Source organism: Macaca mulatta, chromosome 16, assembly GCF_049350105.2.
Source record: "Macaca mulatta isolate MMU2019108-1 chromosome 16, T2T-MMU8v2.0, whole genome shotgun sequence".
In the NCBI taxonomy this organism is placed as follows: Eukaryota; Metazoa; Chordata; class Mammalia; order Primates; family Cercopithecidae; genus Macaca; species Macaca mulatta.
The window spans coordinates 69,708,289-69,759,957 of record NC_133421.1 but is presented as its reverse complement, the minus strand read 5'-3'; the positions used below and the strand labels follow the sequence as shown (position 1 = coordinate 69,759,957).

General features: G+C 47.7%; 1 long non-coding RNA gene across 1 annotated transcript; it reads right to left on the bottom strand.

Annotated features, from left to right (window-relative positions):
• Window positions 1-20,782: 20,782 nt before the first annotated feature.
• On the bottom strand, window positions 20,783-50,676 carry LOC144335796 (uncharacterized). Its single transcript, XR_013406976.1, has 2 exons — window positions 50,607-50,676; window positions 20,783-21,443 (listed from the first exon to the last, which is right to left on the bottom strand). It is a non-coding gene; the product is annotated as an uncharacterized LOC144335796 (long non-coding RNA).
• Window positions 50,677-51,669: the final 993 nt, after the last annotated feature.

The window sequence follows — 51,669 nt, the reverse complement described above, 5'->3', positions numbered from 1 at the left end:
CTTCTGTGCTCATTGCCACTTGATTTCTCTAGAACACCACTCTTATTATGTCAACCCCGACTTAATAACCTCATTGCGTCCACATCCCATACAGTTGTGTTTCCCTAAGTGGAGGACTCACAAAGTGAGTGGCACATGGCATGATTCTAGGAGGTTCAAGGACCTCCATACCATGTACCAAAGGTGCACTGCAGTGATCTTTAGTAGTTGCAAGATGAGGAACTTGTTTCTTCTCTAACTGTCCAGCCTTTTGAGTACACCAAGGAGAGTCTCCCTATTATCCTTCCATCTGTTTTTCTCTTGCTAATCTCTCATTTTTGCAGGGATCAGGATCCCAGCCACAGCCACCAGCAGCAAGATATCAAGCTAGAATGGAAAGATAGCAAGGTCTTAATTTTATTTATTTTACAGTTACCTACTATATGTGACATGTGATATTGGGTCTTTAGTTATGGTAGTAATGTTCCATAAAAATAAATTTATTTGGGAGACAATATGCAAATTGCATATCTATCAAAGAAATAACATCTGGAATATGTCAAGAACTCTTGGCGGGGCGCAGTGGCTCAGCACTTTGGGAGGCTGAGGCTGACGGATCACTTGAGGCCAAGAGTTCGAGACTAGGCTGGCCAACATGGCAAAACCTGTCCCTACTAAAGATGCAAAAATTAGCTGGGCATGGTGGTGCATGCCTGTAATTCCAGCTACTCAGGAGGCTGAGGCACGAGAATTACTTGAGCCCAGGAGGCGAAGGTTGCAGTGAGCCAAGACTGCGCCACTATACTCCAGCCTGGGCGACAGAGTGAAACCCTGTATCAAAAAACAAAACAAGACAAAAAAACCACAAACAAACAATAAAAAAACTCTTATCAATTTAAAAAATCAATGGAAATAAAAATGGGCCCAAAACTTAACAAAAGAGGATATGTGAGTGGCCGATAAACATGAAAAGTGATCAATTTCATTAGTCATCAGAGATACGCAAAACCACAGCATGATATCACTATACACCCACAGGGCTAAAGTGAAAAAGACAGTATCAAATGTTGGCAGGGGTGTGGAACAATTGGAAGTCTGATTTACTTCTAGTGAAGATACAAACTCTAACAACTACTTTGGAAACTGGTCATATCTACTGAAGCTAAACATATTTACACTACCCTATAACCCAGGAATTCAATGCCTAGGTATAATTCCAGAAGAAATGAGTACATGGCATTTACCAAAGTCATGCACAAGCATGTTCATAGCAGCTTTATTCATCACAGCCCAAAATGAAAAACAACCTGTATGTTCATCAGCAGAATGGGTAACATGTGGTATATTCACATAACAGAATACTGTATAAAGTGAAAATGAATTAAGCCACACAAATGTTGAGCAAAAGAAGCCAGGCACAAAAAAGAACAGTTGTTATGGTTCCATTTATATAAAATTCAAAAGCAGGCAAAATTAATCTATGCCTCCCAAAGCGCTGGGATTACAGGCGTGAGCCACCACAACCAGCGCTTTATTTGAAACTTTTATAAGTCATCAACAGGTGCAGGGGGAAGCGAGGGGCATCTTGTTCTGATATGACTTTGTGTGTGACTGAGTCCACAGTTCCCTCCGTGGTTTGATAAATTGAGTCATATTCCTTTATAGGTGAGGAGGCTGATGCTCAGAGAGGCTGGGTAACTTGCCTAGAGCCCACACAGCCAGTGGCACAGCTCAGATTCAAAGTCAAGTTTGTCAGCTTCACAAATCTGTGCTCTTTTTTTTAAGCTCACAGGAAAGTGGTTACCCCGTGGAGTTGTTCCTGGGAGGGGCTGCTGAAGACTCATAATATTGTTTTTGACCTGGGTGAAAAATTACTGTGTTCTTACACAAATGAAAAGTGATTGATTTGTGTACTCTTTCATATATACATTATGCATCAAGAAAAAATTACTTAAATTATTTTGAGACAGAGTCTTGCTCGTGGTCCAGGCTGGAGTGCAGTGGTGCTATCACAGCTCATTGCAACCTTGACCTCCTGAGTTCAGGCGATCATTGACCTCCTGAGCTCAGGTGATCCTCCTGGCCCAGCCTCCTATATAGCTGGCACCAGACGCGCACATCACCATACCCAGCAAATTATGTGATTCTGTGTAGAGACAGGAGTCTCACTTTGTTGCCCAGGCTGGTCTTGAACTCCTGGCCTCAAGTGGTCCCCCCGCCTCGGCCTCCCAAAGTTCTGGGTTTGCTACGGTAGTAAGCCACCGTGACCAACCAAAATTACTTAAATATAAGGGTTTTTGTTTGTTTGTTTCTTGTTTTTTAATGTGAAATATTTAAAGACAAACATTAAGAAAATGAGGCCGGGTGCGGTGGCTCACGCCTATAATCCCAGCACTCTGGAAGGCCAAGGCAGGCGGATCACCTGAGGTCAGGAGTTCAAGACCAAGCTGCCCAACATGGCGAAACCCCGTCTCTACTAAAAATACAAAAAAAAAAAAAAAAAAAGCCGGGGTGGTGGCAGGTGCCTATAATCCCAGCTACTTGGGAGACTGAGGCAGGAGAATCGCTTGAACCAGCGAGGTGGAGGTTGCAGTGAGCCGAGATTGCACCACTGCACTCCAGCCTGGAGCAACAAGAATGAAACTCTGTCTCAAAACAAAAAAAAAAGAAAGAAAGAAAGAAAGAAAGAAAATGACAGTTCTAGGCTCTGACAATTTTAACTTGAAGGTACGGTGCAAATGGCAGGTATTTGGAGGAACTTTGCCTTGGATCAAGTCCAAATTGCCATGCCTGGCTTATAAGGTCCTGCATCATATTACAAAGGCAGTTCTGCATGGTAGTTAAGAGCACAGATTTGGGAAAGGGGAGCTTAAAAAAAAGGGCACAGATTTGTGAAGCTGACAAACTTGACTTCGAATCTGAGCTGTGCCACTGGCTGTGGGCTCTAGGCAAGTTACCCAGCCTCTCTGAGCATCAGCCTCCTCACCTATAAATCCCCTTAGAGGATGATGAGCTTGCTCAGTGGGATGAAGAGGCCCAGCACTAAACACACTGGGTGAGTGGGATAACTGCAGCCACACGCAGCTGCCTGCTGCTCCCTGAACCAGCCCTGCTATTTCACACAGACCTCTTTGCACCCCCAGGTGTTTGCACATGCCGTTCCTCTGGAATGCCTTTCCACTGGCAATCACACTGCTCATCCTTCCATGCCTAGCTCAAGCACCTCCTCCCATGTGATGCCAGCCCGAGGTGGGGGCTGCCTCACCCTCTCTGCACCATTCCACCCATGACATGTGCACGTCCGATGCTAATTATATCCTACTTGGGCTATTTATATGGTTTGTCATTCCTGTAGCAGTTGGCACCGTATTCAGCTCCTAGGACTCCTCCTACTTTCAGTACCTACTTACTAGCCAAATGAAAGAATGGACAACTCTTTAAATGATTCTAATTTCCCTGCAGCTTCCTGGCAGGGAGGGCCTGGTTCCTTTTGCGTGCTCATAAGAACATCAGACGTGCAGCCCTGTGTTAGGGACCTTATCCATCTTACAGAGAACTGGCACCACGAGATGTGTTGTGGGTGAGTGGTTATCACCATGACGTCAGCCTCAAAGGTTAGGGATGTCCCCAAGTCATCCCAGTTCCCTTTAGCGCCCTGTATGGATAGGTCACCCATAATAGCACCCCCAACTTCTACTTCACTGCAGAAGGGTAACAGGTTCCCTAAGCCAGGCACTTGCTGCATGAGAAAGGGATGCTTATTTTCTTATTGTTTTATGTTTGGAGATGGAGTCTTGTTCTGTCACCCCGGCTGGAGTTCGGTGGTACCATCTTGGCTCATTGAAACCTCTGCTTTCCGGGTTCAAGCCATTCTCCTGGCTCAGCCTCCTGAATACTTGGGACTACAGGTGCGCATCACCACACCCAGCAATTTTTGTATTTTTAGTAGAGACGGGGTTTCACCATATTGGCCAGGCTGGTCTCGAACTCCTGACCTCAAGTGATTCTCCCACCTCGGCCTCCGAAAGCGCTGGGATTACAGGTGTGAGTCACCACACCCAGCGCTTTATTTTAAACTTTTATAAGTCATCAGCAGGTGCAGGGGGAAGCGAGGGGCATCTTGTGCTGATGTGACTTTGTGTGTGACTGAGTCCACAGTTCCCTTCATGGTTTGATAAATTGAGTCATATTCCTTTAACAAGAAAATTGCCATAGAACCCCTTTGAAACCTGTGCTGCCCTCCAAGATCTGGCAAGACAATGAGCATCTCACTTCACCCCACTCCCCTGCACTCCTTGCTCTCCCCAAATATGCAGGCACTTACACAGCACCTGGCTGTGACTATGCCCGTCCCTCAGCCCCACCTTTTCCACAGTTGGAACTCAACCCACAGGTACAGTTACCACCAAGTGCTGGCCTTGTGCTGGTCAGAATAAGTTGGAAACGGTAAGAACCCTGGTCTTCTTATCTCCCATGTGGAGTCAGATACAGGTGGAAATTCACAGTACAGGATGGTGCGTGTCGTGGGGGAGGGGCATGGGACCTGAGGGAGACCAGAGATTTGGGGACAGGGATAGGGAAGGCTTCCTGGAGGAGGCTGACGTTTTGATTGCGGTGAGTTTGCTCTGTCCCACCAGAATGTGAGCTCCATGAGGGCAGGGCCCTCCACCTTGTCCTCAGCTGTTTCCCCAATTATGAATGCTCAGGACCATGGTGAGCATACAGGAGATGTTTAATCAATAACTGCAAAGGAATCAGGCAATTGCTTAGCTAGCTTGGGAGGGCTCTGTGAAAGCTGGCCCTTCTGAAGGCATTCTAGGAGGGTGGTCTTTAGTGAGCAGAGGCCTGGCACGGAGAACCAGCAGTATGTGTGAGGGAGATGGGATGCAGTTGGAGTAGACAGGCAGAGGCTGGGGTGCCCGGCAGGCAGGGCAGGGCCGGGCAGTGGGAGCCCTTGCCCTCCTTCACCCCCTTCCTGTTCTGAGACTCCACTGCCCCTAGCTCTTTGTGTACACTTCCTACACACCCTAAATCCTGCCTCATGTGACACAAGTTCATTTATCAGCACTTATTGAGCACCTATTGTGTGCCAGGTGTGGTGCCAGGGCAAAACATCTACCATGTGCAGCTTGAGGCAGTTTCCAGAGTGATTTCCCATCCAGTACCAGCATCCCTAGAGAAAAGGATCCATCCATCCACACATCCCTTTATTCATGCAATCAATGACAGGCAGGGAACACAGCAGGTGCAAAGGTCCTGGGTGGGACAGTGCTCAGGCACTGGAGGAGGAGAGGAAGATGGTCGGTGTCTATGGAGAACGGGAATGTTTGATGGGGGTGAAGTGGGAAGTGGAAGGTTTGAAGTAGGAGCCAGCAGCCAGACTGGGGAAGGCTTGTAGACATCTGGATTAATTCTGCAGTGAGATGCAAATCCACGGAAAGCGTCTGCAGAGGTGAGGGATGCATTCTGGTTGACATTTTAACAAGACCATGGGGTCAAGCTAGAGTTAGAGGACGTGGAAAGGCTGGCATTAGCCTAGGGTCTATGCAGGAGGTAAAACTGTGGAACCAACTGCGGAAGCCATTGTTTCTCTTCCACACCTCTTTCTTCCATCATTTCAGAAAATGGTACCACTAGAACCCTATTGCCCCAGCCAGAAATTTCTAATTTTTGCATCCCTTCTCTCTTTCACCTCTTACATTCGATCAGCTCTGTCAGTGTCCATCCAGAAAGTGGAACAGTTTCCAGGCAGTGCCATGCATGCATTTCAGGTTAATGTGCACCATCAGGAAGCCTGGCTATGGGATGGGCTCAGCAACTTTGGCTTCCCTGGTGCAGCTGGGAGAAAAGTGCACAGTTGGCTTTGCCACAGTGAGGTTCTGCCAGCTGAAGATGACAAGGGGAGCAGGAAACAACCACTGGGGCTGTTGCAAGACAATAATCAACATGGTAGACATGGACCCCCCAAGGTGGGAAAGGAGGGAAAGAAGGGGGGATGGCCGGAGAGAAAGTAGAACTTTAGAAGGAGCCTGCCCCAGGGAAAGTGAGCTGGAAGGATAAGAGGTGTGGTCAGGGTAGAAATTCAGGGATGGTGCTGTGAGAAAAGAGGACAAGGTCTAAGGTGTGAACGTGGGAGCGGACAGCTGGGTGCAGTGGAGAAAGTAATGTTTGAGGCGAGGAGGTCAGGATGCAGACGAGGCACCGTGTGGATGTTAGAGTCATTTTGAATGAGGCTGGGTGGACCATAGGCAGTGAGCCAGGAGCTAAAGGTGCCCCAGTGAGGGGGACTGGCTGGGATGTGGTAGGCACCAGCGCTGGCAGGGGCATGGGTGGTTGGTGTGTTCAGAGGAAACGAGGGGCTGGGTGAGGTGGCTTACACCTGTAATCCAGGCACTTTGAGAGGTGGAAGTGGAAGGATCGCTTGAGGCAGAAGTTCAAGACCAGTCTTGGCTACATAGTAAGACCCCCATCTCTACACACAGTTTAAAAATTAGCTGTAGGCCGGGCGTGGTGGCTCCCGCCTGTAATCCAAACACTTTGGGAGGCTGAGGCAGGCGGATCACGAGGTCAGGAGATCGGGACCATCCTGGCTAATACGGTGAAACCCTGTCTCTACTAAGAATACAAAAATTAGCCAGACTTGGTGGTAGGTGCCTGTAATCCCAGCTACTCGGGAGGCTGAGGCAGGAGAATCACTTGAATCCGGGAGGTTGAGGTTGCAATGAGCCGAGATCGCGCCATTGTACGCCAACCTGGGTGACACAGTGAGACTCTATCTCAAAAAAAAAAAAAAAAAAATTAGGTGAGTATGGTGGCATGTGCCTGTATTCTTAGCTATGCAGGAGGCTGAAGTAGGAGGATTGCTTGAGCCCAGGAGTTCAAGGCTGCAGTGAGCTTTGATCACCCCACTGCACTCCAGCCTGGGTGGCAGAGCAAGACACTGCCTCTTAAAAATAAAAAATAAAAAAAATAAAAAAAGCAGCAGCAGCCAAGGGTTGAAGGAAGAAGGGTCTGGAATTGGCCTACCTCCACGTCCTGGCAATGAGGTGCTTCCTCTGAACAGTGCTGCTGGAACGCTTTCCCCCAGGGCCAGGAGTGGGAGGTGGGGGTAAGAGAAGGATGTGGGGATGGTGGGTTGTAGGTGGCAGACAACACTGGAGGGAGGGAGGGTCCCAAGGAGGGTGAAAAGTTAACTAGCTGTTAGCACAGGCTAGCTTTTCTAGGACAGCCTTGAACTCCCAAACTGGTCAAATTGAGTTTTGCCCAGGTCTTTCCAGGCCAACAACACTAGTCTCCCCTAGTTCACTCCCTTCCTTCACACTCCGAGGCAGACCCAGGTGTAAACAGCTGAAGGGCACAGCGGGCAGGCCCCATCCCTTCAGCCCTGTTCCTTTGTAGACAATCTCTGCAGGCATCAGAGAGGCGCCACCTAACAGCACAGAAACTGCTCTTCGACCATCAGGAGGGTTGGGGGAGCCTGGGGCTCTGTATTAACCACCAGGACCCCCTCATTCTCTGCTCTGTTTGAAGAGAAAGCCTCCCAGAGGGCCACCACTACCTCGTCTGTGTGTGCAGGTGGGGCCTGTTTAACATCAGCATTTCCTTTGTCTTGATAGGCTCGGCATGAGATTCCTACCTTCTGGGCAGGAAATGGGAAGACATTGGCCCATGAGCCACTGTCTTGGCTTTTGCTCTTGCTCTCCTCTCCCCTCCCTTCCCCTCCATTCCCTTCCCCTCCCCTCCCCTCCCCTCCCCTCCCCTCCCCTCCCCTCACCTCCCCTCTTTTCTTTCTTTCTTCCTTCTTATCAGGTCATCTCAGGGGACTCTCCGAACAACTCATTGTCCATTTTCCAGCGCTGGGCAGAGTGGGGATAGACACTGGGATAAAGGGGATGAGACCTGGTCCTGAAACTCCAGGATTTCAGCAAGTGATCAGTGGGCCAGAGTGGAACTGGGGTACAAACCGGGAGGGAGTATGGGATCTCCAAGGAAGCTCACAGGTTGGGTGTCTTCATGGAGTCTGGGCCAGGGGCAACAGGAAGCCTGGATTTCCAGATGGAGGGACTCGCCTAGTGGCCCTGTGACAACTGAGAAACCCAACACTCCCAGTAATCCCCATCTGGGCATTAGCAACATATTAGGTCACCCTTTCCAGTGACCTCACCACACCCCTGATGGATAGGCAGTGCCACAGCTTCCATTTCACAGAGGAGAGAGCAGTGCCCAGTCTACATCTGGTTTTGGCCCCACAGTAATGGGCATGTTATTCATCCATTCACTTATGCATTCAGGGAATGTTTATTAAGCACTGTTGTAGGCATTGAGGATGCAGCAGATTACAATGCAAAGAAACCTCCCTGCCTTCATGGAGCTCACACTCTACTGGGAAGAGAGCTAAATAGTAAAAAGAGCTGACGTGGTTTAAAATCACAGACCACCAGGTGCAGTGGCTCACGCCTGTAATCCCAGCACTTTGGGGGACTGAGGCAAGAGGATCGCTCGAGTTCAGAAATTCAAGACCAGCCTGGGTAACATAGTGAGACACCCCGCAATCTCTACCAAAAAAAAATTTAAAAATTAACTGCATATGGTTACGCACACCTGTAGTCCCAGCTCCTCCGGAGGCTGAGGTGGGAGGATCCCTTGAGCCCAGGAGTTCCAGGCTACAGTGAGCTGTGATTGTGCCACTGCACTCTAGCCTGGGTAACAGAACAAGACCCTGTCTCAAAATAAATATAAATAGGCCGGGCACAGTGGTTCACCCCTATAACCCCAGCACTTTGGGAGGCCAAGTTGGTCAGATCACTTGAGGTCAGGAGTTCAAGACCAGTCTGGCCAATATAGCAAAACCCCATCTCTCAAAAAGTACAAAAATTAGCCAGGCATGGTGGTGCACGCCTGTAATCCCAGCTTCTCAGGAGGCTGAGGCAGGAGAATGCCTTGAACCCAGGAGGCAGGGGTTGCAGTGAGCTGAGATTGTACCACTGCACTCCAGCCTGGGCAACAGAGCGAGACTGTCTCAAAAAACAAAGATAAAAACAACAATAAGAAAAATCAATCCATAAATAATCTAAATAAATAAATAAATGTCTTCCTAAAGTGAAAATATCCAAAGATACTGATTAAAATATAAATACAACTCCCATGTAACTGTCAAATCCACAAAATAAATAAATAAGATGACTCCACAAATGCTGACCGCCCTGAGGGAGTCTGAGGGCTTATAAAAAGCAAAGGGTTTGGGATTGAAGAGCCAGATAGACCCAGGAGAAAAGGTCTTGTGCCAGCCTTGAGGTAAAAAGACATAAACCTCAGTTCTTTTTTATTTTTATAATTATTATTTTTTTGAGACAAAGTCTCACTCTATTACCCAGGCTAGAGTGGAATGGTGAGATCTTGGCTCACTGCCAACCTCTGCCTCCCAGGTTCAAGTGATTCTCCTACCTCAGCCTCCCGAGTAGCTGGGATTATGGGCACATGCTACCATACCCAGCTGGTTTTTGTATCTTTAGTTGAGATGGGGTTTCGACATGTTGGCCAGGCCGGTCTCAAACTCCTGACCTCAAGTGATATGCCCGCCTCGGCCTCCCAAAGTGCTGGGATTACAGGAGTGAGCCACTGTGCCCGGCCAGACTTCAGTTCTTGATGGGAGGAGTGCCAGATAATTTGCAGACATTTAGAACTGCCAAACAGCTACGAGTGGTGGCATCAGAAGGTGAATGTGGTGTGTCTGATGACAGAGTCTACACACTGGGACTCCGCACGCTGCCAGGCTGCAGGGAAAGAGAGGAGAGGGTCTCTGTTAAGGCGGTGGTTGTGTGGATGGGGATGGAACAGAGAGGAGACATGCTAGGAAGGTCAAAGTGTTATCCTGTCTGGCATGGACACCCCAGCTTGGGCATGCAGAGGCTGGAGTGCTGCTGGGTTGGAAGGGGAGCTCTGTGGGCTGGAGATGTACGTGCTCAGGAGGCCCCTTCTCCCCTGCTGGGGGCCTGGATCAATCCCTGGGGCCAGGGAGAAGGGAGAAGGAGGGTCCTGCATTCAATGAGCCCCGTGGGGTTTTGCAAGGAACTGGTGAGGGAGCACTGGGGATGCCGCTGCCCAGAGTGTAGCCACCACAGCCCTTGGGAAGTGAAACTTGTCCAAGGCCAGCTTTCTCATTTGTTTGAGGTTGACGTTCAGTGGCTCTCCTGCTCAGGGAGGCAGACAGAGGCCTGGTGGCCCCAGCCTAGGGCCTGAAACACACTGAAACTTGCATGGGGGATGTGGGAGAAAGGAGTCCTCCCAGATGACCCCCCCTCCTGATGGGGATTCCCAGTTGGGTAGTGGGGAGGGCTGTGAACTCCCAGGGCCTGAATTCACTGGGTCCTTCTCTTTTAACACCATCCCCAGGGGGTAGGGGTGGGGGTGGGGCAGGGACTCTGGACTGGCTTTTGGTGGCTGCTCCCCCAGGAAAGATTTCTGTGAGTTTCATAGGCCACCTCCCTCCTGAGTACTCAGTTTTCTCATCCACCAAATGTCAGGTCAGGCAATCTTGAAGGTCCTCTGCTCCCCTGGCATCAGCAGAGAGATTATTCACCCCAAGCTCTTTCTCGTAGCCCCCAACAACGGTCTGCTGGCTGGATGAATGCCAAGGACAGGTTCTTAAAGATGCGGGTGGGGTCGGCCCGGATCCACCACGACCTCAGTCTGGGCCTGTCCACAGCTAGACCTGCCACCTCCCCACTTGCTCCATTCACAAGCGAAATGGGGAGAGAATGTGGGTGGCTTGGGGTGGGCTCAGGCCCCCTTCATTTTTTTTTTTTTTTTTTTGAGACGGAATCTTGCTCTGTCGCCCAGGCTGGAGTGCAGTGTCACAATCTTGGCTCACTGGAACCTCTGCCTCCCAGGTTCAAGTGATTCTCCTGTCTCAGCCTCCAGAGTAGCTGGGATTACAGGCACGCGCCATCACACCTGGCTAATTTTTGTATTTTTAGTAGAGACAGGGTTTCACCATGTTGGCTAGTCTCGTCTCAAACTCCTGACCTCAAGTGATCCACCCGCCTTGGCCTCCGAAAATGCTGGGATTACAGGTGTGAGCCACCACGCCTGGCTGAGGGTATCATTACTATGCCCTTTTATGGATGCGGGAACTGAGGCACAGAAGGGCTAGGTAACCTGCCCAAGGTCACACAGCTGAAAAGTGGCCAAACCAAGGCTAGGGCCTGGGGAGCTGGAGCCCTGAGTCTGGGCTTAGTCACTGAGATTTCTTGTCTCCCAACAACTGCCCGTAAGTGGTAGGCATTGGGCCCGGCTCTGCGACCAAAGAGGGGAAAGGTTGTTTGCCAAGAAGGATGATGTCTTTGGCTGTAGTGGACAAGGAGAGCTTCCCAGAGGAAGGACAGGAGAGGGAGTGGGACAGACAGGGTGGGCAGAGCCTTGGGCAGCCTGGTGAGGAAGACAGGAACTCGGGCTTAGACCCACTGGCTTGTTCTCGGCTGTGACTTGACCTCTCTGAGCCTGGGCTACTCTGTAAAATGGGTATAACACAGACCCACAGGTTCTTACTTAAAATCTTGGGGCCAGATGTGCTTTGGAATTCAGAATTATTTAGATTTTAGAAACAAAATTTGGTGCGTGTATAGATGGCACCCTCAGGGTACCTGGGACCGCATTCTTGTAATCAAACATGTACTTTTTTCTCTCTTTTTTTTCCCCCTCAGCAAACATATAAGTATTCACGTGCAGCCGGATAAGTAAAACTGCAACTTAATCTCAGGTTGGTTCAGGTCAGACTTCGCCATCCTGTAAGCTCGGTTTTCAGGCATTTGGGGATTCTGGAACTGAGGAGAGGTGGACGTGGTTCCTTAGGAGATCAGGCCTGCGAATCCCCGCGCGGAGAGAGGGCGCTTCGTTCCCAGGCTTCCCTGCCTGCTGGGGGCCAGGGAGGAGACCAGCTTGTTGGAAGCGGAGGCGTCTAAGGAGTTTCCAAATAGGAAAACCAGCGGCTGCAGGCCTCAGGACGTGGCCGGGCGAGCCGCAGCCTCATCCCGCGAGCGGGCGTTCCTGGGCTGCCTGCACCGTGAGTCACCGGGGTGGCCGCGGGCAGCGCGCAGGAATGCGGCCCGGCCAATCGGCGGGGAACGGGTGGGCGGCGGGCAGGCGAGGGCACCTCCCGGCTGAGCAGGGACCCCCTGCGCGGGCGAGCCGGCTGCTGCCCTGCGGGGAACGCACCCGCTGGGACCTTGGTAGGGGATATGGGAAGAAACTGTACACCTTCCATTTGTATTTATTTGTACTTCGTCCTTTTACGTTTAAATTTATTTTCAAATAGGTAGTACCTTAATGTGCTTTAAAAAAGGAAAGCGGCCGGGCGCGGTGCCTCACACGTCTGTAACCCCAGCACTGAGGCAGGAGGATCGCCTGAGACCAGGAGTTCGAGGGCAGTCTGGGCAACAGAGGGAGATCCTCGTCTTGACAAATAAAATAAATAAAGATACAAAGATCTGAAAGAGACATTTGTACACCCATGTTCATAGCAGCATTATTCATATTGGCCAAAAGGTGGAAGCAGCCCAAATATCTATGGAGAGATGAATGGATAAACAAGATGTGGCCCACACATACATACATTATTCAGCCTTAAAAGGGAAGGCGCTTTTGTCACATGCTACCACATGGGTGAACCTTGAGGACATTGTGCTCCGTGAAATCAGCTTGTTACAGAAATACGAATACTGTGTGATTCCACTATATGAGGTGTCTGGAACAGGGTTCTTTACAGAGAAACGGGAGTGCCAGGAACCTAGGGAGAGGGGAACTGGAGTTCTTTTACGGGTACAGAGTTTCAGTTTCACAAGATGAAAGGAGCTCTGGAAATGGATGGTGGTGATGGTTGTACCAAAAGGCGAATGTACTTAGCACCACTGAACTGTACACTTAAAAAATGGCTAAGATGGTAAACTTTGTTACGTGCATTTTACCAAAATTAAAAGGAAAAAATGTAAAGGTGCAAAAGTCACTCTCCCACTCCTGGCCTGCAAGCCCTCCACTTCCTTCACCCAAAACACCTAGTCTCACCAGTTTTCGTGTATCCTTCCAGAGCATCTGTGCAAATCCATAAAGGCATGTGTAAGTATAAACATATAAATGTAAATCTGCATAAAAGTATATATATATATACACCTGTTCCTCTTTTAAAAACACTATGGGGCTGGGCACGGTGGCTCACACGTGTAATCCCAGTACTTTGGGAAACTGAGGCGGGCGGATCACTTGAGGTCAGGAGTTCGAGACCAGCCTGGCAAACATGGTGAAACCCTGTCTCTACTAAAAAATACAAAAAATTAGCCAGGCGTGGTGGCGGGCACCCGTAGTCCCAGCTATGCAGGAGGCTGAGGCAGGAGAATGGCATGAACCCGGGAGGCGGAGCTTGCAATGAGCCGAGATCGCACCACTGCACTCCAGCCTGAGCAACAGAGCGAGACTCTGTCTCAAAAAAAAAAAAAAAAATTAACTGGGCGTGGTGGCAGGCACTGCTAATCCCAGCTACTCGGCAGGCTGAGGCAGGAGAATTGCTTGAACTGGGAGGCGGAGGTTGCGGTGAGCCGAGATTATCCCACTTCACTCCAGCCTGGGCAGAAGAGCAAAACTCCATCACACACACACACAAAAAAAACAAAAACAAAAACAAACAAAAACTCATAATGGTAGCATATTCTGGGTTTTGTTTTTCCATTTAAAAAATACACCTTGGAGGCCAGGCGTGGTGGCTCCTACCTGTAATCCTAACACTTTGGGAAGCCGAGACGGGTGGATCACCTGAGGTCAGGAGTTCAAGACCAGCCTGACAAACATGTTGAAACCCTGTCTCTACTAAAAATACAAAAGTTAGCTGGGCATGGTGGCAGATGCCTGTAATCCCAGCTACTGGGGAGGCTAAGGTAGGATAATCACTTGAACCTGGGAGGCAGAAAGAGGTTGCAGTAAGCAGAGTTTGCGCCACTGCACTCCAGCCTGGGTGACAGAGCAAGACTCTATCTCAAAAAAAAAAAAAAAAAAAAAAAAACTTGGAGACCTTTCTAAACCAGTACCTAACAAGTTCCTCATTTTGTTTTCTTTTAAACAACTTTATTGAGATATGATATAATTTACATAAAACACATCCATTGTAAATGTACTGTTCAACAGTTTTTTTTTTTAATGTATAGAGTTGGGCAACTATCACCAGAAGCCAGTTTTATAACATTGTCATCATCCCCCAAAGGCCTATTGGATCCATCTGCAGTGAATCCTCACACCCATCCCAGCTCCAGCAATGACGGATTTGCTTTCTCTACAGGTTTTTTTCCTGGAAATTTCGTATATATGGAAGCATACAATATGTGGTCTTCTGTGTCTAGCTTCTTTCACTGAGCATCATATTTTTGAAGTTCATCTATGTCGTAGCTCATTGAAGAAGTTTGTTCCTTTTTTTTTTTTGATACCGAGTCACTCTGTCACCAAGGCTGGAGTGCAGTGGTACGATCTCGGCTCACTGCAACCTCCGCCTCCCAGGTTCAATCAATTCTCGTGCCTCAGTCTCTCGAGTAGTTGGGACGACAGACATGCACCACTACTCCCGGCTAATTTTTGTATTTTTAGTAGAGATGATGCTTCACCATGTTGGCCAGGCTGGTCTCAAACTCCTGGCCTCAGGCGATCCACCTGCCTCGACCTCTCGAAGTGCTGAGATTACGAATGTGAGCCACCGTGCCCGGCCAGTTTGTTCCTTTTTATTGCTAAGTAGTATTACACTGAATGGATATTTCACATTTTGTTTATCCAGTGACCAGCCTTTGCACGTTTGGATGTTTACAGGGTTTTTAAAATGCACAATGTTGCTATGAACATTCACGTACAAGTCTTTGTGTGGCCGCATGTTTTTACTTCTCTTGGGTAGTTTTTATTTAACTTTTTAAGAAACTGCCAAGCTGTTTTCCAAAGTGGCTGCATCATGTTACATTCCCACCAGCAATGGATGAGGCTTCCACTTTCTCCACATTCTCCACCACACTTGTTATTATTATCTGTCTTTTTGATTATAGCCGTACTGGTGGGTCTGAAATGGTATCTCATTGTGGTTTTAATTTGCATTTTTCTAATAACAAATTAAGTGGAACATTTTTGTTGCTTATTAACCATTATTATTATTATTATTAGAGAGACACGGTTTTCCTCTGTCGCCCAGGCTGGAGTGCAGTGGCACGATCATAGCTCACTGCAGCCTTGAGCTCCTTGAGCCCGAGAGATCCTCCTGCCTCAGCCTCCTGAGTAGCTGGGACTATAGATACACACCACTATGTCGGCTAATTTTTTTTTTTTTTTTGGTAGAGATGGGGTTTTGCTATGTTGACCAGGCTGGTCTCGAACTTCTGGCCTCAAGCGATCCTCCCGCCTCGGCTCCTGAAGTGCTGGGATTATAGGCGTGTGCCACAGTATATTGAGCCATGCCAGCCCATGTATTTCCTTTCAAAAAAATGTCAATTAAAGTCTTTTGTCTTTTTTTTTGCAGCAGCAGGAGTTGGGGGTGGGGAAGTCTTGCTCTGTTGCTCAGGCTGGAGGGTAGTGGCACAATCTTGACTCACTGCAACCTCTGCCACCTGGGTTTAAGTGATTCTCCTGCATCAGCCTCCCAAGTAGCTGGGATTACAGGCGCCTACCACCACGCCCAGCTAGTTTTTGTAATTTTAGTATAGACGGGGTTTCACCATGTTGCCCAGGCTGGTCTCGAACTCCTGGCCTCAAGCAATCCATTTGTCTTGGCCTCCCAAAGTGCTGGGATTACGGACATGAGCCACGACACCTGGCCTGTTTTGTCCATCTTTACATTTAGTTGTTTGTCTTCTTATTATCGAGTTATAAGACATCATTTTAAAAAATAGGTCAGTCATAGTTAATTGTATGGATGGGATGTCATTTGTTTAACTTGTTTCCTATTGATATCTCTTAGATTTTTCATTTTATACATATTTTTATAATGGGCATAATATATTAATGTAATAGTTTATGTTCATGACATAAATAAGTAAATACAATTGGAATGCATCCTCAAATTAGTTTGCTGAGAGAGGATCATTAAAGCCTGGTGACCCCTGACCTGAGCCTTCCTCCTCCTCCCACCTTTCCCCGCCTGCCCCACCCTGTCCATCAGCCCCTTTTTAGCAAACTCAAGGTTTGTAGAAACCTTGTTAAAAGCCCTCTCTTCTGGCAGTTTCTGACCTCCAAAAAGCCTGATTGGGATCCCCTAACTGATGGGGGAGGCTGAGGCTGAGGCTCAGGGAGTCCACCCAAAGTAACATTGGCACAGTCTGAATCCCAGGGCTTTCTGGAATGACCCAGAGGCCACCCCTTCCTTAATTTGGGAAGCTCCAGGCTAGAGGACATGATGAGTGTTCATGTTGAGGTTCTCTTGAGTCCAGCAGTGTGAGGAGAGCTCAGAGCCTAGGAGTGTGGTTGGGGATGTGTTGCCCTCAGCCCCTGTGCTGTGTCCTGACCCCCTGCCCATCCATCTGTCCAGCCTGTCGGTGTGGACTCACACACACCTGGTGTCAGCTCAGAGCAATCCAAACGAAAAGACCCTGCTGGTCCATGTCTCCCCTCCTGGCAGTTCCTTCATCTCCATTATCTTCTTCTTCATCATCATCATTGTCACCGCTTATTGCAGACATGTCCCATGCCTGTAAGTGACATCCGGGATCCTGTTTAATCCTCCAACAAATTCTGTGAGCTGGAGCTTATTAGTTCTCTATTGCAGAAGAGAAAACCGAGGCTCGGGAAGGCTACGCGACATCTCTATCCCATCTTAGCGACAGAGGTGGAATCCAAAGTCCACACGTTTGACTGGAACATGGCCCTGCTCACCCTTCAGGGGCTGAGAACTAGCACAGACTCAACCTTCAGCTGATTTTCATCGGATTCTTGGCAGACGTCTTGGAAAACCCTCCTGGTGACATAATAAGAGCAGTGTGGCTCCAGGGTCAGGGGAGGAATTTAGGGGGTGAGAATTGGGGGTGCCCCCCCTTGCCCTGAGCCAGGGCAGCTACAGAGCAAGTACTATTCAGGGCAGGGCAGGAATGGACCCTGGAGAGCCTGAGGGTCCCACAGGGAGAGCACGCTGTCTACCCCCAGCACAGCCCCCACCCATCCTGGGGCTCAGCAGGCAGAGGGGAGAGGGCAGGTTAAGCCCAGAGAAGAGGGGGGCTGTCACAGGTACCCAAGCTTCTCTACTTTGGCAGGAGAAAGCTAAGGTCTGTAATCACACTTTCTGTTTTCACTTTTCCTCCATTTCTGAGTAAGCATTTCTATTGGAGAACTCCAGATCTGTCTGAGCTGAATGAAAGAAAAAGTGATCTGTGGGCACACAGAGCAGGCCAGAGGCGGGGGTGGGGAGCTGGGCCCCTGAGTGGTTAGTATGCGTTTCCAGGAGCTCAGATCTGATGATCCCATCCTTGGCTCCCCAAATTCAATCCATGCCCCTTAGTTTGGCATTCGAGGCCTTTCCTTCATCCGGCTTCAGCCTCTGCTTCTCTCTGGGCTTACATCCAGGTTTCTGCTCACGTTGTTCCCTGAGCCCACAATGCCCTTTCCTCCCATCCTACGAGATCCAATGCTCAAACTGTGGTCATTCTTCAAGACCCAGATGCCTCCTCCTCCATGAAGCCTTCCTTGACCCCCTCAGCTGGGCATGACATCTCCCTCTTCTGAATTCCCACAGCCCTTGGTTCATACTTCTCTGAGGGCATATTCCATTCTCCCACCAGCAGCAGGCCTTGGTTGTGACCCTACCCAGCATCCTTTCTCCTTCTGATCAAAACACCCCAATATTCCATGAGAAACATCTGTCCCCCAACCTTCAGACATGTGGTCCAGAAGAAGCTGATTCCACCCCCAGGATCCAGACAGGCGCATGCGGCCCAGGTCTCGAAGTCAGAGTAGCCCATCTTTTCTCTCACCCCCTCCACTCCCGATCCCTGTGCTTGCTATGGGATCCGTTCAGGTTTGGGGCTGTGACCCAGTCAGAGCCAGAACTATATCAGGGTTTTTTTCCCTTTCTCTCTCTCTCTTTCTTTCTTTCTTTCTTTCTTTCTTTCTTTCTTTCTTTCTTTCTTTCTTTCTTCCTTCCTTCCTTCCTCCTTCCTTCCTTCTCTTCCTCCCTCTCTCCCTCCTTTCTTTCTTTTTCTTTCTTTCTTTCTTCCTTTCTTTCCTTTCTTTTTTGTTTTGTTGTTGTTGTTGTTGTTGTTGTTTTGAGACAGAGTCACCCTCTGTCGCCCAGGCTGGAGTACACTGGTATAATCTCACTGCAACCTCCGCCTCCCAGGTTCAAGTGATTCTCCTGCCTCAGCCTCCTGGGTAGCTGGGATTACAGGGGCATGCCACCACGCCCAGCTAATTTTTGTATTTTTAATAGAGACAGGGTTTCGCCATGTTGGCCTGGCTGATCTCAAACTCCTCACCTCAAGTGATCCACCCACCTTGGCCTCTCAAAGTGCTGGGACCACAGATGTGAGCCACTGCGCCCGGCCTCTCTATAGATCTTACTCTGGCCCTGGGTTCACATCACTTGCAAGTGAAAAATCGCTGACTGATATTTGTTCCTTTGCTCTGCTTCTCTGCAGCTAATATCCTACTTGGGCCTGCAGGAGGGAGGCTCCTGGAAGTCAGGTGCCACCATCTCTTGCCTTTGTGCTCCCGTAGCACCAAGCACAGAGCCAGGCGCACAGAGAGGCTTCGCAAGGGTTTGCAGAACCATCTGTGGGAGGAGTGAACACGCTGGCTATCCTGGCCCTCCCCACCCCAGCCAGGAGCCCATCCCGGGCCTGGGACTCTCCACCTTCTCCCCAGACCTGACCTGGCAGTGGACAGCCCAGACTGGAGCTTCCTGCCTGCCACACTGGCTCTCCAGTCCTCAGAGGCCAGAAAGTGGTGATTTCCTGGATTGCAGGATCAGACGGAAGAATCGCAAGAGCTCCACATCCCCAGGGACTCATCTGAAAGACAATGTGAAGTAAAGACAATGTGAGGCGTGGGGAGACTTCCAGGCATTTGGCGGCATCTGGGGAGGGGCCAGCGGTGTATCGCTTTAGCTTCTGGAAGCTGGCTGCTGGGGGTGGAGACAGAGGGGCTGTGCCAGAGGGGAACAGCTCTAGAAACCAGCAACAGGGAGAAGTTTGATGCAGGGCAGAGGGGAAGCTGGGATGGGAGGCTGGGCCAGGGGCTCCTGCTCCCCAGGGGGCTGATGAAGACCCTCGGTGTTCTCCCACCTGCCTCTGGGAGCTTGTGGTGTTTTTGTTGTTGTATTTTGGTGTTTTGTTTTGTTTTGCAACTGGACTGAGTCTCACTTTGTCGCCCAGGCTGGAGTGCAGTGGTGCAATCTAGGCTCACTGAAACCTCCGCCTCCCAGGTTCAAGTGATTCTCCTGCCTCAGCTTCCTGAGTAGCTGGGATTATAGGCGTCCATCACCAGGCCCAGCTAATTTTTGTATTTTATTTTTTATTTTTTATTTTTTTTATTTTTTTTTGAGGTGGAGTCTTGCTATGTCGCCCAGGCTGGAGTGCAGTGGCACAATCTCGGCTCACTGCAAGCTCCGCCTCCCGGGTTCACGCCATTCTCCTGCCTCAGCCTCCCGTGTAGCTGGGACTATAGGCGCCCGCCACCGCACCCGGCTAATTTTTTTGTATTTTTAGTAGAGACGGGGTTTCACCGTGTTAGCCAGGATGGTCTCGATCGCCCGACCTCGTGATCCTCCCGTCTCGGCCTCCCAAAGTGTTGGGATTACAGGCGTGAGCCACTGAGCCCGGCCAATTTTTGTATTTTTAGTAGAGATGGGGTTTCACCATATTGGCCAGGCTGGTCTCAAAGTCCTGACCTCAAGTGATCCGCCCACCTTGGCCTCCCAAAGTGCTGGGATTACAGGCGTGAGCCACCGCGCCCGGCTGGGAACTTGTGTTTTAGAAAGTCCTTCAGTTCCAGCCTTACTCTGGAGCACTGTAAAGTATGTAAAACAAAATGTCTGCGAGCACCACCTTGTCAGTAACCAACTGGGTGGAACCCTGCTCTATCTGGTGTCCTGTTCTGGTGTATTGGTCAGAAGAGGCTATAGTGTGCTGAGGTAAACATTTACCTCCAAATCTTAGCGGCTTCTTGACGCAACAAAGGTGTATTTTTCTCGTTCACACAAAACTGCTGCAGGTTGGGTAACTGTCCAGGTTAGCTGTCCCTTGTACAGGCTGCTTCCTTCTAGTGGCTCTACCATTTCAAACCATGGCCTCTGTGGTTGCCACTAAAGGGCAAGAGAGAACAGGAGGGTTGGACACCAGCACTTCAGTGTTTCGGTTCAGAAATGACACCTGTCACTTCCATTCACAGCCTGTTGGTCAGAGTTTGTCTCATGACCCTACCCTGACTGCATGGAAGGCTGAAGTGTGGAAGAGGACATGGGTAGTCAACGAGCATTGAGTGCCTCTGCCATGCTGGGTATCCCGGAGGAAGAGGAGACAGAGGCACAGAGGACTGGCAGACTTTGAGGTTGGATACCTAGGTTCAAACCCAAGCTCTTCTAGAATGACTAGAAGCTATGTGACCTTGGGGAAATTACTAAATTTCTCCAAGTCTTGCTTTTCTCCTGTGCCAGATGGGGATAAAATAAGAGTTCCTACCTCACTAGGTTGTTGGGAAGATAAATCAGACCATGCTTATAAAAAGCGCTAGTGGTGCTCAGCACAAGGCTGGCATTTGTATTAGTCTGTTTTCACACTGCTAATAAAGACATATCCAAGACTGGGTAATTTATAAAGAAAAAGAGGTTTAATGGACTCACAATTCTACGTGGCTGGGGAGGCTTCACAATCATGACAGAAGGCGAGAGGCATGTCTTACATGGTGGCAGGCAAAAAGAGAATGAGAGAAGCTAGTGAAAGGGGTTTCCCCTTATACAACCATTAGATCTCATGAGACTTACTCACTGCCATTAGTACAGTATGGGAGAAACCGCCCCCATGATTCAGTGATCTCCCCCCGGGTCCCTCCCGAAACACGTGGGAATTATACAAGCTACAATTCAAAATGCGATTTGGTTGGGGACACAGCCAAACCATATCAGCATTTAATAAGTGGACACTATTGATTAGTCTGTTTAGAAAAAGCTGAAGATGCTCAACATATGACTAAAAAATAGAGCTGATTGAAAAATATAGCCAAAGCCTCCCTTTCAATAGCTGGCTCCCTTGTCTGCCCCTGCCCAGGGTCCCCTTGCTCTCCTTCCCTGCCCTCTGCAAGGACTTAGAAAGACCCCCCAGTCATCCACTCTCCTGTGTGTCAGATCTGCCCCCTCCCCCAGGGTGCAGGTATCTGAAGTCTTGGTGTTGGGGACACGCATTTGAAGTCTTGGTGCTGGGGACACGCATCTGAAGTCTTGGTGTTGGTCATGGGGAGAAGACCTTGGTGCTCTGTTGAAGAATACCAAACATTAGCAAGCAGATGAGAGAGGGGCACATATGTTCCCCAAACCGTGCTCCTACTTGTGTTTATGGCAAACAGGGTGCCCAGAGAATGGAAGATGCTGAGATCCTTGAAAAGTGTCCTGGAGGAGGTCAGGTTTAGGCAAGCGACTAGGAGGGGGACCCCAGGTGGCTGAGGGAGGAGGGTAGGGCTGGAGAAGAGCCTGTTCAACCTCAACAATGGAGGAGACAGTAAGAAACCATGCTGGTGATGGAGTGAGAGATAACTCCTCACATCCAGAGAGCTCTGCACAGTTTAAAAGCAAGGCCACCTGACTGGTGAAAACTCAACAGAGCTCAGTGGCAGGGACAGCAACATGACAGTGTTATTGTCACTGGGAGGCAGTTGCTGAGCCAGGGACCACGTTTCCCAGGACCCCTTGGCCCCATGACATGTTCTTGCCAATGGAATGGGAGCAGAAGTAATGTTTGCCACTTCCAGGCCAAGGCTTTTGAGCCATGGTTATGCCTTTCATGGGGTCTCTTTCCCCTCCTATTAAATGAGTGTAGAAGATCATAGACCAGGGGGTGGTAGAGCCTCAAAAGGGAAAAAACCTGGTCTCTAAATCACTGCATGGGGGAAGGTCACCTGCAACCAAGAACACCTGCAACGAACTGGTAAATGAGTGAGAAATAAACAAAATATATTTGGGGGTTTACCTGTCTTAGTAACTAGCATTGTCTTGAAGTATGGAGAGTACATCTCTCTTTGAAGGGGCTTCTGGGGCACTGTGAGGGGTACAGAGGGATGAAAGTCCCCTTTGGCACTGCAACTGCTCCTCCTTCAATGGTCCTCTTGCTTCACAAGGGGGAAGCTCTCTTGTTCTCCTTCCCTCCTTCTCCACCCACATTCTTCCCAACAAGACAGGGACGGGACCCAGTATGGGTGGAGTTTTGGATTATCCAGTTTTCTATTTCTTAAGAATCCTTTCTCAGAGCATGAGTTGGAAGTTTTGGCACCTTTGAGAGATGTGGCCAGCTGACTCTATAACTGGGTGGGGCAACCTGGGAAAACGGGCTGGAGAGACCACGAAGGGAGGCAGTCAGTGGAAGGGAGCAAAAAGGAAAGCTAGGCCAGGGGCCTGGATGTGAATTTTTTTTTTTTTTTTTTTTTTTTTTGAGACGGAGCCTTGCACTGTTGGCCAGGCTGGAGTCCAGTGGCGTGATCTCCACTCACTGCAACATCCGCCTCCCCAGTTCAAGCGATTCTCCTGCCTCAGCCTCCCAAGTAGCTGGGATTACAGACGGGTGCCATCACACCCAGCTAATTTTTGTATTTTTAGTAGAGACAGGGTTTCTCCATGTTGGCCAGGCTGGTCTCGAACTCCTGACCTCAAGTGATCCACCCACCTCGCCCTCCCAAAGTGCTGGGATTACAGGCATGAGCCACTGCGCCTGTCCTGGCTAAGATATTTTGAGTAGAGGAAGGTCCAGGTGTTTCAGCCCCCATCTCCTCCCTGCAGGCTGAGCCAGCTAAGTAAGGATCAGGGGCCATTGTGGCTTCTCCTGGAGAGGGGAGAGTATATCACCTGTACCACTGAGGCCAGCTCATCTGTCCCCAGAGGACCATGCTCATCTCAGGTCATGGTGGCAACAGCCCCCACAGAGGGGTGGCTGAATGATGCAGCTCAGAAGGCTTGGCGGAACAGGAACACCTTCCCAAGGCCCCTTGGCGTTGTCCTGCCTTCACCTCCCAGGAGAGTGTTGAGGAAGAACATTCCTTCTTAGGAACAGGGCAGAGAGGGGAAGAGTCTTCTTGAAAGTGTTATGCATCCGACTTTCCCCCATCACATGGCCACTTTTCTTTTCCACACTCCCAGGTCTTGCACAGCCATCTGCAAATAAGTGGTACTCCTCCACCCCACTTCCCCACACACCTAGGATACCCTGATGGACTGTCTTTTCTGGCGCTCACCTCTGCTGCTGTCAACAGAAAATGAAATTTTAAAAGTTTCCTGTCTGGGCACGGTGGCTCATGCCTGTAATCCCAGCACTTTGGAAGGCGGAGGCAGGTGGATCACCTGAGGTCCAACTTGCCCAACATGGCGAAACCCCATCTCTACTAAAAATATAAAAAATTAGCCGGGTGTGCTGGCGGGCACCTGTGATCCTAGCTACTCGGGAGGCTGAGGCAGGAGAATCACTTGAACCTGGGAGGTGGAGGTTGCAGCGAGCCGAGATCATGCCACTGTACTCCAACCTGGGCTACAAAAGCGAAACTCCATCTCAATAAATAAATAAATAAATAAATAAATAAATAAATAAATATTCCTGCTGGGCACAGTGGCTCATGCCTATAATCCCAGCGCTTTGGGAGGTGGAGGCAGGAGGATCACTTGAACCCAGGAGTTTGAGACCAGCCTAGGCAACATAACGAGACCTCATCTCTACAAAAAATTTAAAAATTAACAGAGCGTGGTGGTGCACAAGTGTAGTCCCAGCTACTCGGGAAGCTAAGGCAGGAGGATTGCTTGAGCCTGAGAGGTTGTGGCTGCAGTGAATGATCGCACCACGGCACTCCACCTGGGCACCAGTAAGACTGTCTAAAAAATCACGTTTTTAAAATTCCGTCTTTAATAGCTCTTTTTAAAACCATGAAATACTTAGCAATAAATTTCACAAAAGGTATGAAAGACCTCTACATTGAAGATTACAAAATATTATTGAGAGAAATTCAAGACCTAAATAAATGTTCATGGATTGGAAGACTCAATATTGCTGGGATGACGTTCCTTTCCAAAATGATCTCTAGATTCAACTCAATTTTAGTCATAATCCTAGAAGACTCTTGTCAAAATTGAACGTGTTGATTATAAAATTTTTATGGAAATGCAAAAAACCTAGAATATCCAAACCGCCTTGAAAATGAACAAAATTAGAGGATTTATCCTGTCTGACTTCATGACATTTATGACTTTTTTTTTTTTTTTTTTTGAGATAGGGTCTTGCTCTGTCACCCAAACAGGAGTGCAGTGGTGCAACAATAGCTCATGGCAGCCTGGATCTCCCAGGCTCAAGCAGTCCTTCTGCCCTAGCCTCCTGAGTAGCTAGGATTACAGGTTCACACCACACCTAGCTAACTGTTAAATTTTTTTGTAGAGATGGGATCTCCCTATGTTGCATAGGCTGGTCTTGAACTCCTAGCCTCAAGCCATCCTCCCATCTCAGTCTCCCAAAACAACAGGATTACAGGTGTGAGCCACTGTGCCCAGCCTTCATGACTTATTAATTATAAAGCTATAGTAATCAGAATATTGTGGCAGTAACATATGGTTAAACAAATAGATAAATGGAATGAAGACCTCAGAAATAGACCCACAATTAAACAGTCATTTGATTATTGTATAAAGTCATCAAAGCAGTCCAATGTAAAGTCTATTTCACAAATGGTGCCAGAACAATTGAATATCCATATGGAAAAAAATAAACTTTTTTTTTGAGACAGGGTCTCACTTTGTCACGCAGGCTGGAGTACAGTGGCGTGATCTCAGCTCACTGTAGCCTCTACCTCCCAGACTCAAGCAATTCTCCCACCTAAGCCTTTTGAGTAGATGGGACCGCAGGTGCTCACCAGCACATCTGGCTAATTGTTGTGTTTTTTGAAGAGACAGGGTTTTGCCATGCTGCTCAGACTTGTCTTGAACTCCTGGGATCAAGCAATCCACCTGCTGTGGCCTCCCAAAGTGCTGGGATTACAGATGTGAGACACTGTGCCCAGCCTGGAAAAAAATAAATTTCAACCCCTCCTCCCTCACACTATTCATAGAAATTGATTTTAAATAGATCATAGAAATCAAAAGCTAAAATTATTTTTTAAGTTAAAATTTCTAGAAGCAAACAGGAGAATATTTTGGGACTTGAGAATAGGTAAGGCATCTTAAAATAGATCACAGAAAGTAATATATATATTTTTAAGATTGATAAATTGGACTTCATCGAAATTAAAAATTTCTGCTCTTCAAAAGACACTATTAACAAAATTATATGCAAGCCTCAGACAGGGAGAAAATATTTGCAAAACATATCTGACAATAGATTTATATGCAGAATATATAAAGGATACCTACAACTCAATAATAAAAAGATAAATACCTCAATTTTTAAAATATGCAAAATATTTGAATAGACACTTCACAAAAGAAGACACACAGATGGCCAAGAAACACATAAAAAAGTGCTCAACATCATTAGTCATCAGGAAAATATAAAATAAAACCATAATGAGACACCAACATACACCCACCAGGAAAGCTAAAATTAAAGACTGACAACATCAAATGTTGACAAGGATGTGGAACAATTGGAACTCTCATACATTATTAGTAAGAATGTAAAATGATACAACCACCTTGGGTAAAGAGCTGGTAGTTTCTTATAAAATGAAACCTGTCTATGACCCAGCAATTTCATGTCTAGGTATTTACCTAAGAGAACTGAAAGCATATGTCACAGAAAGACTCATAAAAGAATTTTCACAGCCGCTTTATTCATAATTGCTATAAACTAGAAACAGCTCCAATGACTATCAACAGACGAACAAATAATTCTTCTGTTATAATCGCATAATACAATATCACTGAGCAACAAAGGATATTAACTACCAATATGTGCAACAACATGGATAATCTCCCACTACAGTAAGTGAAACTAGCTAGATCCAAAAGACTACTTACAGCTGGGACTCATATTGTAAGTCCTAAAATAGGCGAAAACTAGTCTATGGTGACAAAAATCAGAATGACTGAGAAGTTGCATGAGGAGACTTCCTCAGGTGATGATAATGCTCTTGATATCTTTTTTTTTTTTTTTTTTTTTTTTTTTTGAGACAGAGTTTCGTTCTTGTTGCCCAGGCTGGAGTGCAATGGTGTGATCTCAGCTCACTGCAACTTCCACCTCCCGGGTTCAAGCAATTCTTCTGCCTCAGCCTCCCGAGTAGCTGGGATTACAGGCATGTGCCACCACACCTGGCTAATTTTGTATTTTCAGTAGAGAAGGAGTTTCTCCATGTTGGTCAGGCTGGTCTCGAATTTCCGACCTCAGGTGATCCACCCACCTCGGGTGGCTCATGTCTGTAATTTCTGCTGTTGATATCTTGATAGGGGTTTGAGTGATACAGGTACAGGCATCTGTCAAAACTCACCTTAAACTCACTCATATTTAAGATCTGTGCATTTCCTGTATGTAAATTTTACCTTAAAAAGGCAAACAAATATTGAACTCTAATTATGTGCATCCTGAAGTGTTTAGGGGTAAAATATACTGATGTCTGCAACTTCCTTTGAAATGATTCAAAAAATAAATAAAAAGACGGAAGGATGGGTGGATGGGTGGCTAGATGGATGGATGGATGGAATGATGGATGGATGGATGGATGGATGGATGGATGGATGGATGGAGACAGAGATGTACAGGTATGTGATTAAGCAAATAGAGTAAATGTTAATTGTAGAATCTATGTGGTAGGTATATAAATGCCCACTGTATATTTCTTTTTTTTTTTTTTTTTGGAAATGGAGTTTTGCTCTTGTTGCCCAGGCTGGAGTGCAATGGTGTGATCTCGGCTCACTGCAACCTCCGCCTCCGGATTCAAGCAAATCTCCTGCCTCAGCCTCTCTAGTAGCTGGGATTACAGGCATGTGCCACCACACACGGCTAATTTTGTATTTTTAGTAGAGACGGGGTTTCTCCATATTGGTCAGGCTGGTCTCGAACTCCCGACCTCAGGCGATCCGCCCACCTCAGCCTCCCAAAGTGCTGGGATTACAGGCATGAGCCACCGCACCTGACCACCCACTATATAATTCTTTCCAGTTTTCTGTCTGTGTGAAATTTTTCATAATAAAATGTTTTGGAAAAAAGGCAAAACGAATCTTGGGCAGCACTGTCTGGACCATTTTTTCTTCTCTTACGAGATCACTGGGCTGGGCACAGTGGCTCACGCCTGTAATCCTAGCACTTTGGGAAGCCAAGATGGGCAGATCACGAGGTCAGGAGTTCGAGACCAGCCTGACCAATATGGTGTAAACCCCATCTCTACTAAAAATACCAAAAAAAAAAAAAAAAATTAGCCGGTCATGGTGGCACACACATGTAATCTCAGCTACTCAGGAGGCCGAGGCAGGAGAATCACTTGAACCTGGGAGGCAGAGGTTGCAGTGAGCCAAGATCACACCACTGCACTATAGCCTGGGAAACACAGCGAGACTCTGTCTAAAAAAAAAAAAAAGAAAAGAAAAGAAAAAAAAAAAAACACTGAAACCACCCCATCAGGCCTGCATCCTTGTTTACTGGAAGAAGCCATTGATCCACCATTATCAGACACTCATTCCAGGCTGCCCAAGCCCTCTTCTCATCTTCCCAAGCCCTCCCGCTGGGCTCTCTGGAACTTCCACTCTACTCTACTCTCAACCTCTTCTGGAAATTTCTCCCTACTTCCTGGCCCTGATGGAAACCAAGCAAGTCCCTGAGATACTTCCTCCTGGCTCAGAGGAAGCTATTGTTTCTCTCCTATTCCAAGATCCTCAGAGCCAGGAGATAAGAGGGGCAGGTGTGTTTCTTACTCCCTACTACTCTTTCCAAGTCCTTTCCCTTCCTTCTTCGAAAACCCTAGTTCTGGCCTGGCGCAGTGGCTCACACCTGTAATCCCAACACTTTGGGAGGTGGAGGCGGGTGGATCACCTAAGGTCAGGAGTTAGAGACTGGCCGGGCCAAAATGGTGAAACCCCCATCTCTACTGAAAATACAAAAATTAGCCGGGCAGGATGGCGCACACCTGTAATCTTAGCTTGAACCCGGGAGGCGGAGGTTTCAGTGAGCCAAGATCACGCCACTGCTCGCCAGGCAGCCTGGGTGACAGAGCAGGACTCTGCCTCAAAAAAAAAAAACCCTAGTTCCTCTGAAGTGCACACTAACTGGCTAAACCACTCTGTACCTCTCCCCAGTGCATCCATCTGCCTCCTGCCCAACCTCCTTGTTCATGGTGGACTTTAGCTCCAGGCACTGTCTCCACTCCAGCCCCACACCCTGTCAATATTCTTGCGACCTCACCATCCACATGTCTGAACTTCAATACCCTGGCTTCTCAGTCATTTGACCTCCTCACCTCCAAAGACCTTCTGCTCCACTCCAACTCTGCCACCCATTTGCGTGGCACACTCTAGACCTTGTCCCACCCCCAACATCCTGATTTCAGGATCCCACACTTGGACACCGTCACCCTTCCCTCTGGCCCTCTGGCTCTCATTCCCCACTGTGCCAGTGTTCTGAGTGTGAGGAGAGCTCTAATCCGGCCACCCCACTGCTTTTCGTCCATAATCCTTCTCTTGTTCTCTTTTTCTCACCAAAACGCCCCACCTTCTTGCTTGCTTTATTTTTCTCTGTAGCGTTGGCCACCTTCTAACATCGATAAAACTGACTTATTCATTTTATTAGCTGACACTCTCCACCCAACAGAATGTGTGCTCCAGGGAGATAGGGGATTTTGTCTGTTTATTTGCTGCTATAGTCTCAGTGTCTAGAGCAGTGCCATGGCATGCAGTAGGTGCTTAATAAATGCTTGTTGAAGGAAAGAGTGAGAGGGGAAGGCAGGAAGCAGGCAGGCAGGAAGGCAGGAAGGCCACCTTTAATTAAAAAACAGAACCTGTCCCTCTCCGGAATGCCCTTTCCTTCCCACCTCTCCATCGGTGCCATGTTCTCCTCCTTGTGACAACTGGAAGCGTATCCCTGCTCCTCTCCAAGGCCATTTGCTCCACAAGTGCAGTAGACACTGTCTCCTCTCACCTCCTTAAGAACTGATTGGACTCCTAAGACATTCTCCCTCCCCTGCCATCACCAGTCTCTGTCTCTGAATTAGATGTTTCGGCTGGGCGCGGTGGTCATGCCCGTAATCCCAGCACTTTGGGAGGCCGAGGCGGTGGATCACTTCAGCTCAGGAGTTCAGACCAGCTTGGCCAACATGGTGAAACCTTGTCTCTACTAAAAAATACAAAAAATAAAAAATAGAAATAAAATTAAAATGAGCCGGGCGTGGTGAAGCGTGCCTGTAATCCCAGTTACCTGGGGGGCTGAGGAGGAGAATCGCTTGAGCCCAGGAGGCAGAGGTTTCAGTGAGCTGAGATCGCACCACTGTACTCCAGCCTGGGCGATAGAGTGAAACCCGGTCAAAAAAAAAAAAAAAACATATTTCACTTGCCTCTACTATCTTCCATCTTTTAAAATTCCTCTCCTGACGCATGTGCACATGCAACTACTGTGTCATTGCTTTGCTCCCTCTGCCTCAGTTTCCATTCATTATTATTCTTTCTCTTTTTTTTTTTTTTTTTGAGACAGAGTCTCTCACTCTGTCACCCAGGCTGGTGTGCAGTGGTGTGATCTCGGCTCACTGCAGCCTCCGCCTCCCGGGTTCAAGCAGTTCTCCTGCCTCAGCCTCCCAAGTAGGTGGGACTACAGGTGCACGCCACCACCTCCGGTTAATTTTTTTGTTTTTGTTTTTGTTTTAGTAGAGGTGGGGTTTCGCCATGTTGGCCAGGCTGGTCTCAAACTTCTGACCTCGTGATCCGCCCACCTTGGCCTCCCAAAGTGCTGGGATTACAGATGTGAGCCACCACACCCAGCCCTCATTCATTCTTCAACCCACTTCAACAGCCATCTTGGCCCAGGAAAATCACGTGCTAGGACGACACAGAGAGACATAAAGAGCCTGGATTCCCAGTGATGCCAAGGAAATACAGAACCAGCCTAGGACTACCTACTTCCAGGCTTCTATTTTGTGTAAGTGAAGTAAGTTCTATCTCATTTAAGCCATTGCTATTTGGGGTTTGTTCTTATGTCAACCGAATCTTCAGTGATAGATCTTATCTCTCCTACTAGGCTGAAAGCAACTTGAGGGCAATGGTTGTACTTATTTTCTTCAAGTGCTTTGCAGAACATAGGTTCTAAGTAAATGCTTGTTGGGGTGAATGAGATCTTGAAAATTAGCCAGAAGCATCACTCTAGAAGACGGAGGAGCCACGCTGAGCACCAGCCTAAGGTTAGCGGCCAGGATTCCTTTGTTCTGTGAATAAGTGTGGTCACGTGTGAGATGGGGAAGCCAAGGGGAAACACACTGAGGAGGGAAGAGGAAGCGAGAGGTGGAGGTGATGAGTCATGCTCCGTCTCCTTCTGGGTGTGAGGAGGCTGATAAGCTTTATTGGTCAGGGGGTGCAACTGGAGCTCCATCCCTGGGTTTCTTTTCTGACAGTTTTATTGAGATAGAATTCACATACCATACAATTCACCCATCTACAGTGTACAGTTCGACTGGGCACAGTGGCTCATGCCTGTAATCCCAGCAATTTGGGAGGCTGAGGCAGGAGGATCGTTTGAGGCCAAGAGTTCAAGATAAACCTGGGCAACATAATGAGACCCCATCTCTACAAAAAATTCGAAACATTAGGCAAGGCACGGTGGCTCACGCCTGTAATTCCAGCACTTTGGGAGGCGGAGGTGGGTGGATCACTTGAGGTCAAGAGTTCAGGACCAGCCTGACCAATATGGTGAAATCCCATCTCTACTAAAAATACAAAAATTAGCTGGGCGTGATGGTAGGCGCCTGTAATCCCAGCTACTCAGGAGGGTGAGGCAGGAGAATCGCTTGAACCCAGGAGGCAGAGGTTGCAGTGAGCCGAGATCGTGCCACTGCACTCCAGCCTGGGCGACAGAGTGAGACTCCATCTCAAAAAAAAAAAAAAAACCCATTTAAAACACTAGCCTGGTGTGGTGGCGCATGCCTGTAGTCCTAGCTACTTGGGAGACTGAGGTGGAAGAATTGCTTGAGCCTAGGAGGTTGAAGCTGCAGTGAGCCATGATCACCCTGCTGTACTCCAACCTGGGCAACAGAATAAGATTCTCCCCCAAAAAATTAAAATTAAATCAAATATAAAGTGTACAATTCAATGATTTTTAGTATATTCACAGAGTTGGGCAACCATTACTACAATCAGTTTTAGAACATTTTTATCGCCTGAAAATGAAACCCCATACCCTTTAGCTGTCATCCCGCATTTCCCCAACCCTCACTTCAACCCTAAGCTATCATTAATCTACTTTACATCTCTATGGATTTTTACTTCTTCTGAACATTTCAAATAAATGGGATTATACAGTACATGGCCTTTTGTGCCTGGCTTCTTTCACTTAGCATGCTGTTTTCAAGGTTAACCCAGGCCATAGCATGTATCAAGACTTCATTCCTTTGCAAGACTAAAATAACAGCCTTGTATAGCTCTATCACGTTACTCATCCATTCATCAGTTGATGGGCATTTGGGTTGTGTCCGCCTTCTTTGGCTGTTATGAATAATACTGCTATGAACATTCACATGCAAGCGTTCTTGCGTCTGTACGCTTGTAGTTATCTTGGATAGGTACATAACTTGGAGTGAAATTGCTGGATCATACAACTCTGTGCTTAACCTTTTGAGGAGCTGCCAGTCTGTTTCCCAAAGCAGATGCACTGTTCTATATTCCCATCATCACGTTTTCTCCCCCACATCCTTGCCAATAGTTGTTACTGCCTGTTTTGGTCTTTTTAATCTCAGTCATCCTAGTAGGCGTGAAATGATATTTCATTATGGTTTTAATTTACATTTCCCTGATGGCTAATGACGGTGAGCATCTTTTCACAAGTTTATTGGCCCTCTGCATGTCTTCTGTGGGGAAACGTCTATTTAGATCGTTTACTCATTTTTAAATCAGGTTATTTTTTATTGAGTTGTAAGAGTTCTTTATATACTCTGGATACCAGGCCTTTATCAGATACATGATTTGCAGATATTTTCTCCTGTTCTGTGGATTGCCTTTCACTTTCTTGATGGTGTCCTTTGAAGCACTAACATTTTCAATTTTGATGAAGTCTGTCTTATCTATTTTTTATTGCTGTTGCTTGTGCTTTTATTATCATATCTAAGAAACCATTGCCTAATCCAAGGTCATAAAGATTAACCCCACGTTTTCTTCTAAAGAGTTTTATAGTTTTAGGTCTTTCATCCACTTGTAATTTTTTTTAAATATAATGTGAGGTAGAGAGGCAACTTAATTTTTTGTGTTTGTGGCTATTCAGTTGTCCCAACACCATTTGTTGAAATTCTTTCCCCATTGAATTGTTTTGGCATCCATGCCAAAAATTAGCTGATCACAAAGGTATTTCTGAATTCTTGATTCTATTTCACCGATGGATATGTCTATCCTTATGCCAGCACCACACTGTCTAGATTACTGTAGCTTTGTAGTAAGTTTTGAAATTGGCACGTGTGAGTTCTTCAATTTTGTTCTCCTTTTTCAAGATTGTTTTGCCTATTCTGGATCCCTTGTTTTCATATGAATTTCATAATCAGTTTATTGATTCCTGATAAGAGGCCAACTGATATTTTGATATGGACTACATTGAATCTATAGATACATTTTGGAAGTAACGTCATCTTAACAACATTAAGTCTTCCAATCCACAAATACGGGATATCTTTGTATTTATTTAGAACTTCTTTAATTTCTTTCAACAACATTTTGTATTTTTCAAAAGTATAAGGTTTGTACCTTTTTGTTAAATTTATTCCTAAGTACCTTATTATTTTTGATGTTCCTACAAATAGGATCATTTTTAAATTTCATTTTCAGATTATTCAATGTAAGTGTACAGATGTACAACTGATTTTTTAAATCCTACAACTTTGCTGAACTTGCTTATTAGTTCTAATAGTTTTTTTAAAATGGATTTTCTATATAAAAGACCATGTCATTTGAGAATATTGACAGTTTTACTTATTCCTTTCCAATCTGGATGTCTTTTATTACATTTTCTTCCCTAACTGCCCTGGCTAGAACCTTCAGTACAATGGTGAACAGCAAGAGTGGATATCCTTGTTTTGTTCCTGTTCTTAGGGGGAAAAGCATCCAGTCTTTCACCATTAAATATGATGTTAGCTGTGAGTTTTTTGTCTATGCCTTTTATCAAACTGAGTTCTTTACTAGTCTTAGTTTGTTGATTATTTTTATCGTAAAGGGGTGTTGGATTTTGTTAAATGCTTTTTCTGTGTGGATTGATACATGATGTTTGTCTTTTATCCTATTGATACAATGTACTATATTCATTGATTTTTTTTATTCAACCAACTTTGCATTCCTAAAATAAATCCCACTCTGTCATGGCGTATAATCCTTTTGATATGCTGTTGGAATTGGTGGTTGGTATTTTGTTTTTATTTTTATATTTTAAATTTTTCTTATTTAAAAAAAATTTCAGGCCAGGCACGGTGGCTCAAGCCTGTAATTCCAGCACTTTGGGAGGCTGAGGCGGGCAGATCACGAGGTCAGGAGATCGAGACCATCCTGGCTAACAAGGTGAAACCTCATCTCTACTAAAAATACAAAAAATAGCCGGGCGTGGTGGTGGGCTCCTGTAGTCCCAGCTACTCGGGAGGCTGAGGCAGGAGAATGATGTGAACCCGGGAGGCAGAGCTTGCAGTGAGCCGAGATCGTGCCACTGTACTCCAACCTGGGCGGCAGAGCGAGACACTGTCTCAGGGAAAAAAAAAAGAAAAGAAAAAAAATTCAATAGCTTTTAAGGTACAAGTGTTTCAGTAGCTTTTACGGTACAAGTGGTTACATGAATGACTTCTATAGTAGTGAATTCTGAGATTTTAGTGCACTCATCACCCAAGCAGTGTACACTGTACCCAATACGTAGTCTTTTATCCCTCACCCTCCTCCCAATCTCTGCCTCCCGAGTTCCCAAAGTCCATTATATCATTTTGTATGTCTTTGCATCCTCATAGCTTAGCTCCCACTTTTGGTGAGAACCTGAATTCCTGAATTACTTCCTGAATTACTTCACTTATAATAATGGCCTCCAGCTCCATCCAAAATACTGCAAAATATATTATTTTGTTCCTTTTTAAGGAACAAAATATTAGTACCTTTACTAATTAGTACCTTTACTGGAGCAAAAAATATTAATACTTTTTAGTAGTAGTATTCCATTGTGCATATATACCACGTTTTCTTTATCCACTCATTAGTCGATAAGCACTTAGGTTGGTTCCATATGTTTGCAATCGTGAATCATGCTGCTATAAACACGTATGTGATTTTTTCATATAATGATTTCTTTTCCTCTGGGTAGATACCCAGTAGTGGGATTGCTGGATCAAAAAGTAGATCTACTTTTAGTTCTTCAAGGAATCTCCATACTGTTCTCCATAGAAGTTGTACTAATTTGCATCCCCACCAGCAGTTTAAAAGTGTTTCCTTTTCATCACATTCACACCAATATCTATTTTTTTTGACTTTTTAATTATGACCATTCTTGCTGGAGTAAAGTGGTATCTTATTATGGTTTTAATTTGCATTTCCCACTGATGTTGAGCATTTTTTCATATGCTTGTTGGCCATTTGTATATCTTCTTTTGAGAAATGTCTGTTCATGTCCATTGCCCAATTTTTGATGGAATTATTTGATTTTTTTTCTTGCTGATTTGTTTGAGTTCCTTGTTGATTCTGGATATTAGCCCTTTGTTGGAGTCATAGTTTGCAAATATTTCCCCCATTCTGTGGGTTGTCTGTTCATTCTGCTGATTATTTCCTTTGCTGCGCAGAAGCTTTTTAGTTTAATTAGGTTCCATTTATTTATTTTTGCTTTTGTTGCATTTGCTTTTGGAGTCTTAGTCATGAATTCTTTGCCTATGCCAATGTCTAGCAGAGTTTTTCCAATGTTATCTCCTAAAATGTTTATAGTTTTAGGTCTCAGATTTACGTCTTTGATCCATCTTGAGTTGATGTTTTTATAAGGTGAGAGATGAGGATCCAGTTTCATTATTCTACATGTGGCTTGCCAGTTTTCCCAGCACTATTTATTTAATAGGGTGTCCTTTCCCCAGTTAATGTTTTTGTATGCTTTGTTGAAGATCATTTGGCTGTATTTAGTTTTTTGTCTGGGTTCTCTATCTGTTCCATTGGTCTATGTGCCTATTTTTATATCAGTACCATACTGTTTTGGTAACTGTAGCCTTGTAGTGTAATTTGAAGTCCAGTAATGCTTAGCATTGCTTTGGCTATTTGGGCCCTTTTTTGGTTCCATGTGAATTTTAGGATTGTTTTTTCTAGTTCTGTGAAAAATTATGATGATGTTTTGATGGGAATTGCATTGAATCTGTAGATTGCTTTGGGTGGTATGGACATTTTCACAATACTGATTCTTCCCATCCACGAGCATAAGATGTGTTTCCATTTGTTTGTGTCATCTGTGATTTCTTTCAGCAATGTTCTGTAGTTTTCCTTGTAGAGATCTTTCACCTCCTTGGTAAAGTCTGTTCCTAGGTATTTTAACTGATTGATTGATTGATTGATTGCAGCTGTTGAAAGGGATTGATTTCTTCATTTGACTCTCAGCTTGGCCGTCGTTAGTGTATAGCAGTGCTACTGATTTGTGCACATTGATTCTGTAACCTGACACTTTACTCAATTCGTTTATCAGATCTAGGAGCCTTTTCAATGAGTCTTTAGGGTTTTCTAGGTATACGATCATATCACCAGAAAACTGTGATAGTTTGACTTCCTCTTTTCCAATTTGGATGCCTTTTGTTTGTTTCTCTTGCCTGACCACTCTGGCTAGCACTTCCAGTATAAATTTTTCTTATTTTTAATTAGACAAAGCCTCACTCTGTACCATAGACTGCATCTATATTCATAACATATATTGGTCTGTAGTTTTCTCTTTTTTGTGTTGTCTTTGCCTGGTTTTGGTATCAGGCCTCAAATAATGAGTTGGGAAGTGCCTAAGTTTCTTTTGGACTAAACTGTTGGTCAAACTTATATCTTGATATTTACAACACTCAGAAACAGCCAAAGCCCTGCAAAGTTTATCTGCTGTTCTCAGGTGGAACATGCATCACCATCAGCTGGGCACTGTTCAGAACAAATTCCTGGTTCCTGGGCTCCGGAGACTCTGATTCAGAAAGTCTACAGCAGGCTGGGTACCCTCTATTTCCCTTTTTTTTTCTTGAGATGGAGTCTCACTCTGTCGTCCAGGCTGGAGTGCAATGGCATGATCTTGGCTCACTGCAATCTCTGCCTTCCAGGTTCAAGCGATTCGCCTGCCTCAGCCTCCTGAGTATCACCATGCCCAGCTAATTTTTGTACTTTTAGTAGAGACAGGCTTTCGCCATGTTGGCCAGGCTGGTCTCAAACTCCTGACCTAAGGTGATCCACCCGCTTCAGCCTCCCAAAGTGCTGGGATTACAGGCGTGAGCCACCACGACTGGCCAGTACTCTCTAACAAGCACCCATAAGAGATTCTGAGATGAGCACTCTCTCATTTCCCTTTAAGAAACATTGATAGACTTGCCCAAGCTGACCCAGCTAAGCAGCCAAAGAGGATGGACTAGAAAAGTGATGTTTCTTCACCCAGGAGTCTGAGCTTTTAGCATGTTCATGTCCATAATGAATATCTAAGGTGGAAGCTACAGTATGCATTGTTTCCCAAAATTATTTGTCCACAAAAATCTCTTACCTTTTGGAGAAACACCTCATAGGATTGATGTTTCACAGCATATGCTTTGGGAAGCACTGCCCCAGAATTACGCACATGTCCCTCTGGAGTCTCATGGGGCTTTTTCTCTAAGCACTCACGCACTGTGGCTTGAAGCTGCTTTTGTATGTGTCGCCATCAGTCAGATGTTTATCGGGGCTTTCATTAGGATTAGCTGAGTTAGGCGCTTGCCTCGAGAGCAAAATTTCAGGAGGTGCCAAAAGTCCATAATCAAGATAAATTATTTGGAGGCTGGGTCAACAAGATAGCGCATTGGCAGCCAGTGGAATAAGGAAGGGATACAATGGTGTAGGGGGTGCTTAATACTCATCATGAGTGGAACCAAGAGCCCGGGTCTGTCTGGGTGGGGCAGCAGAGCAGCCAGGCAGCTGGTCTGTCTCTCCTGCAGAAACTGCTCCAAAGGAGGGGCAGCCCTCTCTCACCTCTTAACTCCCAACCCAGGCACAATACATGGAACACAGGATTATTCACCTCCCTTAGTGCACAGAAATGATGCCAAGTTGACTTACCTCCCAGCTCCTGCTCAAGCATCTAACCCACCAAGCACAAGGAGACTCAGTCAATGCCTGTGGGCAGACAAGGGGCTGGATCTCATCTCGAAAGCGTCCCTGGTCTTTGTGTGGGTGCCTTGCTTTGGATGTGCTCCCAAATCTGACTCGGGGGGAGGGAGGCTGGGTGCCAAAGAGTTTCTGGAAAAAGTTTGTCCTTTTCCTAATACCCTTCCTCTCTGTGTCCAACAGAACTTGACCTCAAATGTGCAAGTTCTAACATTCAAAAAAGCTGGGTTTGGGCCTGATTGGGCTAGTGCTAGATGTTTGTGATTTATGCAATCATCGGGGCTGATTAAGCTCCACAGCTGGGAGGCCTTCAGCCATGACTTTGGGGAAAAAAGAAAAAAAACACAAAACTCTGAAAGCCAAGAGTAGGAACAGCTTCCTGGGCCCACCCTTCAGGCTGGTTCCAGGACACTCCCTTACTTCACCACTACCCACTCATGTATCTCATTAAAAGGACTTTATAGGTCTCTCTCTTCCTTGGAATTTCCATTTCTTCTTTATTCCAAGAACTATAAAAGCCTCGTCAATTAATCGGTAACCACAGGAATCAGAACAGGGTTCCCTTTAAATAAGTGTGCAAAAGAATTATTACAGAGGCTCCACGTTGATCTGCTCAAAAGAGGAAATGTTTTCTCTTAGACGACATCTAACTGAAGATAAGCCTCCAGCTGACTACAGAAGATTATTCTCTATGCAACAAAAAGCTGGTTCCCCACGGCCTCTACTTGTCAACACCTCATAAATTTACTTTGAGTTGCTTCATAAGCTCAAAAGTACAGTGATATCTTCTGGGAATTAAGCTTTGTAATAACTCGATTGTGTTGAACAAATAAACTTCAGAAGGCAGGGCAAGCTAGACCCCAGGGAAGCTACCCGGATGTGTGGCCTTGAGGGTTGCTGGAAGGCAGGTTCTTAGCGACTGTGTCCCTAGCTCTAGGATGCTGGCTCTCAAATGAATATCATTTCACAGAGCCGGAGCTGAGACCTAGGGTGAGAGAGGGGGTGATTGGTCCATGTTCACACAGTGGCAAAGCTCGGGTTAGGATCTGGGCGTTGTTGCCAGATCCTCTTTCTCTTTCCCTACCGACCTCCAGGGTCCAGCCCCTCCGCTCTGCTCCCCAACCTTCTAGGAGGGCAGGAAAGAATCTGACAAGGCTGGGAGCAGTGGCTCACACCTATAATCCCAGCACTTTGAGAGGCCAAGATGGGAGGATCACTTGAGGCCAGGAGTTCAAGACCAGCCTTGCCAACATAGCGAGACCCCATCTCTATTTAAAAGAAAAAGTAGAAAAAAAAGGAAAGAATCTTACAGCTGCCCAATGGAACATGTGTAGGAATGAGATTCAGCCATTTTCTCTCCTCAACCAGTCTCTGAATTTTAACTAATTTATCTCTATTGAGCTATGAAAGTCTTTGGGTTGTGTCAAAAGGATTTCAGGCAGGGAGGGAGCAACTGGTGAGAAGTTAGGAGGATACTGAAGTCATACCTGGAGTAAAACAGAAGTTCTCACTCCAGACTGCACAGTAGAATCACTGGGGGTCATTTTTTTGTTTCGTGTGTGTGTGTGTGCGTGTGTGTGTGTGAAGCACCTGTCTGCTATTGAAACGGGGGTCATTTTTAAAATCCCAAATGTGCAGACCACACCCCAGACCAATTACATATAAATCTCTGAGGTGGAGCCCCAGACTTCAGGTTGGAGTGCAGTGGCACTATCACGGCTCCCTGCAGCCTTGACTTCCTGGGCTCAAGAGATCCTCCCACCTCACCCTCCCAAGTAGTTAGGACTACAGGCACAAGCCACCACACCGGGCTAATTTGTTGTTGTTTATTTTTTTGTAGAGATGGGGTCTCACTATCTTGCCCAGTCTCAGGATTTCTTAAAGCTCCCTAGTGATTCCAACAAGCAGCCAAGTTCCAGAACCATGGAGTAAAACCATTCTAGGTCGGGCACGGTGGCTCTTGCCTATAATTCCAGCACTTTGGGAGGCCGAGGCAGGCAGATCACAAGGTCAGGAGTTCAAGACCAGCCTGGCCAACGTGCTGAAACCCCCTACTCTACTAGAAATACAAAAATTAATGTATTAATGTATGGTGGTGCACGCCTGTAGTCCTAGCTGCTTGGGAGGCTGAGGCAGCAGAATCACTTGAACTCGGGAGGCAGAGGTTGCACTGAGCCAAGATCATGCCACTGCATTCCAGTCTGGGCAACAGAGTGAGACTCCGTCTCAAATAAACAAACAAAAAACATTCTAAACCCGATGAAGCCAAAAAGGGGTGGGATAGTTGTGGTTGTGGTGATGAATGCCCACCATTTATGTAGACAAAGCTGTGTGATCTTGGGCAAATCACTTAATCATCTGTAAAGTGAAGATGATTCCATAACCTCCCTCATAGGGTTATTATAGGGTTGAATGGGACAATGCTTGTAAGGCCCTGACACAGTGCCTGGCACACAAAAAACACCCAAGAACTTTAGGATTTTGCCTATTATTTTAGAGTTTACAGTGATGTTTTCTATGCAGTATCTCAAAATTATGCCTTACTTCCTCAATTATAGGGGTGCACGCTTTTGCATTTTAACATCTTTAAAAGTGTAATGCATCTTATCACAGACAGTGTCTTATATTCAGCGACGTGTAGTAACATGACCCTCACCTGCACCAAGCACTGTTCTAAGGGTTTTATGTTAATTACCTCCTTTAACTCTCACAATATCCCTATGAGAAGAGGATGATTATACCCATCCCCATTGAAGAGACTGGTAAACTGAGGCCCAGAGTGAAGTGCCTTGCCTGTGTTCCCACAGTCAGTGGCAGAACAGGGATTAACCTTGGGTTGGGCTCTAGAGTCTGTTCTCCTAACCACTCTGCTATATAGCAGGTCATGGAAACTGAAAGGCAGGTGAGGTGAGCAGAGTCACCTAGCTGGGATTTGAATCCATGACACCAAAACCACCATGCTTGTTCCCTATCCTACTTCTGACTGGAGGCCAATTCCCTGCTGTAGCCGGGAGATAAGTCCACTTGTGGCTGTCAGTGTGTCTGCACAGAGGAGGAGCTGAGACCGAGGGTGAGAAAGAGGGTGATTTGTCCATATTCACATGGTGGCAAAGCTGGGGTTAGGATCTGGGTGTCGATGCCAGAGTCTCTCTCTCTTTCCCTACCCACCCCCAGGGCCTAGCCCTCTGCTGTGCTCCCCACCCTCCTAGGAAGGCAGGAAAGAATCTGACAAGGCTGGGCACAGTGGCTCACAACTATAATCCCAGGACTTTGAGAGGCCAAGATGGGAGGATTGCTTGATTTACCTACCCTGCCTGGTCTGCCTGGCTGGTGTCCCTCTCTTCCTCTCCCCTCTTCCTGTGCTAGCCGCATCCCCTCTCTTGCCAACCTCCATAGCTAACCACTAGGGTATATTCTCTGACCCATCTGATATGATTTTAGCCAGTGTCAACAGCAGGGATGAATTATTTCCTGCCATCCCAAGGCACATCGGGCCCCCTGCCTCACACGCGTTCTGCTCACTGTGCATCTGCCTGTATGATGGATCCTGGGCCCTCACCCTCACCATCCCAGCACAAGAGGGAGTCTCCTCATAGTGGCTCCTATCCCTTCAGCGTGTACTGTGCCCTGCCCGGCATTCTACTAAGTGGTGCATGTGCACTGCCTCAGTTTCCCCACAGCTGCCCCGTGGGCCCAGTGGAATGATTACCCCCACTTTGAAGGTAACAAGCCTGAGGGACTCAGGCTGAGCAGCTTGCTGAGATGGAACATTAACCCAGGTCCGTGTGACTTCCACACCCGTCTTCCAGGAATTATTTGTGGAATCCATTATTTTATTACATTACAATATTAATCCATACAATAATGGGTTCAGCAAATATTTCTTGGGTTCCTCTTGTGGGCTGGCTGAGCTGGGCATAGTGTGGTGAGCAGAGCAGGGTGAGTCTCAGCCTTCAGGGAGCTTACAACCCACTGTGCCGATGGACTCGATTTGGAGACTCGCACCCGGATGCGGTGCATCTTCAGATGCAGAGGGCCGTGGAGGAGGCCAGCGGGAGGCTGGAGCTGCGAGGAACCGCGGAGTCTGCTTCAGCAGAGTGGCACAAAGTGCGGAGGGGAGGCCTGGAGAAGGAGCCAGCTTACCTTCAGGAGTCAAGGGGGCAAGACCCTGCTGGGATGGGGAGGGCCTTGAGCAAGCGTCCAGCCGCGCCCCCTCCACCCCTACTGGGAGAGCCACAGGATGCCCCAGAGCGAGAGCACAGGCAGAGCCCTGACAGGATCCAAGTCGAGTCATTAATAGACTCTCCCGCTGGGTGGATCCACTGTCAGTCTTAGCACCCCACAAGCTCCCATCCTCCTCTGGCAAAGGAGGGGTCATCCCCCAGTTCCATGGCAGATGGGGCAGAGGACTGTATTTGTCATCCAGCTCCAGCTCAGATTCTTAGGAAATAACAAAGTAACAAGAGATCAGAGAGGTCTAACTCAGCCAGAGGCGCTGGAAGATTTTAATCAGAAACAGCACAGAAGTTAAAACCTTAACCCAAACCATCCCTGCCAGAGAGAAATTCAGTCTGTCCTGGAAGTTCTTTAAAAAGGGTTCTCCATGCACTACACAGTACACAGTCATCAGTTTCTGTGCTTAAATAATACTCATGGGCTACGAATCCTTCTTCCCCCTAAGCCTAAATCTTCTTTACTGGAATCTAACTTGAATACCAGCTTCTCACTATATTTCTATTTATGAGATAATGTATATTTGAAGATGGTAAATTGTTTTCCAATACAAACTTTAAAATTACACCCGTTAGGCCGGGCGCGGTGGCTCAAGCCTGTAATCCCAGCACTTTGGGAGGCTGAGATGGGCAGATCACGAGGTTAGGAGATCGAGACCATCCTGGCTAACCCGGTGAAACCCCGTCTCTACTAAAAAAATATAAAAAACTAGCCGGGCGAGGTGGCGGGCCCCTGTAGTCCCAGCTACTCGGGAGGCTGAGGCAGGAGAATGGCGTAAACCCGGGAGGCGGAGCTTGCAGTGAGCTGAGATCTGGCCACTGCACTCCAGCCTGGGCGACAGAGCGAGACTCCGTCTCAAAAAAAAAAAAAAAAAAAAAAAAATTACACCCGTTGCAGTGGCTCACGCCTGTTAATCCTAGCACTTTGGGAGGCTGAGGTAGGAGGATGGCTTGAGGCCAGGAGTTTGAGACCAGCCTGGGCAACATGGCAAAACCCCTTCTCTACTAAAAGTTTTAAAAATTAAAAATTCCGGGCATGGTGGCACACACCTGTAGTCCCATCTACTCAGGAGACTGAGGTGGGAGGATCGCTTGAGCCCAAGTGTCAAGGCTGCAGTGAGCTATGATCGGGCCATTACACTCCAGCCTGGGAAACAGAGTGAGACCCTGTCTCAAACAAACAAACAAACAAACAAACAACTTAAAAAAGTTGTGGCTCACACCTACAATCCCAGCACTTTGAGAGGCCAAGGCAGGCGGATCATTTGAGGTCAGGAGTTCCAGACTAGCCTGGCCAACATGGTAAAACCCTGTCTCTACTAAAAATACAAAAAAAATTACCTGGGCATGGTGGTGCATGCCTGTAATCACAGCTAATGGGTAGACTGAGGAAGGAGAATCGCTTGAACGCAGGAGGCCAAGGTTACAGTGAGCCAAGATCACGCTACTCCACTCCAGCCTGGGTGACAGAGTGAGACTTTGTCTCAAAAAAAAAAAAAAAGTAAAAAGTAAGGATGACCCTAGAGCTCTGATGTAAAGTGGCGGGGTTATCTTAAACCACTTTGCTCCTTTGGTTCTGTTGCCACTGAGACAGCCAGTGAGGAGGACCAGGGGCACAGGAAGGAGGGTGCAGCTGCAGTAGAGCCAAGGAGGCAGGGACCAGATCCCACCCTAGCCCTAAGCAGGGCAAAGCCAGGAGCCCAGATGCCCAGGGACCCCTGTGAACCACCAGTCAGCACATCCCAGACAGGTCCTGAGACTTCCAGAGTCACTCCAGTCCTTGTCACCTACCTTGTCACAAGAACCATCACACAAACACACACACACACACGCACACACACACACTGACTGGCATGAACATTTTGGGGTGTCAGATGTAACATTGCCAACTGAGGGTAGGCTTGACAGATCTAAACGCTTTTCCCAGCTCTGTCCTTTCTAGCTGTGTTACCTTGGACAGGTACCTAACCTTTCTGATGGCTGGTATACTCTCTGGGAGAATGGGGTGAAGAATCACACGAAACAACCCTCATGGGGTAGTTGTGAGGACTGATGGAGTCGTGGAGCCAAAGTGGCTTGTGAACTAGACTAACATGATGTATTAGATTCATGACTGCCTTGGGTCTGACCCTGAGCAGGAGTCCAAGAGGGACAGGTAGGAGAGGAGAAAGAAGTGAAAGGTGTGGCAGTCCTGGAAATGTCCGTAAGGCCCAAAGCTAGGCACCCTGCTGCTGTTGGGGTCTCTGCCAGCATCTGAGGCTCGCATACATAGTGAAAACAGTCAGGGGTTATCTGGGTCAGGCCCTGGGCCTGATACTTTTCATGGGATCATCTCAAAAGAGCATGAGGGCCGGGCGCGGTGGCTCACGCCTGTAATCCCAGCACTTCAGGAGGCCAAGGCAGGAGCCTCACTTGGGGTCAGGAGTTCAAGACCAGCCTGGCCAATATGGTGAAACCCCATTTCTGCTAAAAATACAAAACTTAGCCAGGCATGGTGGCGTGTACCTGTAGTCCCAGCTATTTGGCAGCCTGAGGCAGGAGAATCGCTTAAACTTGGGAGGTGGAGGTTGCAGTGAGCCAAGATCATGCCACTGCACTCCAGCCTGGGAGACAGAGGGAGACTCCATCTCAAAACAAAACAAAAGAAAGCACCAGCAGGCAAGCATTTTCGTTATCCCATTCTACAGAAGAGGAAACTGGGGCTTGGGGAGGTTCAGTTTCTAGGCTGAGTTGGCATTCCCCTGGGTGCTAATGGCCGTGCTGCATGGCTGTGTGGGAGTACATGGCTCCTGCAGGATACGAAAGCGTTAAAATATTCCCCCCACGGGGCCAAATTCTCCATTAGACACAGGAGGCACACTGACACTTTTGAGGCCCCGTGAAAATGTTGTTGTTGGTGGTTTTTTTTTGAGACAGGATCTCATTTTGTCGCCCAGGCTGGAGTGGAGCAGTGCAATTGCAGCTCAGTGCACCCTCCAACACCCCGAGCTCCGGTGATCCTCCCACCTCAGCCTCCCGAGTCTGAGACTACAGGATTGTGCCATCACACCTGGCTAAGTTTTGCATTTTCTTGTAGAAATAGGGTTTTGCCATGTTGCCCAGGCTGGTCTTGAATTCCTGGGCTCAAGCAATCCACCTGCCTTGGCCTCCCAAAGTGTTGGAATTACAGGCGTGAGCCACGGTGTCTGGCTGAAAATGTTTTAATTTTATTTTATAATCAGAAGAAATGTTGAACAGAATAATAATCAACATATAATCATGAATCCAGCTTGGGTTATATTCATCTTTATACCAACACAGTTGCATAATATACTTTTTAATATTTTTCTGTGGAGGCCTAAGGGGCCCACGAACGCAAAAGGCGGATGTGGCTCTGGTGCCCCAGGGCTCTGTCTCCACATGGGAGAGAAAAGTCAGGAGCTCCTTCTCTGCCTCCCCACCTCACCGCTGCCTCCCAGCCCCGGGTCTGGCTCAGCAAGGCCAGGCCAGACCAAGTCCAGCCGACTGAGCCAAAGCCCCGAGGGCAGCCCAGTCACCCCGGCTTAGCCTACAGAGTCCCCACCCCACACCCTGTCCCAGGTTCTTCTCCCAGAGCCCCCTGCCATCCCAGCATCCTTGCAGCCCAGAGCTGAGGAAGGGAGTGTTCTGATTCCTGGCAGTGCCCAGCTTCCTGTTTTTCTCCAAGTGGACGAGGTCAGGCTGCTGGAAAGGGACATGGGGGCCATTTGTGGGCCAACAGATCCCAGCCGTGTAGATGAACTCAGCAGCTAAGGGAGGAGCAGGGAAGCTGCTCTGGGCCCCTGAGCCCCCACTGTCCACCCAGAGGGCCCTCTCCTCCTGACACCCCCGCAGACTCCGGCAGATCCTCACACACCTCTGCAAGGCCTCCTTGTTCTCTCTGACCTCCAGAACTTCAATTTGCTCATCTGTGAAACAGTGAGCGGGCTTCTGCAAGTGCCTGCCTACCTGCTCCAGGGATCTAAGCCAGACTGCGAGTGGGGTGGGAAGGGCTCTGCCAGCCACCAAGCAGTGAGGCTGGTGACAGGAGCTGCAAGAATCACAACTGCGTCTGTTTACCGCACCCCTGCCCTGTGCCAGGCCCTTCCCCTGTGCAGTTTCAGCTTCATCATGGCCTTATGAGGATGGACTTCTTATTTCTATTTTGTGACTGAGGAAAATGAGGCCGAATGCCTCACCTGTGATCACAGGGATAGCAAATGACCAGTGTCAGGCCTGGGCCCACACCACAGCCACCTCCCTCCTCACACTGCTGCTGTGGACAGTGCTGTCTCAGAACCTGGTGAATACAGGTTTGGTGGGAGGATCATAGGATCCTGACCCAAGTGCATGAGAGATTACTTCATGGGGAAGATAAGATGCTTCACCAGAAGGGGCCAAAAGACACCAGGGATTATATCTGTAATTCCAGCGACTGTGGAGGCTGAGGTGAGAGGATCACTTGAGGCCAGGAGTTCCAGGCTGCAGTGAGCTATGATCACACCCGCCTGGGTGATAGAGCAAGACCCTGATTTTATTTTATTTTATTTTATTTTATTTTATTTTATTTATTTTATTGAGACGGAGTCTCACTCTGTCACCCAGGCTGGAGTGCAGTGGCCCAATCTCAGCTCACTGTAACCTCTATGTTCCAGGTTCAAGTGATTCTCCTGCCTCAGCCTCCCGAGTAGCTGGGACTACAGGCCTGCACTACCACGCCTGGCTAATATTTTTATTTTAGTAGGGACGGGGTTTCACCATGTTGGCCAGGCTGGTCTCGAACTCCTGACCTCAAGTGATCCACCCGCCTTGGCTTCCCAAAGGGCTGGGATTACAGGCGTGAGCCACCGTGCCCAGCCATGACACTGACTCTTAAGAAAAAAAAGAGCCAACTCAGAGCCTTCAGCCTCCCCCTGCCCCACCAACACACAAAAACACACCCCACCGTCCATTCAACACGATTCATTGCACACCTCAGGATGCCTTTCGGGAATTCTGCAGCCTTCTGGGGAGGTGGAGTCAAACTATTCAAGTTCAAATTCCAGCTCTGCCAGTTACCAGCTCCAAGGCTTTGGGCAAGTTTCATAACCCACTTTGCCTCAGCCTCCACTGTAGAGTGGGGATAATAACAGCTCTGACCTCCTAGGAATTAAGGCGTGCATTAATCAATCATGTCCAATGTCATCATCAGCATCCTCTCCCCCTCCTCCCTCTCAACCCCTCTTGCCTGACTTGGCCTCTCTCTTTTCTTCCACTTGCCTCTGCCCTCTTCTCTCTCCTGTGAACTCCTCCCTCATCCCTTCCAGGCCCTTTCCTGAGATGGAGAGCGGCCACCCCAGAAAAGGAGGCTCAGGCCAGGAGTACATGAGGCCATGGCCAAGGGAGGATCCACGTGGAGGAGGCACCCACCAGAGGGGGCAGGGCCCCGTCCTGCAAAGGGCCCAAGTAAACCGCTTAACCTCCTTTCCCGCTGAGCCCCCTGGGGTCTGAGAGGAGGGCCTAGGGGTCATTCTCCTGCTCACTCTAAACCCAAGGACTCAGACCCAGCAGCCAGAGATCCAAAAGGGAGAACAACAGGCAGCTGAGTCACACAGAAGCTGGCTTTTCATCCGGATGACCTTGAGCATGAACAAGAAATGATGGGGAATGGAGCCTCCCCTGTCCAACAGAAAGCAAGCCTAGGTCAGCCTGCCCTTAAGCTCAGCGACTTTTGGGATATAGGAAAATAAAACAAGAGTTCAGTGCCTGATACATGAGTAGGTGCTCAAGAAATACTTGTTGAATGAATAAATGACTCCACATGGGGCTAAGGTGTTGGAGATGGGAGCAGACAAGGAGTGCTAACAGCCACATTGGCCACACTGAATGTGGACCAAGATGGTAGCTTCCAGGGTAATACCTGCAGCTAACCCTGGCAGAGCACAGCTCTAAATGCCTTACGCATGGCGACTGATTACTTCTCCTAAAACACCTTATGATAGTTCTATTATCATCACCCCTGTTTTACAGACAAGGAAACTGAGGCATAGAGACATCAAGAAGCTGACCCAAGGTTACAGAAACCCAGGCGCTCTGGCCCAGAGGCCATGCTGTTAACCCCTGTGCTCCCCTGCTTTCAGTGTTGTTCTGAAGAGGGAATATCCTGAGCTTTCAGCTCATGTGCTCATCTCTTGGTTCAGATGCCATGCTTTTGGCTTCCCTGGAGTTTTCTCAGTGTATGTGCTCTACCTGGGTCTCCGTCTGTGGTCTGTCTCCGCTGTTGTTTTACTGCTGTCTCTGCCTTTTCAGCAGATCCATGCTGTTGGCTACCTGGGTTCAAATTCAAAACAATGTCAGCAGTTAAGAGAGAGATGGTGGTGGTTTGCACCAAGACGGAGGTGTTGAAGACAGAGAAAGGGAATGGTTGGGCTCTGTTTTGGAAGTAACAGTGAAAGGACTGCCTGATAGTTTGGACGTATGGGGTGAGAATAATAATTATACCCACCTCACCACAAATTAAAGAATAGAATGCATGGAAAATGGGTGATAGAATGCATATGAAGTAGGTGATGTAGCATGTGATAGCCACGACTGGTTCTATAAAGCAAAGAAGCCAGGCATGGTGATGCACACCTATAATCCCAGAACTTGGGGAAGCCAAGGCAGGAAGATCACTTGAGCCCAGGAGTTTGAAACCAGCCTGGGCAACATAGTGAGATCCCGCCTCTAAAAAAAAATCAAACAATTAGCTGGGTATGGTGATGCACACCTGTAGTCCCAGCTACTCGGGAGGCTGAATTGAGAGGATCCCTTGAACTCAGGAGTTTGAGGCTGCAGTGAGCCATGATGGCACCACTGCACTCCAGCCTGGGCAACAGAGCGAGAACCTGTTTAAAAAAAAAAAAAAGGAAACAGGTGAGAGAAAGGAGGAGAGCTAGCCATGAAGAGGTTGCAGGTTGAGCAAGCCCTGGGCTTGTTCCTATTGCTGGGAGCTTTCTGCCACCCCACATTTGTGCAGGATTCCAGCTGAAACTCCCAGCCCGGTGCTCTTGCTGTAGGTACTTGAGCCAGTCCTGGCAAACGCCTATTACCTGGACATAATTATCAACGTGCTTCTGTGGCAGATGCTGGGAAGCGCCACCCAAATCCTTGGCTATCAGCAATGGGAAGACGCCTGCAGCTGTCAACCTTCTTTGAAGACTGTCTCAACTGAGAACAGCCTCACCCAAGGTCATACCTCCTTCCAGAGGTAGCCAGTATCCAGTGACTCATCGACACAATGGTATGAAGGCCAGGCCTCCTCACGCCAACCAGAGATGAAGCTGAAGGCCCATGTCAGCCGAAGGTGCCCCGTGGGGTTGGCTGAGGCCTTCGTTGAGACTCCATCACATCCCAACATCTCCCTCTGCTCAGTCTTGCTTTGGTCCCTTCCTTTTCACAGGTGTTGATCCCCAAGGCCTCCTAATCAACTTTCTGCACACTAATCTCCATTTCAGAATCTGCTTCCTGGGGAACTCAACTGGCAACCAGCACTTTTACTCCCAAAAGGCGTCCCAGTTAGGATAATAAGTTATACCATCACCCCAGCTCTATGCGACCTACCAAGTCACAGTGTTTGTCACTACTTGCTGTAATTATTTAATGACACTAGACTGGGAACTGGAGGAGGCAGGAAATGTGTAGGCCTCATTCCCAATCATGCAGAACCCAGGGCCTGTCACAGCAGGTGCCCAGTAAACATTTGGTGAATGGATGAATAAACCACCTTATCTAAGCATTTAGAGACCAGGGCAGCTCCAGGGAGAGGAGGAGGAGGAGGAAGCTATGAGCAGTGAAAACGAAGAAAGCAGCCGCCAGACAGGTGCATCCACACCTCCATCCCAATCAACTGCCCTTGCTGGTGGCTCCCCCTGGGTGGGCCTGGCATATGGGGAGGACCCAGTCAGGCTCCTTCACTCGTTCATGTAATACCTATTGAGCCCTTCCCCTGTGCCAAGCCCAGTGCGGGACGCTGGTGTCCAGAGGTGAGTCTAATCCAGGCCTCCATCCCCCAGGACCTCACAGGTTAGAATCGTTCACATAATCGTGTGAACGATTGTGACATAGTATGAGAAGTCGATGTATACCAAGGCTACCCTTGATTTTTATTTTAGCAAGATTTCACCTGCACTAACAGTGGGTAGAGGGAGGAAATGGGATCCCTGGATTTGTCTGCAACCTCAGGAGTGGTTCCGACCCCAAGTTCGTAAGAATCCCACCCCTGCTGGTGTTCCCTGGCTCCCGCCTCCTGCTCCTGATCCCTTCTTCTCCTGCCTTTTACTGAAATCCATCAGTCCTGCAGCCCAGGCCAGGCTCACAGTGCCTTCCAAGGTGGCAATCACCTAATCATATTAATAAAAATGGCTGTGGGGCCAGTTGTTCCCTCCTAGGTAAAGTTCATGTTTTAGAGATGGCTTTCCAGAGATCGTGGCCTTAGTTTTGTTGCCTACTCCAGACCAGGTGGGCAGATAGCTTGATCCTGGGTGGGAAGAGAACCTGACTTGTAGACTCGCCCAACCTCTGCTCAGCAGGCAGGCAGCCACTCACTCAAGTGGCTGAGATTCCCAGGAATCTCAGCTCAGCTCCTGGAGGAAATCTGAAGCCAGTCTGGGGAGCTGGCAGTGCCCAGGAGAGCTGGCAGGCCCAGCCACTTCTCTACCCACCCTCCTCACCTCCCATTCTCATGTCCTGTTCATCAGAAGGGCCCTTGGCTGCCACGGGAAGCTCACCCACAAAGCAGAATTCCAGGAACTCCAGGCTGAGCAGACTCCTGGCTGCTTTCTCAGTTCCTTTTGTTTCTTAAAGGTCTCTGGTGCCAGAGCTCAGCCCCCTGACCTTCCAGGCAGAACCCTGACTGGTTGTCTCTGCACTACTCCCTCCCTCCCCCACAATTACACTTCTCCCTTCCTGGGGCTTCTGAGACTCCTAGAAGGTCACCGCTGGAAAGGACCGTATAGATAGCAAAAGAGGAAGCTGCGAGGCCCTACGGAGAGCCTCTATTTAACCGCTCCCACCTGCCAGAGTCCCCAGTCTCCACAAGAGTAGTCATTAATTGGGCCCCAAGTGGTGTAGGCCACTCTTTTGTCCCTGGACCCTTTCCGTAGGTGATGACATAAAAAGATTTAACTTTAACTGCCCTAAAAAAGGGTAGTGGGGGTGGGTGCCGGTAACTCATCACATAGCCCAGGATGTGAAGGGAAAAAGCAGAGCCCGCCATCTGTAAATTATATGCCAATTATACAGGAGGGTAGTATGCAGTCTTTGCAAGGAATGAGGCAGCTCTATATGTACTACATGGACCTCTAGCAGCACAGGGGATACAGAAGTTTCTAGAAGAATGAAGGAATACCTGGAGGGGCTGCTGACTCAAGCGTCTGAGTGCCAAGTAATGGGAACATTGAGTGGAGGAGACTCCAGGCAAGAAGGGGGTGATCTCTTTGGAGAATTTAGGAGGAGGCTTTCCATAGCCTGTGATTTGTCCTGTAATTAGGATGACGCAGCAGGCTTGGCCAAGTGTATATAAGTGCTATTTGGGGGTAGGATCACTTTATCCCCTTTCCACTCCCCCACTGCCACTCCTCTCCCTCGAGCCACAGAGAAGAGCCCTAGGTAGGATGGACCATGTCCTGCCTTCTTGCAAAATGTCTATCCATCGAGTTCTTCACTTATTTCTTCAGCAAAGACTTTTGAAGACCTGCTGCAGACACTGATGGCACAAATGTAATCAAGACAGATGTGGTGTCTGTCCTCATGGGGTGCACACAGCCTGGTGGAGCAATTAAACAATGCCAC